Below are 71,721 nucleotides of genomic sequence, written 5' to 3' on the forward strand. Positions count from 1 at the left end.
TCCTTTTATTGCCTTATTGCTCTAGCTAGAACTTCAAGTACTACATTGAATAGATATGGAGAGAGTGGACAGCCTTGTCTTATTCCTGATTTTAGTGGAATCACTTTGAGTTTCTCTCCATGTAATTTGATGTTGGCTGTTGGCTAGCTGTAAATTGCCTTTATTATGTTTAGGTGTGTTCCTTGTATTCCTGATATCTCCAGGACCTTTATCATGAAGGGGTGTTGGATTTTGTCAAAGGCTTTTTCAGCATCTAATGAGATGATCATGTGGGTTTTTTTCTTTCAGTTTGTTTATATGGTGGATTACATTGACAGATGATTTTCATATGTTGAACCATCCCTGCATCTGGGAAGAAGCCTATTTGGTCATGGTGGATGGTTTTTTTGATGTGTTCTTGGATTCAGTTTGCCAGTATTTTATTGAGCATTTTTTTTACATGTAGGCAGCCAAAGACAGGCAAAGGCAACAAGCATCCCTTTTTCCCCAGAGACCTCAGGTATGCCAAGTTTTCTTCCAAGTTGCTACGTCCCTGAAAAAAGCACTAGTCAGCCCCTTGGAGAGGGAATCACCTTGGACTTATTGAGTATTTTTGCTTCAATGTTCATGAGGGAGATTGGTCTGTAATTCTTTTTCTTTGTTTCATATTTGTGTGGTTTGTGTATCAGGGTAACTGAAGCCTCATAAAAAAAGAATTTGGCAATGTTCCTTCTGTTCCTATTGTGTGAAACAACTTGAGGAGTATTGATATTAGCTCTTCTTGGAAATTCTGGTAGAATTCTGCTCTGAAACCATCTAACCCTGAGCTTTTTTTATTGGGAAACTTTTGATGACTGCTTCTATTTCCTTAGGGGTTATATATCTATTAAAATTGTTTATCTGGTCTTAAATTAATTTTGGTGTGTGGTACCCATCGAGAAAATTGTCCATTTCTTTTAGATTTTCCAGTTTTGTGGAGTAGAGGTTTTTGAAGTATGACCTGATGATTCTCTGGATTTCCTCATTGTCTGTTGTTATGTCTCCCTTTTCATTTCTGATTTTGTTAATTTGTATACTCTCTCTCTGGCTTTTGATTAGTTTGGATAAGGGTTTGTCTGCCTTGCTGATTTTCTCAAAGAACCAACTCTTCGTTTCATTGATTCTTTGTATTGTTCTCTGTTTCTATTTTATTGATTTCAGCCCTCAATTTGATTATTTCCTGGTGTCTATTATTTCTCCTTGGTGAGATTGCTTCTTTTTGATCTAGAGCTTTCAAGTGTGCTGTTAAGTAGCTAGTGTGAAATTTCTCCAACTTCTTTATGTGGGCATTTAGTGCTATGAAATTTCCTCTTAGCACTGCTTTCATAGTGTCCCATAAGTTTGGGTGTATTGTGGATTCATTTTCATTGAATTCTGGGAAGTCTTTAATTTCTTTATTTCTTCCTTGATCCAGTGGTGATTCAGTTGAGAGTTGTTCAATTTCCATGAGTTTGTAGGCTTTCTGCAGTTTGTGTTGTTGTTGAATTCTAACTCTAAGCCATGGTGGTCAGATAAAATACAGGGGGTTATTCCAATATTTTTTTTTATCTGTTGGGATTTGTTTTGTGACCGAGTATATGGTTGATTTTAGAGAAGATTCCATGAAGTGTTTGGGTGGAATGTTCTGTAGATGTCTGTTAAGTCCATTTGAGTCATAACATCTGTTAGTTCCCTTATTTCTCTGTTACATTTCTGTCTGGCAGACCTGTCCACTGGTGTGAGTGGGGTGTTGAAGTCTCCCATTATTAGTGTGTAGGGCTTGCTGTGTGATTTAAACTTTAGTAATGTTTCTTTTACAAATGTGGTGCCCTTATATTTGGGGCATAGATGCTCAGAATTGAGATTTCATGTTGATGAATTTTTCCTTTGATGAATATGAAATGTCCTTCTCCGTCTCTTTTGAGTAATTTTAGTTTGAAGTCTATTTTGTTAGATATTAGGATAGCTACACCGGCTTGCTTCTTAGGTCCATTTGATTGGAAAATCTTTTCCCAACCCTTTACTATAAGGTAGTGTCTTTCTTTGAAATTGAGGTGTGTTTCTTGTATGCAGCAGAAGGACGGACCCTGTTTTCATATCCATTCTGTTAGCCTGCATCTTTTTATAGGTGAATTGAGTCTATTGATATTAAGAGATATTAATGACTAGTGATTGTTAATTCCTGTTTTTTTTGGGGGGGTTGGTGATGGTCATGGTAGTGTGTATGTATTTCCCTTCTTTGGCACTTGCTGGTATGAGATTATCTATTGCCTGTGTTTTCATGGGTACATCTAACTTTCTTAAGTTGGGTTTTTCCTTCTAGTGCTTTCTGTAGGGCTGGGTTTGTGGCTATATAGTGTTTAAATCTGGTTTTGTCATAGAATGTCTTGTTTTCTCTGTCTATGGTGATTGAAAGCTTTGCTGGTCTGTAGTCTGTGCTGGCATCCATGGTCTCTTAGTGTCTGCCAAAGGTCTTTCCAGGACCTTCTGGCTTTCAGAGTCACCATTGAGAAGTCAGATATAATTCTGATAGGTCTGCCTTTATATGTTACTTGGCCTTTTTCCTTTGCAGCTCTTAATATTCTTTCTTTATTCTGTATGTTTAGTGTTTTGATTATTATGTGGTATGGGGACTTTTTTTTTTGTTCAGTTTATTTGGTGTTCTGTAAGCTTCTTGTGCCTTTATAGGCATTTCCTTCTTTGGGTTGAAAAAGTTTTCTTCTATGATTTTGTTGAATATATTTTCTATGCCTTTGAGCTGGAATTCTTTTCCTTCTTCTATCCCTATTATTATTAGGTTTTGTCTTTTCATGGTGTCCCAGATTTCCTGGATGTTTTATGTTAAGAATTTGTTGGACTTAACATTTTCTTTGACCAATAAATCTATTTCCTCTATTGTATCTTCAATGTCTAAGATTCTTCCTTCTATCTCTTGTATTCTGTTGGTTATGCTTGCATCCGTAGTTCCTGTTTGTTTACCCAACGTTTCCATTTCCAGAATTCCCTCGGTTTGTGTTTTCTTTATTGCATTTATTTCAATTTTCATGTCTTGAACTGTTTCCTTTAGCTATTTATTTTTTCTTGGTTTTCTTTAAGAAATTTATTGATTTCTTCTATTTTTTTGTTTGTCTTTTCCTTAATTTCTTTAAGGGTATTTTCCATTTCTTCTTTAAGAACCTCTATTGTCTTCATGAAGTTATTTTTAAGGTTGTTTTCTTCCGTTTCATCTGCATTAGGATGTTCAGGTCTTGCTCTTGTAGAACTGCTAGGTTCTGGTGGTGCTGTATTGCTCTTTATGTTGTTGAATGTATTCTTTTTTTTAAAGATTTATTTATTATGTACACAGAAGAGGACACCAGATCTCATTACAGATGGTTGTGAGCTACCATGTGGGTGCTGGGAATTGAACTCAGGACCTCTGGAAGAGCAGTCGGTGCTCTTAACCTCGTTGAATGTATTAAGCTCGTTGAATGTATTCTTATACTGCCGTTTACCCATCTGAGTTTTGGATAATTATAGGAACAGGTGTTGATTCTTGTGATATCTTCGTTAGATGGGTCTTTTGTTCCTTTATTGTTTGTTTCCTTTATTGTCTTTTGGCCTGAATGGCCAAGGTTTCTGGTGATGGGCTGGTTGAGTTGTTTCAGCTAAAGTTTGTGGGGGTTTGGGTGTCTAAATGCAGTGTATCCTCCAGTTCTTCTGGGTGGTGTGGGCTTTACTTGTGCCTATGGGCTTTGTTCTTCCAACTGGTGTGGGTTGTGCCTGTGCCTGTTCTTCCACCTGGTGTGGTTGTCACTTGTGCCTATATGGTCTGCTAATGTTGCTGAAGAGGGCTGTTCATGGGGAGGCTGCTGAAGTAGGTGAGATTGGGCAGCAGAGTGGGTCTGTTCTTCCAACTGCTGTAGGTGGTTCTTATTCCTGTAGGGGCTGCTGTTCTTCCAACTGGTGTGGGTGCAGCTTGTGCCTATAGGGTCTGCTGATGTTGCTGGAAAGGGTTGTTCACAGGGAGGTTGCTGGGATAGGTGAGATTGGGCAGCAGAGTGGGTCTGTTTGGTGTAGGTGGTACTTAGGCCTGTAGGGGCTGCTGTTTTTCTAACTGGTGTGGGTGGAGCTTGTGCTTCTAGAGGCTGTTGATGTTGTGGGAGATGGTTGGCCAGGGGGAGGAGGATGGGCTCGGTGGGTTTGTGCCTTGGAGTGGGTCTTGTAGGTTCTAGAGTCCAATGTATAGCGGCGGTGGTGGAGCAGCCTGCCTGCAGGACTCTAACCTGCGGGCCAGCTGCTTACTAACTAATCTTTCGGAGAACACAAATTGGAATCCCATGAATCCCAGCACCCATGATAGAAATTCCACAATGAACACACATACACACACACATACACACACATACACACACACACACATACACACACACACACACACACACACACACACACACACACACACTGCTAGGTGTGGTGTTGCACAGATCTCAGATTTCAAGGCCAGCATGAAGCTTGGTCTACAGAGAGAGTTCTAGGACACCCAGAGCACTTACACAGAGAAACCCTGTCTTTAGAAATAAACAAACCAATCACAATGGACTGTAAATCCATCTCCCAAGGCACATTCACAGGCACATACCCACACCATATACATCATGAGATTTATAAATTATGACTATATACGTTTCTGAAATGTTTTCTTCTAGTACATGTAAATATAAGCAAAATCATACCAAACAACACTCAAACAAATAAAGAAGTAAACAAAGAAACAAAACCTGGATCTAGTGTTTTTTGTTGCATTCATTATTTGTGTGTGTGTGTAGGTGTGTGTCTAAGTATGTGTGTGTTATATGTGTGTCTCAGTGTGTGTCTGTGTGTGTTGCATGTGTGTGTGTCTCAGTGTGTGAGTGTGTATAGGTGTATGTGTGTCTGAGTGTGTGTGTTGCACGTGTGTGTTATATGTGTAGGTGTGTTTGTGTAGGCATGTGTATATGTCTTGAGTGTGTGTGTGTCTGAGTATATTCATTGCATGTGTGTGTTATATGTGTAGATGTGTTTGTGCAGGTATGTGTATGTGTCTGAGTGTGTGTGTCAGTGTTGCATGTGTGTGTTATATGTGTAGGTGTGTTTGTGTAGGTATGTGTATGTGTCTGAGTGTGTGTGTGTTGGGGGGTGTGTCTGAGTGTGTGTGAATGGGGGCATGGGTGTGTGTTTTGGATGGCTGTCGCTTTGGGGAGTTGGCTCTCCCTTCCACCAGTGTTTCTGTGGATTGATAGATCTTCAGGCTTGTGAGCAATTGCTTTTACCTGCTGCTCCATCTTGTTGACCTTCCATAGACAATATCAGACATGTGAATGAGGGCAAGGCTAGACCATGTCACCATGGAAGACTGCACAGCACAGGGAGCCTTTCTGAGGCCCAACTGTAGAATAGAACAGGGTGAGGGCACCATATTCTATCTGCAGAACCAGCAAGGGCCAGAGACTGACATGGACCTTGGAGCAATGGTTCTCAACCTTCCTCATGCTGTGACGATCCCTTAATACAGTTCTTCATGTTGTGGTGACCCCTAGCCATAAAATTATTTTCTTTGCTACTTCATAAGTATAATGAATGCTATTGTTATGAATCATAATAGAAATATCTAATATGCAGTATATCTGATATGTGACCTCTCTGAAAAGGTTGTTTGACCCTTTCACTGGCTTGGAGATTGTTCTTCTGGGAATAGAAGGAAGCTCATTTGTGTTCAGGCATAGAGGTAAGAAGAACTCATGTGGTGGTGATTCACGATGGCCACGTGAATTTGCCTCACAATGAAATGAGATGGCATTGGGCCAATGAGATGGCTAAGTGGGCAAAGATGATTGCCACCAAGTCTTTTCATCTGAGTGGGATCCCTATGGCCACATGGGACATGGGGAGAACCAACTCCAGCAGATATCTTCTGACCTCCACACTTTCACCCTGGCTCATACACTCCCCGACATACAACACACACTCACAAACCAGTGTAAGAAAACGTGGATAGGCTTAGGTGTAAATGGAAAGTGTGCTATGGGAGAAACAAATAGAAAATGTTCACTGCAGAATGACTTATTCTTCTAGGTTAGACACGAAACAGACAAAGTGTCATTGTCCCAAAGATCCCACTGTCGGAAATTACAATATTAGAAATAAAGTCTAATTTCAACAGTTTGGCTGCTTTGCCTTTATTTGGAAACACTGGGTAAGATACATTCTTAATATACCAAGTTTGAGAGGTCATCTGTGACTCTCAAATGACTTTTGACTTTGTGTGTGTGTGTGTGTGGTTTTGTGTGTGTGTGTGTGTATGTGTGTGACTACCTTTTTGTGACTACTAATCTAATGGTCAAAAGTTTGACATTTTGCAAGAAATGGAAGGGGGGAAACTTGAATTTTCATCTTTCTCTACAGTTGGCCTAGAGGATGGGAGGTCAGTTTTAAGCAACCTCAGCTGCACCTAGCTCTCTGAAACCCAAAATGACCTGCCAATCAAACCTCAGCTGGAAGCCCGGGAGTTACCAGTATCCAGAGGCTTGCCACGTTCTGCAGAGGAAAGTGCATGTGAGTTTAGCACTTAGAACTGACAAGGAGCTCTCTCAGGCGTGGCCAGTGTCCTGCAAACTCAGTCAAAACTGAGGCGATGACCTTAGCAAGCTTCCTGAGTGCAGGCAATGAGCTGCAAGGCAGGACATACGTTTAGGGGTCACAGGTCAATCCACCTTCAGAAACTGTCACAGGATGCTGTGGGCCAGGGTTCGAAGGCACAGGGTTGACTATCAAGTCCTCACTCACAGACTGGGATGGAAGCTCTGGGTTCAGGCTTGTGTCTGCTCCTCCTGCTGGCTGGCGCCTCTTGACTGGAGCCTCACTGGTGGACTCCTGAACTCCCTGTTCACAAGGACGACGACCAAGACTACGTCTTCCAGTTGACAGGTCGTGACCAGAAGATAGACCCAGAGTAGGTGGTGTGGCTGGGGCCGGATCAGGCTCCTGGACCTCATCAACTTCGGCATCTGATGGTTGCCTGTAGCTGCAAGGAATCTTACTGCCAGTCGCTATAGGCAGAAGAGAGTGTGAGCCCTGGCGAAACCGGAAATGCCTCAGTCCTCGAGTTTTTCTCGGTGATTGGATCACCCGCCAGGTGGTAAGCTCCTGGCTGGTAGACCCCATAGTCTCTGTGTGGTCCACAACTGCCTGATCTTGGCCACGTTTCCACAGCTCATATCGCTCAGGCTGCAGGATCCGAACAAAGGCGTCCATGGAGAAGCTCACCCTGGCCTCCCCACAGCTACACTGAGAAGCCACCTTGCCATAGTCGATCCACCTCGGGGTCGCAAAATTGATGGCCTCTGCACAGTTGAAGCCATGGTTGAAGCCAGCGTGGTAGCCATAGGGAAAGGTGACCATGAACTCCCCAGCCTCCTGCGTCATGCGGCCAAAGGGGATACCATTCTCCTTGAGCACAGTGGGTGAGATGAGTGCCACCTTGTGCCTCAGGAAGGCCTGGCAGCCCTGGGAACTGCCCGGGAACAGCTGCCTGGCCAGGTGCTCCAGGCGTCGGCCATGCTCGGGGGGCACCGCATACCACGTCTTGGGCTGCCCAAAGTGCAGGTAGTTGATGCTGTACAGGTCCATGTCCTCCGTGTGCCACGCGAAGGTGGTCTTCCACATGCCAAAGTACAGGTAGGGCGTGTTGACACCCTCAATCACAATGCCGCATTCTTGTTCCAATAGGTCCTGAATTGTTCCCAGGTGTCCCACGTTCCAGTGTTGAGTTTTCCCATCAAACAAGGAGCCGCTGACATCTGCACCATAAATTGGTGACTCATAGAGACGATTCTTCCAGTATTTTCTCTCCAAATCTTCAAAATTCAGGTGTGGCGGGGTCCGATATTTTTTACTGTTGGCCAGGTGACGGAATTGTCCCACCGTCATGGCTTTCTTCTTCTTATGGAATTGAGTGAACACACCTGCCTGGCCAGACACCACTTGCTGCAGGGGAGTGGCTATTAAGATGTTGCTGATGTTGTCGTAAGATTGCCTGGCTCTCCACTCTTTGGGTGGGATGACCTTGGCCAGTCCAGCTCGGTGTGCCCCTTGGGACTCCATGTAGGCGATGTACTTGTCAAAATCATTAAACTCTTCTTTGGTTGGACGAAATATCATTATGCTGCAGTTTGAATTCTGAGCACAGTTGGTCTTAGACTTCATAGCTTCAATTTAAATACTAAACTCCAATATCTACACAGGATTGAGGAAGCAGTTTTTTTTTTAAATAAATGAATTGCTGTTGGTGTGATGTAGCAGGATGTACCTGTTAGTTTCTGTGAATGTGATAGGAACAACCTTCCCAGGTTTGCTGACTGACTAAGAGTCAGCACTCTGGCATTAGCTCAGTCCAGGCACTGAAGGGCCTCAGGCTCTGTCGTGTTCCTCTGTTGGGACCTGGGTCTTTCTTCTTGTTGTCTGTTGGATTGCACAGACGAGGCTGTAGTAGAATCTTGTCTTCAGGGAAGTGACTAAAACAAAATCTGAAAGAATAAAGTTTGAAATGTTAAGCAAAAGCTCAGGGAAATAGAAATGAAACATTCAATTGCATAGTGATTTCAGAAGTTGGTCCTTAGCATACTGTCAGTACAAATGAAGGTGTGGCTGTGGAATGGAGCATGGGCGATTCTTGTCCCTCACCCAAGGGAATGTGATACATAAATAACAGTTTAGAAATCTTTGTGACAGTGTTTTGAGAACTGAGCACATGCATGTGCTGTGATCCAATCATTCCCTGAAAACGCTTGTGTCTAGGCACTGAGAGCCACATCCAAGAGTGCTGACAATACTGTTTCTGATGAGCACATTCTGCAAAAGCAAACGCCCGTCAACAGTGCAGTGAAGAGGTGCATTGCTCTAAGTTTGTACGACAGAAGACCACCAAGTGAGGAAGATGAAGGCTTCATACAGGAACCAGTTTTATAAAGATGATATCAGGGTTTTCTAACTCAAGGAGACACCTATTCCGTGATTCCATCTATGTAAGATTGAGATGAGACAAAGAAATTTAGGTTCAAAGTCAGTCCAAAGTTCCCAGACTATCTCTGTGAAAGAGAGATGCTTGTGGGTGGGAGCCTAAGGAGGGATCTGCAGTTGCTAATCTGCTCTGAACCCAGATGCTGCCTAATGCCCATCAGAACAGCTCACTGTGACCGTTCATCTAGCACGGTGATCTGTATTACTTACCATAGTTGGGGGAGAGAGACACTAAAGTCAAAGAAGCATGAATACTTGGATTAGAAGGAAAAAAGTGATTAGAAATGAACCAAATATTTTAAAAATCTAGGTAATTAGAATTTGAGGAGGTTGTTAAGAAAAAAGTAAATATGGGTCATGAATTTCCTGAACTCACAATGTGTGATTTTATGGTCACATAAATGTTTTGCACAGACCAATACAGGGTGACAGAGATATGAGTAAGGGCTGGCCAAATGTATGAGAAACGGAAATGGTAGTGTTCAATCAGGCCAGAGTGTCTCTGTGGCTCTGTATCAGAGAGAAGGTCCAGAGAGTGCTCGTGGTTGGACAGAAGAGGAGGCACAGAGTAATGATGGACCGTTTCATCTACTCTATATAAGAAATAGTAATGATGGACCGTTTCATCTACTCTATGTAAGAAATAGTAATGATGGACCATTTCATCTACTCTATATAAGAAATAGTAATGATGGACTGTTTCATCTACTCTATATAAGAAATAGTAACGATGGACCATTTCATCTACTCTATATAAGAAATAGTAACAATGGACCGTTTCATCTATCCTATATAAGAAATAGTAATGATGGGCCATTTCATCTATTTTATATAAGAAATAGTAATGATGGACCGTTTCATCTATTCTAGATAAGAAAGGAAAGGAGAACATTGAGGGAGTCAGGAGGGGAGACACTATTTCATCCTAAGGTTCATTTCCCCATCAGGTCAAACGTTTCTGTGAGGGTACTGGGAAACGGGAGGCGCACAGCATGGGTACTGAAAAGGGTTTCTAAACTAGCCACATTTTAAACTGGGTACTTGCTTTGTATCTGTCTTGAGATCTTCCCTAGTTTTTACTTTGTGCTGTTACAAACTATTTCTCTCCTTTCGCAATCTCTCTCCCCAAATCCTTCTTAGTTCTTCTATTCTCCCCTTTTCTGACTAGATGAACTTGACCCTCATCTTTCTTCTTTCTCAACAAAATACTATCTTCTCATCTCCTCTAGCTCTCTTTAGGAGTTTATCACCTTGACCTTGGTTGGCTGGAACTTTTAAAAAGTTTCATATCCTACCCCTCCACCTCGCAGCTATTCCGTGGAGTTGGTTGGGAACACTTTATGAAGACTGTGATGTGGGGAAGATAGGAAAAGCCATTAGCTTGTGTCCTCAGTCTCAAGTTCCATCTGGTCCTGTTGTATTCCACCCAGTACACTTAGAGTTTCGTCTCTGTGTCACACTATTTCCCACGGGTCTTAGAACTTTATTATAGACACTTGGAACGCTTTTATTAGAGACAGGATTAAATGAGCCCGTCGGCCCACAGGACCTGTCTCCTTTTGGTTGCAGCCTCTCCCCCCTGCTCTTCTCCCAGGAGAGGTACTCCTTTCCTGAGCTAGTCCTTTGCATGTCGCGTTCACTCCAGGACTTCAGCCTGTTAAGCAAACACTATGGCCATTTTCTTTATTACCAGTCACCAGTCTCTTTCATGGGTAAAGCTGTTTCCTTTTCATCTTCCTTTCAGTACTAAAATGTGTCAAAACTTGAAAGTTTACATTCAAGAGTCTTCTGTGACAAACTGGCCTCCCCCACCAGATGGCGCTCTAGGGGTTCCACCTTATTCTTGTGGGTGCTTTGTGGAATACCTCCCCTTCCTCCTAGTCCGCGACCACCAGGGCACTAACTCTCTTCTCTGGATTTCCTTTTTCTTCTTGAATTTCCTTTTTCTCTTTGGACTACCCTGCCCTCAAAACACCACCCGCTGTATGAGTGCAACCTTATCTCAAAGCTCAACTCTCATTCTTGGTAACATTCTTCCTATCATGCTGTTGGCATTGGTTGGTGCTGGTCTGTCTTTCCCTTTTGTATAACTCACTGTCACAGTCCCTTTAATACTCATGCTTTCAACTTGGCTTCTCTGTGTTGGATCTTCCCCTGAGGCCCTGAAAGTCAACTGTAAAGGACAAGTGAACCATTTCCCCTTTGTGACTATGAATGTCTTCATTTACCACAATGGTAACACACTGTCCTAGTCATCACCGACCAACCGTTTCACCTCATCTCCCAGATGTCAGAGGCATCAGCAGAGTCTATTGTGAGACTCTGAGGCCAGCTTCCCCCTCAGGAAGCCTCTTTGTGCTCTTAGCCTTCCCACAAGGAAGCTCAGGATGCAGCCTACTTTCCTCTCCTGCTGACAGCACTCACCAAGTCAATTCAAACCAGTCTTGAAGGCTGACTACTACCAACTGTCCATGCTGCATGTGATAATCTCCCACTTTTCTCCAAGTTTAGTCTTAAAAATTATCTATGGGGCTAGAGAGATTGTTTCCTGGGTAAAGTCCTTGCTGTGCAAACATAAGGAGCAGAGTTCTGATCCCTAGTATTCATGTACAAGTCAGACATGGTGCTATATGTCTGGGACTCTAGAGCTGAGGAGTAAGGGCAGAGACAGACAGGTGGGCGGAAGACTAGCCTAGCCTAAAAAATCAACTTCTGCTTCAGTGAGAGACTCTACCTCAAAAAACAAGATGGAGATAAAGGCACTTGAGATGTACTTCTGACCTTCTTCATAGGCACATGGGAGCAAGTGCACACACATATGTGCACACCCAGGCACACACACACACATATGTGCACACTCAGGCACACAACACACACACACACACACACACACACACATATATGTACATACACACATATGTGCACACCCAGGCATACAACACACACACACATATGTGCACACCCAGGCACACACACACATATGTGCACACCCAGGCACACAACACCACACATGTGCACACCCAGGCACACAACACACACATATGTGCACACCCAGGCACACAACACCACACATATGTGCACACCCAGGCACACAACACACACATATGTGCACACCCAGGCATACAACACACACACACATATGTGCACACCCAGGCATACAACACACATACATATGTGCACACCCAGGCATACAACACACACACACATATGTGCACACTCAGGCACACACACGTGTGTATATATACATACACACATATGTGCACACCCAGGCATACAACACACACACACACACATATGTGCACACCCAGGCATACAACACACACACACACACATATGTGCACACCCAGGCATACAACACACACACACACACACACCCAGGCATACAACACACACACACATATGTGCACACCCAGGCATACACCACACCCACACACACATATATGTGCACACCCAGTTACACACCACACACATATATATATACATACAGACACATATGTGCACACCCAGGCATACAACACAGGCATACAACACACACACACACACACACACACACACGTGCACACCCAGGCATACACCACACACACACACATATATATATACATACAAACACATATGTGCACACCCAGGCATACAACACACACACACACACACACACACACACACACACACATGCACACACACACTACAATGATTTTATAAATTACTTTGATATATACAATCAAGTTTAAATATATAGGCAAATATTTTGTTAGTCTGAAAAAAGTCATTTAAAAGGTGGCTTAAATACCACACTGAGGATCTTTCCTCCTCTAGAAATAAATGACTCACCTCTTCTCTCACTGGACAGTTAGTATTTGCTCACATGTCCACAGTTATTACCAACCACATGCAAATTTTACCTCAGCTTTAAGTATCTGAAACAGCACATCCAGTAAAATATTGGTTGAATAAAATTCCTCAGAGTTCATACTTGTAAATGAGATGACTTTATTGTAGCATTATTTTAAGATCTTTAGCACATAGTGTCAAAGCTATTCTCTAAGAAAAGATCATTCCTCAATGTTGTAAACTTATTTTTAAAGCCTTTTACTATTTGGTGACATATAACTAAAGTTATAATTTACATTTCTTGGATCACCCTGGAGATGAAACAGTTTTCACCAATGCTGGCCTTTGAATCGCATCATATTACCTCATTCTCTTTTGTCTGTTTTTTGTTAACAGTGGTGTGTTTCCAGCCTATTTATATGAACATTTTACATATAATTTAAACATGTTACACCTCAAGTCCTTTGTTAGAGGTATTAATAGTTCTGCCTATTTGGCATATTTCTTATATTTCTTTAGTTCCACTGAATTAAAATGTTTAATGTATTTTAATGTTTTATGTTGTATATACTTCCCCATGTAAACACACAGAAGTATTATCTTAATTTTTTCTGTTTATGTGATAATTATACTTTCTATTCTGGGGCTTATTAACTTTTAGGACTATTTTGTGGGTTCTGGTGTAGCTGTCTCTTGTTCTTTATGGATACGCTATCTATGCTGTCTGTGGTGGTCTCATTTGGTCTGGCTCTGCCCTTTGCCCCAGAAAGCTTCTCTCCCAATGTCCTTAAACTGATTAGCCTGACAAACCAGGCTATCTTTATGAAGTTTCGAGTGTCTTCTTACACGGCTTCTTCTGCTCTTCTCCCCTGCATCACCTGTTAACTGGATACTGGGATGCCTGTGGATCGAACACATCTGTTTATTTCTCCCAGTTCTCTAGTTTTTTAAATCACTATACTGCATCTTCTGAGATTTTTTTCTTATTTTCTTATATTTTTCACTTCTTTTGTTGAACTTTTGATTTGCAATAGGTCATTCCTGTTGCCTTGGTTTTTGTTGCTTATGTGGATTACCCTTTTCATATTGATCTTGTTTTGAAGACACATTTATCTCTAAAAAAAATGCTAAAATATTCATGGTTTTTAGAGTTTTGTCCCTTAATCTGCTTGTCTCCTGGTTTTGGTCTCTCACATGTACATTCAAATCATCCTCAAACAACCGGCTGTCCTTAGTTGGTTACAGAACAGGAAAGCTGCCTGGAAGCTTGGGGGCACAGTGCTTGCCTGCATGGGGACCCACTTGCTTCCTCTAGGCTCATATTCAGCAATGAAGGGTCTCCCAGCTTTTCTCCTGGAGGCAACAGGTCTTCTTTCTCCACCCGAAGGAAAAGAGCAGCTCAAACTTCCACTATCTAACTTGTAAAAATTCACCTAACTTTGCTCACTCCTGATGATCCCTAGAAACCTCCAGTCCAGAAACTAGCTTTGCTCCTGCTGTAGAACATAAACCGTAATCTGCTCTGTCTGAGTGACAATGTCCTAGATGTCCGAGAAAAAGTCTCTTTTCCAGAGGTGCCCACTGCCATGGCATCCTAAGGCCCTCGGGTCCTGTAGAGATAACTGTGTTGCTTGGCTTTCCTGCTAATTTAGGACTCTCTTGTAGGATTTTATAAATCAGCATGTATTTCTCCATCTAATGTTAACTTCAAACTTCCACATTTCACCACTATCTGCTCTCTTATCTCCTTCAGGTCCTTTGTAAGTTTGTCAAAATATAAATCCTGTGACTGTCACTTCGAGAGGGTTTGGGGAAATAAAAAAAGATGGCATTTAAATTACTGTTTTCATGGCTCCCCCCACCCAAATGCACTGATGTGCATGTCCTTGTATGAATTATTGGTTCATGTCAAATACTTCTGGCCATCATCCTTGACTTCGTGGTCTCTTCCTCTCTCACTTCACTTCTTTCTGCCTTCACCAAAGTTTCAATTCCTGCATTCCAAGCCAAGCCAAGACTCTGCTGCATGAAGTCTTTACTAGTCCAAGGCCTGGGTGAGGATTCTGTCTTCCATACTCCATGGTTACTATTTAGCAGGTGCCTAAGGAAAATTGCTGAAATGGGAGCTCCCAGGAGGCAGTCTGCTTGGCAGGCAGCTTTCACCTCCAGTAGGCACAGAAGGTAATGAATGCACTCTTCTGGGGCTGTGTTTGTTTTGTTACCCAGGGCCTACGGTATGTCTCTGCCCCATACACCTTGGTGATCCATTCCTCATAAGCTGCAATGAAAGGAAAAGGGAAAGGAAAGAGGTGGCTTTTCCTGTATGTTTGTGCCTATAAATGCCAATATTTTCTATGGACATTCAAGTCAAGAGCACACAGGAAATATGGGTGTAAAGAAATATACATAGCAGGAAGAATTGGTAACGGTTATATTGTGACATAAATCCTGAAGACTAGGATTTGGCCTTTAAATCCAGCAATGTAAGTGTTACATTATGACTTCAATGTGGTCTATGATAAACTGGGCATGGTATTACTAACTTCATTCTAGTTACTTTCTGGAGCATGGGACCAGGGATGGTAATAGTGGTATACAGCTACAAAGAGCCCTCCTTACAAAGATACACCACTCAATGAATTATAAGTTTTAGATACACTCTCTGAGTGAGTCTGCAAGTCTTGTACATGACTCAACACTGTAACACAATCTCCCTTTGGCTCAAATTACAGTGAAATTTATAGCCTACAACTGAGAGAAGCCTCATCTAGACATATCCTCTCCTCCATTCCTGTCTCCAAAGCCAGCTGCTTGTGTAGTTTAGGTAGTTCTTCTGCTTTTTGTGTGTTTTTAGACTTTTCAATCTCAGGTATCATGAACACATACAATAAAGGCTGTGAGATTTATTCTGTGATGCCCCTTCCCAACACACATAGATTATCCCTGCCCTCTCTTAGCTCTATCAAATGTTCTGGTTAAAGTGCTGAATCTTTGCCACATAAAATTAACCACAGCTGATTTGTGTAGTGAATAATATTTATAAATTTTTATTTTTTCCTCTTCTCTGTTTTATACATACTCATTCTCTGATCATTTCTAGAAACTTAAATCAAAATGCACAAAGCAAACTAGGTCACTGAAGCAAATTTCTCTTTTCAGAAATACTCTTCCTGGAGCCCTCATGCTTGAAGCTGAGCCAGGAATCCTAGGTAGTTGTACAGCCTATATCCTAACAGTTCCATCCTCCATGTCCAGAGATCACCACTCTGTTAGAGCCCTTAGGCCCCTTCCTTGTGTACTCACTTGCTTCGGCAGGGAATAGCCACTGGGAACATCCCTGGAGCCTCGTTGGAGGTTAAGGATCTCCAGAAGGGGTTTGAAGACTGCATCTAGGAAGAATATCCAACAATCTGTACTGGGTATTCATAAAACCTTCTCTTACCAAAGGCAGAGCAAGAGTCATTTCCTCCTAGTGTTTATGTCACCATCGCCTCTGCACACTCGCCACATCCATCACAAAGATACACGGCGAAACTTACCTAGGTCGTCTTCCTAGGTCACTGTCTACCATCTTGGCTGCACTTAGAAGCTGTGTAAAGAATTCTGGCTTCAGCTCTAATGAGGCAAGGATCATGTCAAGTTTCCTGACTATGAAACAAGAACCTTAGAGTTATTGGATGACTATAAATAACACACCTGTTTGCTAGAGTTTGGACATCTAAAGATACCTTTGTTCTATGCTCTTGCTTTCCTTTCAGAATTGTACAGACATTCTCCTGGCTTCTTCTCAAAAAACCAAAAAACCACCGGTTTGCTAATCCTTGTATAAATTCTGCTCCAATTCTGTGCACACTTCTAGAATATTCCTCTGATTGTTTCCTACAATTTCGTTAAGGTATTTGGTGAGTCTGCTCAGCTACTGTTCTAGGCATGCCTCAAACTCCTGCTGTGCACTGCTGTGAAACAGCCTTAGCATTTTTTTCATGTTTCCTTTCCCACTCCATGTCTCCTCTCCATCTCCTCAGAAGCCAACACTTGGGCACCAAACCTCATGACTGACCCCTTCACTTTATTACTGTCTCTCTTCAACATTTTGTTCTTTTGTTATTGGCCAAGCCTCCTAGCATTTCTCAGTTCCAGAAACTGCTTCAGTTGGTTGAAAGCCTGCTGTAGATTCCTTGCTGCAGACTTTCTCTTCTGAGAGGTTAGTTTGTTTTCGGTTTGTTTCCTTTGCTCTCTGCACTGCGTTTTCTTTCCGTAGTCACTCTCCGAGGATGTTCAGCTTCCCTGTGTCAAGTTAAATGTATTTAAGCAGGCACTAAGTAACTGCTTGTTTGCTCTCTGCTTTGAGTGCTCTAGTAGGAACCTAGTCATTTCCTTTGGAGATGGTGACACCTGGAAATATCTAAAGGTGAGTCTAATTAAAAGACTTGAAATTTATACTTGGGGGGGGGCAGGACAGGTTCTCTCTATATAGCCCTAGCTGTCCTAGAACCCAGAGATCCACCCACCTCTGCCTCCCACATACTGAGATTAAAGGTGTGTGCCACAATGCCCAGCTATACATTTTAAAATTAGTAACTGGGGTCCAGAAATTTTAGTGTCTCATGGATTTTTTTGTCTGTTTTTGTTTTCAAGACAGGGTTTCTCTATGTAACCCTGGCTGTCCTGGAACTTGCTGTGTAGCCCAGGCTGGCCTCGAACTCACAGAGATCCACCTGCCTCTGCCTCCCAAGTGCTGGGATTAAAGGTGTGTGCCACCATGCCCAGCTATACATTTTTAAACCAGTAACTAGGGCACAGAAATTTGTGGTGTCTGAGGGGTTGTTGGTTTGGTTTGGTTTTGTAGACAGGGTTTCTCTGTGTAACCCTGGCTGTTCTGTAATTTGCTCCGTAGACAAGAATAACTTCGAACCCAGAGATCCACTTGCCTCTGCCTCCTGAGTGCTGGGCTTAGAGGTATGCTCCATCATGCCCAGATTTTTTTTTAATGGACACACACACACACACACAGACACAGACACAGACAGACAGACAGACAGACAGACAGACAGACACACACACACACACACACACACACACACACACACACGTATAGTAGTTGATGCTGTAATCTCAGCATTCCATGAGATTGAGGGTAACCCAGGCTAAGGGGTGAGGTCCAGGACAGGCAGGGCTACACTGTGGAGCCCTCTCTGAAACAAACAGAAATTAGATAATCTATGACAAAAGCTTACAATCCAGCTTGTAAGAACTGGTAACTTCACCTTTCACATTTGCTTCAGGTAGTTTTGTAATCTTTAATGAGCCAGAATTTACACATTGAGATGTACACTTTAATGCTGGGCAGCTAAAGTGCTTTTTACATGTAGTTCTGTACAATCACCTCTGCACACTCATTCGAAGGCATTTCTATCACCCCAAAAAGCATCTGTTTCCATCTTCAGCCATTTCTCATTCCCACCCACACCAAGGCAACTCTTCTACTTTCTCAGTTCGCCTACTCTTGATATTTAATGTAAGTGAAATCTAGAATATGTGGTCTTTTGTACCTGGCTTCTTCCATGCAGCAAATTCTTGAGATTTGTGTTGTATTATTACATACCAGTATTTTGTTTCTTTTTATAGCCAATTAATGTTCTATGGTGTACAGATAGACCACATTTTACTTACTCATCATCAGTTGACATAAATTTAGGTTGTTCTCACTCTGACGCTATTAACAACAATGCTCTTATGAACATTCATGGACAAGTCTGTCTTGATACCTAAAATTGTTGGACCAATTGACAGCTCTATATAACATTTTGAGAAATCGTTACAATTTTCCAGAAATAGCATTCTTTTTCTTCCACTAACATTTATGAGGGTGTCAATTGCATAGACAGCTTCTCCAATAGTTACTATCTTCTCTCTCAGAGAAATTCCAAGAGTGATCATCCTGGTTTTAACATGCACTTCCTTAGTGACTAACTATATTGAGGATCTTATAGGCTTATTGACCATTCAGCATGCTTTTGGAGAAATTTCTGTTCAAACCTTTTGCTTTATTTTATTTCTGAATTTTAAAAGGTCTTTTTTTTAAAAAAAAAAAAATTTGAGTATGTCTTTTGAAGTGCATGTTTGGATCTTTTTGTTTGGGTTGGTGTTTTGAGACAGGGCCCGTCATGTGGCTCAGTCTCCCAGCTGCTGGGGATACAGGAATGTGCTACAGCACCCAGCACAAATCTTAAAACTTGACCAAGGCCAATCTGCCAATGTTTTAAGTTGTTACCTGCCATTAGTACTGTGTCTGAGGCACTAATTAGTGCCTAGTCCAAGGTCACGAAGCATTTGCTGTACTGTCTAGTAAGGTTTTGTTTGACCTTTAAGTCTATGATCTCAATTCAAATTAAGTTTTGCATAGGAATCCAAACTCACTCTTTTGTACTTGGATATTCAGTTGCTTCAGCACCGTTTTGATTTTTGAAGGTTTTTTGTTTGTTTGTTTTTTGGGGTTTTTTTTTGTTTGTTTTTTTTTTGGTTTTTCCAGACAAGGTTTCTCTGAAGATTATTCTTTTTCTCCTTGAACTGTCATGACACTATTGTTGAAAATCTGTTGATTACAAGGGCTTTTGAGATCTGTGTTCCACTGAATCTGTGCACATCAGTGTCAGTGTGGTCTACCTGGTGGCCATCCTAAAAATATACCAACAGAACAGGTCATTTTTGTTTCTTCTTTCCTCCAGGTGCACTTGCTAGTCAGTTTCTTGGATTGTTGACATCTGATTGATTTATCTCATTATTGTTGACTTACTAATATTTCCTAAGTTTCAGTTCTATGAATTATGACAGTAGTTTTTGAAAGTTGGTTGTCCAGTTAGACTACTTTTCTTGTTAACATGTAAACTTTCAATGTTTGGAACAAATTCTGACTATTATTTTGTTGCAAATACCTTACTTCTAACCCATAAACTCCATTTAAATTATAAGCCAGACATATTTTGAAAAAATTAAATGCAATTAAATTTATTACTTTTCCATTATGACTTACTCCCTATGTCTTGTTTAAGTAGTCTACTCTTCTTGAGGCCACAAATGTATCTTTTTATTTACTTATTTTTTCCCAGTGGCAATCAGAAGAGGAATACATCTAGGATTAAATTTGGACAGCAATAAATAGCAAATAGAACACAATCCAGAATTTGAAATTCTCTATAAATGGTCAGATGCTAACTCAATTATAACTTTAAAGTTTTAAATATAGCATGACTGAGATTTATTTATAATTTTCTGCTGTAATTTTTGCTTCTCTTACAGCTTTCTAGTTTTCTGACATCTTTGTTCTTTGACTCCTATGTAGATACACATAAATAAAAAATTTGAAGCTAATATCCACATATGAGAACACGTAGTGTTTGCCTTTCTAAGCCTGAGCTACTTCACTTAATATATTTTCCACTTCAGCCGGGCGGCAGTGGCACATGCCTTTATTCCAGCACTGGGGGGGGGGGGGGGGGAAGAGCCAGGCAGACCTCTGTGAGTTTGAGGCCAGCCTGGTCTACAAAGCGAGATCCAGGACAGGCACCAAAACTACACGGAGAAACCCTGTCTTGAAATATATATATATTTCCAGTTCCAGTTCTAACCATTTTCCTGCCAATTGATTAATCCATTTTCTTTATGGTTGAAAATTCCATTGTGTATATGTCCCACATTCTCATTATTAATTCATCTATTGATGAACATGTAGGCTGGTTTATTTTCCTAGCTATTCCTTTTTCTAGCAGCCATGAACATGATGAGTAATTACCTTTTTAGTAGGACACTTAGTCTTTTTGGTGCCTAGAGATGAAATAGCTATGTCATGTGGAAGATCTATTTTTACATTTTGAAAAACAAAACAAAACCTTCATACTGATTTCCATAGTGACTAATATCAGTTTGTACTCCCATTAACAGTGAGTGAGGCTTCCTCTTTCTCCAAATCCTCTCCAGCATTTGTTGTCATTTTCTTGATAGCTATTGTGACAGGGGTAAGATAGAATCTTGAGTGGCTTTATTTGCATCCCTAGATGGCTAAGCACTTTAGTTGTTGTGTGCTCTGGGTACTAATACTCTATCAGCTGGCAAAGAATGCTCCTCTTCTGTAGGTGGCTAACTAGTTTTGCTGTAAAGAGAAACCTTCCAGTTTCTTCAAGTCTCATTTGCTGGTAATTGTCCCAATTTCCTGAGCTACTGGAGTCCTGTTCAGAAAGTCTTACTTATTAGTGCCAATTTTTTTCTAGTCTCTTCAGATTTGGGGGACTTACAATGTAGATTTGAATCCATTTACAGTTGACTTATATGGAAGATGAGAGATAAGGATCTAGTTTCATTCTTCTACATGTGGAAATCCTGTTGAAGATACGGTCTTTTCTCCAATGACCATTTTTAGCACTTTTGTCAAAAAACAGGGGGCTTAGCAGTGTGGGTTTATGTCAAAATTTTTTTTTTTAAAGGTTTATTTATATTTAATGTGCACTGGAGTTTTGACTGTATATATTCTGTGTGAGGGTGCTAGATCCCCTGGAACTGGAGTTACAGACAGTGGTGAGCTGCCATGTGGGTGCTGGGAATTGAACCTGGGTCCTCTGGAAGAGCAGCCAGTGCTCTTAACCACTGAACCATCTCGCCAGCCTATGTCAAAATTTTTTGTTGTTTGTTCCGTGATCCACTGGTCTACAAGTCCGTTTTTGTGTTGGCACCTTCTCCCCCCCCACCCCCCACCCCCCGTTGCCCAGATAAAACACCGTGTTTAGGGAGAAGAAATCCGAATTTTGGGTCTTAGCATTTTCTTTTGCTTTGTTTTTAGAAGTCCTGTTTCTAAATTTTCCATCCATTCCTTCATTTGTACATATCTATGTAACTATCCTGTTTTAATTTCTATATTACTTAGCACTGATAGTTAGCATGCAAAATCTCACCATCCATATCCATCCCCTTTGCAGAATTTGACTAGATTTATAGCTACACTTGAGCATTCTTTCTAGAGTAAATTCAATTCACTCCTGTTCATGGGAATTAGGATTACATTGAAATCACTAAAAAAATTGTAGCCAGATTTCATAGCTCTTTAATGGAGCACTCTTGCCTATTATCTGGTATTTACACAAATCTTGATGTACTTCAATCATATCTTAAGCATGAAAGTAATATATCTGTTTCCTTACATTCTACAAAGCCTTAGGATTTGTGTGTGTTTGTGTGAGTGTGTGAAACAGAAACTTTTCTCATTATTTCTTGATTTTTACATTCCTTCTTAAAGATGATTTTTTATTAGTTCTGTTTTGGCTGACCACTGAGTATAGAACATTTCATATATTATATTTCTATCACTCAAAGAGTTTTAATTCTCCTTTGCTTTGGAACTTGACACAAACCAAATTCTTAGCAACTAGACACATCCTTTAGTGAAATGCTAAATGTTGCCTGACTTAGCAAAAATTTTATACTCATTGCAGATTGTAGTAAGAGTTGATCTAAACTTTAATACTATTCTATTCCATCATTTATCACCTAATCTAAAACTTTTAAATATAAAGGGACCCAGAGATGACAGCAGAATCTTACTGATACATCATATTAAAAAGCAACAGAAACACAGAATTGTATTTTCCCAAACTGCAAAATACATTTTTCAAGTACTATAAATACTTTAGAAAACTGACCAGAGTATAGCTATAAGTTTTTACAAATGGCAAAAATTAAAAATATCCAGAATATGTTCTATAATTACAAAATAATGAAGTCAGAAATTAATGACAAAAATACTCCCAAATTTGTAAAACTGAAAATATTTTAAAATAAACCCTTAATAAGAATGAACTAAAAAGTTAAATGAGAAAATCATTCTACATAAATGAGAATGAAAATACCTCAAATTTTCAAATTTGTGGTATGCTAGCAAATAATATTAAAGAAAAATTGAAAACCTTAAAGAAATAGGTAAGACAGAAGGCTAGAAAATTATATGAACTAAGTAGGCAACTATCTGGAAATAAATTTTTCAAAAAATTTTAAAAGGAACTAAAAATGAGACCAGAAATGTATGAAATACAAAACCAACATGAAATAGAGTACAGAGAAACCCAAACTTTTGAGAATTTTCATATACTTGAAAAATCTTCAGTGAAAATGATGAAGAACAAAAATAAAAGACACAAATAACCAGCGCTGGGAAGACAGAGGTCATTACTGTAAAAGAAGTGAAAATAGAATGAAAAAGAGTATGGACAATTTTACACTAATATAGTTTTAAAATTAAGGGAATAGATCGCTAGAAAAATAGACACAAGAAAAGAAAAAAATAACTAAATTCGTAACCATCAAAGAAATGGAGGTATCAGCCAAACTGTTAGAAAGACCACTCCAAACTCAGGACAGCTGTACTGGGTAGTTTTACCAACCATTTTTTAAAAAATATAACTCCAATCTTAGGTAACTTTTCCCAGAGAACAGAAAGTATGCTTCCTAATTTGTATTATGATACAAATCCTAAGGACACTAGGAGAAAGAAAAATAGTTAATATCCCTTTTGAACACTGACACAAAAATCCTAAATAAAGTATGAGCTCCCTGACTAAAACTATATGCACTGTGGTCCAGATGGCTTAGTCCAGAAATAAATGATTAGGTAAAATGTGAAATAAATCTATTTAACACTTACATATTAAAAGGGAATCTCAAATGCAGAACCAGTATTTAATAAACCTCATCATTTGAAACACGATATTTACACTTATAGACTAGCGTGAGGTCAAGCTTTCACCAGGGGAGCTTTTCAAAGCATGCAGCGGTAACTGTAGTCACGTGACTAGTCAAAGTGCTGAGAATAAATGGCTGTTTGAATGCTCAGCCCTAAATGGGACACTTTAAGGTTCAGAAAACACGGTAGAAGGGGCAGGAAGAATGTCAATGCCCAAGGAAGTGGCGCAGTATGCTGAAGACTACTCTTCAGGCATGACATGGCCTTCGCACTCTTGAACTCGGAAGCTATGATTGCCTGTGCTCGAACTACACAAGACTGGATCTGCCAGCATCCTGCCAGAGAAGAGGGAGAGACTCACAAGGCCCCGTTCCTCTCTGAAGATCTGTAAGTAATCAATGATTTCCAGGGGAAGGAAGACACTTTCCTCAGTGGTACAGCCACTGGTAAGATGCCCATGCTCCTGTAAGCAACCCAAGGAAACTCACTGGGTCACAAAATAAAATAAGAAAGTAGATGGTAAGCAGAAAAGGGATCATTTGGGAAGAGGGAGTGGGATCAGTAGGAGGGAAAGAGGTATGAATATGATCAAAATATATTATATGCATGTATGAAAATGTCACAATAAAACCCTCTATCAGGTATAATATAAGACATTTTGAAATATATTATTTTTTTCAGCAATCTAAAGTATTAAGAAAATACCATAAAATATATCATTGCAAACCTTCAGCAAAATTGTACTTAATAGTAGTAAATTAAAAGTCTTATCTTGCAGACCAAGAAAAAAACAAGGACACCTGGGATCAGAATCTTTATTCAGCATTGTCCTGGAAGTTCTAACCAATACAAGGTCAGGAAAAAGGGAAAGCAGAATGGAAAGAGACTGAAAAAGAAGAAATACATTGTCATTATTGGTAGATGGTATGTATATAAAAATATTCAGAGTAAACCACTTGAATTAACAGGAGAGTTTGGCAAGTTCTCTGAATTTAAAATAGATATATGCAAAAATCAATTATACTTACGTACACCAGTTAGAAATGATCCAAATTTAAGAATGATATCATTGACAATAACATTAAATAATAATGACACCTAGAGCCAGCAAGAGCTCATGAGATTTCTATGAGGCAGTGATGTAAATATACAGAGAAGCAGTATACTGACATGCTTTAGAAAACAAAGATGATCTAAACAAATGGGAAGACAGACTCGTGCCTAAATCTAAAGACTCGGTATCATAAAAACACCACTTCTTAAATTTGCAAATGCAATGTTATTCCAGTGAAAACTCCAAGTGTATCGAACTTCACAGCTGGCTCCTGAATATACAAAGGGCAAAGAGATTTTGGAAGAGAGGAAGAGTAACAAGAATTGCTCAACTAGATGTCAAGACACCACTATAACAGTAGACAAACGAAGGCCTGGTTGTCTGAGAAAGGCCTAGGAAGTCTTTGGAAGACATTTACAGAGAATATCAGCATGATTTCAAAGGACGTTCTCAACTAAAATATAGCATGCATTTGACAAGAATAAAGGACCGATAAGTTGAACTACCCCCAAATGGAAGATTTCCATCCATCAAAATCAGTATCAAATATTTCCAAATGAGAAGCAATGAAGTGGGAAGTTATATGTGCATCATAAGTAGCAGGAATTACTACTAAAGTATTAAAAACTCAGAAATCTGTAAGGGAAAGACAATTCAACAGGAAAGCCACTCACAAAAGAAACCAAAGTAGATAATAAACATGAATTAGACATCAAGGACACAATCAAGATGTTAATGACAGGTCACACCCACACTGCCAGGTCAGATGAAATTGAGATGCTGACAGTATCAGGCATGATGAGATTCCACAAGGAGAGTTCTCCCCGTGCTGATGCGGTTCCTATGAAATGCATGTGCGCACTCCTCTGCACACTGACAAGAATAGCTGCAGTAGCTTTGTTTGTATATATTACTGTAACAGAAACATAACAGTTAGATTTATAGAGTAAGTTTTTACAGTCAAATTCCACACAGCTACACACAACCCACATTAACTGGGAGGGCAAGAGAAAAACACAAAAGTTAAGATTTGTTCATATAAACATTAAAGTATACATAAAGTACAAAGTTGACAAGACTGAGTTTTATTTAGAAATTCATTCATGGGCATTTAGTAAAATATGAAGACCTGAACACTAATCCTCAGCTTACACATAAGTATGTGGTTACAGGGATGCATTTTTTTTCTTATGAAAAAGTTCACTTTTTTTTTTTGAGCTATCGGGTTCATAGATGATGGGTTTTAGTAGATGCAGGGGAAATGATTCAACTGGTAGAAATGGAGAGATATTTGATTACAATTATAATTGGACTGGGGTAGGCTGGCCTATATAGAATTTTGTTAATATATAGAGAGGAGCCTGACCATTACATGAGTTTTCACTAAGAGATTATCTTCTGAAAGGAATTCCTTTCTCTGGGTCTTGTAGGTTTTCTTTTGCAATCAAGACTTGGGTGAGCAGATGAGAAGTGACCTTTTTCTAGGGATCAGTGCAGCAGTGGACTGCTCAGCGGCTTACCTCACATATACCACAGAAGAAGACACATCTAAAACAAAGAAACAGCTTTTACACCAGACAAGACTTCATCCTGTTCAGGTTCATTCATTCATCTGTTCACTCATTTCATTTGGAAAAGTTTTACTAGGCAAATATTAGTATTAATCATTGTTTTAAATCGTTGGCCTACAGCACTGAGCAAACCCTGATGGTACTTATATTCTACATGTTCTGCATGGAGGTAGAGAAACAGTAATCTTAAAACCACAGGACCACACACATGGTGTGTAAAAAGAAAAGAAGAGCACAATATGGGAGACAAGAGTACAGGACATTAGAGGACACAAGGGAAGAAAAGCTGCAACCTTAACCAGGATGTCACAGCTGGCTAGTTTACTGCAGTTTTTATTCGGTTGTTTGCATTTTTTTTTATACATTATGTGTATTAGTCACAGGAGCTAAGTATATGTTAAAGACTTTGCAAAACTTACCTTCTAATCTGACATTTAGCTGTTGACTTTGTTCCCATCTCCTACTAGTAACTTACTTCTGTAGCCTGGCTCTCCTGGAACTTACTATGTAGACCAGATTGACCTCAAATTCAGAGATCCTTCTGTCTCTGCTTCCCCAGTGCTGGGATTAAAAGCATGTCTATCCAGGCCTAGCTCATGATAAAAACATTTTTAAACAGGGTTCTAGACTCAGCCTGAGAAGTACTGGGATCACAGGTATGGGCCACCACACCCAGTTTAAATTGAAAATCAAAGTGATTTTTAATTTGTTTATTCTAAAGCCATGGGATGCATTGCCTTCATCAAACTGTCCTTCTAAATGCCAGGTACCAGACTTTCTGAAATTTTCTTATGAGCTTTTTAAGACTTCTTTTATCCCCTTTGGACACGATTTTTCTATAACCTTTGAAGCTGGAATGCATACATTGTCTCCTCCATGCAAACAGTCAATTTTGCAATCACAAGTATTGCATATAATATCTTACCACATTAAAACACTACCTTTGCTCTATTAAAAATGAAGATGCATATAAAGCTGGTGTGATCTGCAAGAGATGAGACAGGACATGCGTTACTAAGAAGGTTTTGGGAATAGGACTGAGTACCAGGAATCAGACAGGATCGCCTCATCTCTAGTGACACATGGGTAACCTGCCTGATAAGCCAGGCCAGGAATCCTTGTAGAAAAGAATTCTATTTCTAAATTCAAGGATCTTCTATTATAGGACTTGGGAGATGGTTCTTTTGGTAAAGGACTTGTTGTACAAGCATGAGGACCCAACAAGGTGTGGCAGAGGACACCTGTCAACCCAGGGATGGAAAGGCAAGACAGGAGGATCTTCAGGGCTTCTGGCTAGCCAAGCTAGCCCAATCCAATAGCTTAAGGTTTAATGAGAAACAGTTTCAAAAACAAAGGTGAAAAGCAATAGAGGAAGACACCAACATGGACCTCTTGCCTTCACAGGCACATGCACATACATGAACTGCACACACACAATATCTTCTAAAGAGGATTGCCTTCACAGGCGTACACACACACACACACACACACACACAATCTCCTAAAGAAGAAGAATGGGGAGGGAGAAACATTGCCAAGGGACAAAATAAGCAAGCAGGGGGCTGTAAGATGATTGCAGGCAGAATTGGGGGTGGGGTGGGGGCAATTACTATTCTGTGGTAATCAGTTTGAAATAAAAGCACAGAGGAGGCTGAGGCAGAGAATTGCCATGAGGCTAGCCTAAGCTACATAGTAAATTGGAGGCTAGTCTGGGTTACATAGTAAGACCCTGCTTGTAAACTAAAGCAAACCAAAACAGCTTAAGAAGTTATAGATTTTTTTTTTTTTTTACCAGAAGAGTTAGCTGGTAAGTGAACTTTAAGTTTTAGAGCCAGGCGGTGGTGACGCACACCAGTACATGGGAGGCAGAGGCAGGCAGATCTCTGTGAGTTTGAAGCCAGCCTGGGCTATGAGTGTTTCAGGAAAGGCGCCAAAGCTACACAGAGAAACCCTGTCTCAAAAAACAATAACAAACAAACAAACAAAAAAGTTTTTAGGAAAGGAGATGGCTAATTCTGTCAACTTGACTGGACCTGGAATCCAATAAGAGATAAGCTGACAGGGCCACCTGTAAGGGATTTTCTCGATCAGGTTATTTTAAGTAGGACGGCCCATCCTAAATAAGAGTAGCACCTTCTACATCCTAAATAAGAGTAGCACCTTCTAGTGATAGAGAAGACAAAAGAAGGCCCTAGGGAAAAGTCTTGGGTTTGGCCTGCTTGCCTTCCATCTTGCTGTCCAGTTCCTCTCCCCATCCTCAGCTTGCTGTCCAGTTCCTCTCCTCATCCTCAGCTTGCTGTCCAGTTCCTCTCCCCGTCCTCAGCCTGTCCAGTTCATCTCCCCTGCTGCTACCATTGTTAGGTGACATCAGAATCCATCTTCTTTAGTCTTCCAATGTGGACTGAAGACCAGTAGCTCTCAAGGAATCCTTCAGGCATTCAGAATCACAATGGGACTGTTTGGGACTGCTGAGACATGTAGCCTTGTGGACTGGGTTTCTACTCAGTATGGACACTCATACTGCATCATGTAAGCCAATCTAGCAAACTCTCCTTTAATATATATCCACTCTATCAGCTCTGTTCCTCTGGAGAACCCTAGTTAATACAGACATCTTTTCAACTTCCTTTCTTTTTCCTAAGTGTTTCCACTGTTAAAGTCAAAAGCTTTATGGTATCATTTTCTTAGTATTAGGTCCAGTAAGTTAAAAACTTTTTTGTTTTTACCTATCTTACTAATACTTCCAGACTATTTTAATCAAATGCTTTTAATTTTGTGAACTAATTTTTCTTGTGTTTAGTTAATAAGTCAACATTTCAATGGACTTTTTGAGGGGTTGATAAAGGCAGCTGGGATATTAAAAACTAGGCATGTTCCTGTCACCATCTTGCCATTGAAATTTCATTCCTCTATTTTATAACATGTCATTCATTCATTCAACCAGTACTTACTCAGCACCTATTATGTACCATGTACTCTTCTATATGCAGAGGACACCAGTAAATAAAGAGGGTCCCTGCTTTTCTGGAATTTAGGTTCTAATACCATTAGACAGACAATAATATTAGTAACAGCCAATACTGGTTTAGTGAGTCTGGTTGCTGAAATAGTTACAGGCACTTTACAAATAGTTATGCAATTACTGCAGTACCTTTGCACAAGGGATGAAGAGCATGAAAGGGAAAATAATTTGCCCAACTGTACACAGCTGGGGAGTCAAAGCTAAGAGTCACACAGATGCTTAGTCTCAAAACTTTGGCTTAGATCGAAATGAAAAGGGTGCATAGCGTAATGAAAACAAACAGTAAACACAGCTGATATTCAGTATTATGAATGTATAGAACTGGGTGCTGTAAATTGATGCATGGGAAGAATGGGGGCACAGTATGCATGCCAGGGGAAACCCCACTGAGGAAACAGCAGTGAGCTAAGACCTGAAAAATGGTGTTACAGCTGTCTTTGGGCAGAGGCAAAGGACACAGTACAAGACTGTAAAAAACAGAAGAATGCACGCCTGCACTCGGAAGGCTGAGGCAGGAGAACTGTCAGTCAGGATACATAAAACTTAAGTTCAAAGTCAGCCTGGGCTACACAGCAAGACCTTGTCTCAAAACTCAAAAGAAACAATGGAACCCTGCCTTGCTCTGAGAAACAGAAATGTTCAGTTGAGTGTAGCTAGAGTGTGGTGTACCCATGACTGACTGAAGCCAGGAAGACAGACTGTAAAGAAGCCTCAGAATCAAGTTAAGATACATGGCTATTTTATCCTAAGTGCCCAAAACACGATCGTTCTGTGCAAAACCATAGGAAAGACCATTTGGAGGTAATTACAAATCCAAGAGGAAAACCACAGTGGCCTGAGTGAGGGTAGTGGTCAGGAAATGAACTCAGGATAATTTTTACAATACTGGACAAGAATGGCAAGTGGACGGGATGTCAAGAGTGAAGGAAGTGGATCTTGGGCTTTGGGTTTGAGCCACTATGATGGCAGTGTTCTTAGGTTGTGTGAGGCTGAGGGAGGTATATACCTTCCCTAAGAAAAAAGCAGCATTGCACCTTCTACTTCACAGGGAGGGGGTTTCTTCTCTAATTCTCTTTCTTCATTTAAAAGTTCCAAAGGAAGGATTGAAGGGCACTGAAATGTTCAAATGTTTTAGGAGACCCTTCCACTTGGAACAAACTGGAGAACCTAATCTACCGTCCTTCAACCTCTCAATGATGGGACACCAAGACAACGTTGGGGAAGCCATCTTAATTCCATCTCATGCTCCTCCTGGCAGTCAGGCCCACTGTTCTCCAAATGCTCACTGTCGTCAACACTGCTGGCATCTCCCCTCACACTACACCGCTTAATGCATTCAGCTATATAGCTCTCTATAATATCTTAACAAGCAAAGCGACTGAACCGCTGCCTCCAAGGCTGGTGGTTTCGCAGAATGGTACCTTTGGAAAGCTCGTGGCTGCCCCCGCACTTATTTGCGCCTTCTTCATATCCACTTAAGTGACAATTCTAGTCCCTAGGCTGCGGGGTGTACTGAGGAGCAGGAGCCGTTGGGTCAGTTGGCACGCTCTCCTCAGATCTCACGCCTGCCAGGCGCGGACCGACTCCCCGGCGCCTTCCGTCCTCGCAGCGCCGCAGCGAAGGAGTCTGGGAGGGGGTCGGGGAAGGAAAAGACGCAAGAGAGATTAAGTAATTGGTTCTCAAAGACACAGGATGATATTTAGGGTCGACTCCAAAGCACTCATTTCAAACGCCCGCCCCCTGAGCCGCATTGGCTCCGCCCCTCGACGACGTCACACCAACTTCCTGTTGGGTCTCTGCGGATTGGTCGCTGCATCAGCCTCTGCGAAACGGTTAAAAACCCGGATTTGCTTCCGGGTGTGCAGTTCCAGCTTCCGACGCAGCGGTTGGAAGCGCGAAGATTTTGCTTCCGGGTCTGAACTGAGCCCCGGGTGGAGAGCTGGAAGCCCCGCATTTTGTTTCCGGTCTTGGGCTGGCGCCCCGGCGCAGAGGTTCCTGGGAGCTTAGAGTTGCGATGGTTCGTGGGTGAGCCTCCGGAGGTGCCGCGTCGGACCCCCGCCGGAGTGAGTAGCCGGGGCTTGGCCGTGTGTGGTCCTGGAGAGGGTGGCACCGGGAAGCCGAGATCGCCGCCGCGCGCCGTGACGACGGCCCGAGCCGCGCGCCGGGAACGGCGGTCGGGAGCTGCGGCCCAGCCCGGGCGGTCACGGGCGCGGCGCCGCTGACACAGAAAAGCAGGCGGGCGGGATGGGGAGAAACTCCCGCTCCCCGCAGGCTCTGTCTGGGCGTGCTTCTAACGGAGCCCTGTGGTCAGGCTGGAATTTTTATTTGACAGCTCAAAGCTGAAAGTGGCACAAGGTTCTCTTGTTGCTGTAGCGACACAGTCTCCTGTAGCCCAGGCTAGCTTCAAACTAGGCTAGCTTTAACCTCCCAAGCACCTGGATCACAGGAGTACCCCATTACACCCAGTTCAGAATGGGTTCTTGATGTTTCTCTAGGCGGAGTTCCGATTTTCTGACCATTCCTTAAGTTACAGCTTACCAAAAGTCTTATATATGTTAGGGTAACTGTTGTAGAAGAAAATTGAATCAAGATTGTTGGATAATGTTGCCCATGTAAATGTCTTTGGGTTTTAAACAAGCCGGGGGGTGGTGACGCACGCCTTGAATACCAGCACTCGGGAGGCAGAGGCAGGTGGAGCTTTGTGAGTTCCAGGACAGCTAGGGCTGTTACACAGAGAAACCCTGTCTCAAAACAAACAAACAAACAAACAAACAAACAAAAAACCTAAAAACAACAACAACAAAAAACAACAAAAAGGTCATTGGGTTTAAACAAACTCACTCTAAGACAGTCAAGTTTGTCAGTGATCAGTGACTTTAAAAGAAATTTGTTTTGTTTTGTTTTCCTTTTAGTCTGTTTGCTGTTTTGTGAGTTTTATCATAAAAATGCAAATCTTAGCTAGACATGGTGGTGCACACCTTTAATTCCAGCACTCCAGAGGCATAGTTGGGTAGATTTCTGGAGGGTTCTAGGCCAGCCTGATGTACATAAAGATCCAGGACAGCCAGAGCTACATAGTGAGACCCTCTCAAAACAAATAACAACAAAACCTCAAGAGAATCTAGTGCTAGTAGAAGAACAAGAATTTTTTCAAACGTTTGTTTTAAAAGCCACATTACACTGTTACACAAGATCTGCCATTATGTGTCAGAGTTCTAATAATACTGTAGAAATGTCAGCATTCCAGAGATGACAGAAACAAGCCAGGAGACCTGCCCAAGGCTACCCAGCTAGAACAAAAGCACAAACTCACATCTTCAGATCAGTTCTTACTAAATAGGAGCTGCCAGGGTGTACACCTGGAGTTCCATAATTCTGTATTTTTAGGAGTTTGTGTTGAAGCAAACTACTTAAGCAATTTCGGGGAGAGTTTTGAGAAGTAATCGCAGGGACAGATATTTATGAATGATTTCTAAAATGAGAGTTCTGCTGAATGTAACTTATCACTTCTGTCCAAGAATAAAAGATGACGACAGCAGCCAGACCGACTTTTGAACCTGCACGAGGCGGAAGGGGGAAAGGAGAAGGAGATCTGAGCCAGCTCTCTAAGCAGTATTCAAGTAGAGACCTCCCCTCTCACACGAAGATCAAATACAGGTAACAAGGCCTTGTTTGTCCTGCTCCCAGAACAGGACCAGACCCACATGACTGACGATTGTGTCTAGATTATTGTACTGAATTACCTATCCGCAAAGAAGTGCAATTCAACGGAGTTTACAATTAAATTGTGCATGGTAGTTTGAAAGTGTTACTGGACATTGTTTCAGCAGACATTCCTATTAACCAGGAATTCCTGTGTGTGCATGAAGCACTCATTCAGGATAACCACCTCAGAGGAGACAAGCTGTAGTGAATATGGAAATGTTACTGTGACAGCCCTTAAGTTGATTAATATTTTAAAAAGCCAAAGACATTTCAGTCACTCTGCAGCCGTATTGGAAGAAAATGTGTGCTTCAGTTTGTTCTAGTAGTACTGAAAACATCTCAAGTGTCTGTTAATAACCTTCAGATTAGAATATTATCTTGTCCTCTTCCATGTTATGCTTGAGAGACAGTAGCATTCTGAATTGTCTTAAATTGCTGTAGCCATATAGGTTCTTTTCCTTGACAAGTGAGGGTAACAAGTTTTGACCCAGTTTCTTTCTACTTAAGACAAACGACACAGGATGCCCCCGAAGAGGTTCGCAACCGTGACTTTAGGAGAGAGTTGGAAGAGAGAGAGCGAGCTGCTGCAAGGGAAAAGAATAGGGACCGTCCAACCCGAGGTACCTACACTGTCCCAAGTGCCTGTCTCAAAACTGTGTGGTGGAAATTGTCTGGATCTTGACGATTGGAAATAACATTTTTGTGCACTATTTGATAAATGATTAGGGATGATAATGAGGTTCATCCCGATCCCACCTTCTCATGCTTTGCTATTAGAAGAAATGGTGATCTGGAGATGCTTAGAGGCTGTCACTCAGTTCTTGTCAATAGACTTGGCCTTACAGCAGCTGGAACCAAGGTCTTCTCTCTAGAGCACCCCATTTTATTTACTCCCCAGGTAATTGGAGAGTATTGAGAGAAGTATCAGTTACCTTTCTTGTGTTTCTAGCGTGTGTGAACATTGGCTAAATTTCCTGAGATGCTATGATCCTCATATCTCATTAATTCATTTAATGTTTACTAACAAATATTTATCAAAGACTTACGTGCCAGTCACTGGGTGAATTCCTGCTGTCACTATGCTTTGTGTGGATTCCTTTTGCCCAAAAGTTTCTAGAATGTTATTTTAAATGCAGTATTTATTTCATTAAGCTAAATGTTTGTTTTCTTCAGAACATACAACTTCCTCTTCAGTGTCAAAGAAGCCCCGCTTAGACCAGATTCCTGCTGCCAACCTTGATGCGGATGATCCTCTCACAGATGTATGTGTGTCTGAGTTTGGGGTTTGGGGTTTGTTTGTTTTTTTAAGCCTCCTAAGTAGTGGAAATGGGCCTCTGCCATTGGGCCTGGCTTATCATATTTTCTTTATATATTTTATATATATATTTTTTTATATTTTAACTTTGTAAAATGATCAGTTTTTTTTTTAACTACTGTTACTGAAATATATTATTAACCTTAACTTTAAACTTAATAATTGTTTCTAAATAGAAATAGAAAGTATTCTTCAGTGTCAAAGACTTTTGCTACAGGTTTAGTTTGGAGGGCTGTGTGGAAGCAGTCTATGAAAAAGGACGTGCCCACCCGTGACTGAATTGTCAGTCATATAGAAGGTTAAGCTGCCTTTCTGTAACTTCACAGAACACTCTGACTGAGTGCCCTATGAACAGTGCCTTTGAGCATTCTACCTTGTTCTACCATTTATTTTCCTTAGATATGATGCCTTTTTTAGACAAATAATGCACATGGGCCCCTTAGTGATTAGGGAGGCAAGGAATCTAAACAGATCGAGCATGAATGTTCACTGGGACCCTACAGCCTTTTGTTGTATGTAGCTCAGGCTGGCCTGGTAATCACAGCCTTCCAACTTCATACTTCACCCTCCTAGCACTGGGTTTACAGATGTAGTCTACTACACCTGACTTCCAACTTCACTTCGCCATTTTCTATATAACTGAACATATGTGAGTGACTTTTCTTAAGTATTATCTAATTGCATACATGTATCAGCAGTTACAGAGCTGACTGATAGTCATTAAAATAAGCCTTACATTAAGTGAAATTCTGTTATTCATTCAAAATATTTTCTTTTGGAATCCTAGCACCCTTACTTGCTAACTTAGTCATTTTGAGCTACATGAACTCTTGAGGTGAGATACTGTACAGTATACTGTGTTTCATTCTGAAGAATTACTTCTTTTGGAATGTTCCATATGAAAATCCTTTTTGGCCTGGTGGTAGTGGTACACCTTTAATCCCAGCTCTCAGGAGGCAGAGGCAGACAGATCTTTGTGGGTTCGAGGCCAGCCTGGTCTACAAAGGAAATTCCAGGACAGAAAGCTGTTACACAGAGAAACCCTGTCTCGAGCCCCCCCAAAAAAATCCTTTTTGACCATCTCAACTGTGAAAGGTACTTTATCAGGGGTTGGCTTTTTAGTAAGTATTCATAAATTTTTTTTGTTGGGTTTTATTTTTTATTGGTTGTTGGTTTTAATTATGATATTTCAGCACATTTGCTTTTCCATTGGGAAAATTAATTCTGTTCCAAAGACTTGGTGAGTGTAGTTACTGTGAGAAAGGTGAATAATGTCTGCTTCCGTCCTGGTATCCCGGGTCCCCCCATCTGTCGCAGGAGGAAGACGAGGATTTTGAAGAGGAGAGCGATGATGATGACACCGCGGCTCTTCTTGCAGAGCTGGAAAAAATCAAGAAGGAACGAGCCGAAGAGCAGGCCAGGAAGGTAGTGCTTGGTAGTCACATCTCTGTCACACACTCTAACCAGAGGTCTTTTTAACGTGGGTGGTACCCTTTATTAGAACTCGCCATGTCTCAAGATTGTAGACATTCTAAGTCCCCTAATTATGTTGAAAATTCCTTTCAGATAGTTCACACATAAATAATGCTCAACTTGTTTAAGAACAAATGAGTGAACTTTAGTCTTCTAATTAAATGAAAGATAGTCTACAGCAGTGGTCCTCAACCTTGCTATGCTACCACCCTTTAACACAGGTCCTCATGGTGTGCTGACCCCCAACCATAAAATTATTCCATTGCTACTTCATAACTGTAATTTTGCTACTCTTATGAATCATACTGTATATATCTGTGTTTTCTGATGGTCTTAGGCAACTCCTGTGAAAGGGTTGTTCAACTGCCTGCCCTCCCCAAAGGGGTTGTAACCCATAGGTTGAGTACCAGTGGTCTACAAAGATTCTCTTCCTGTCTCCTGCCTAATTTGAGATATTGTGTCTCAAGAAACTGAACAACCAGGGCAAGTTACCTAACTTACTTGAATATCCACAGTCTCTTCACCTGCATAATGGGAGAAAATAGTATCCAAATCAAAGAATTAGAGAGGAAGCTAGGTCCCAGTGCTGAGAGCTCAGGCAGGTTTTCAAGGTTGAGGCCAGCCTGGTCTGCAGCGTGAGACTACCTCGAGAGGAGAGTATGCGCAGTGGGGCACTGGAGTTGTAGAGCAGTGTGAGGAAGTCAGGGTTTTGTTCTGACGGGTTCATGGAGTCCTTGATCGCAACAGGATTAGCTGATCTCTTGGCAAAAAGACAAATTGGAAAAGGTCTGAGACTGTTTGAGTAATCCTCATATGCAGTGAAACGAACTATAATGTGCATGGTGAGAGTTGAAAATAAGAGCTGGCCAGATGGCTCAGTGCTTAAGAGCACTGGCTGCTCCTGCAGAGGACCCAGGTCTGACCCCCAGCACCCACATGGTGGCTCTCAAGCGTCTGAAACTCCAGTTCCAGGGCATCTGACACTTCTTTCTGGCCTCCTGTCACCAGGCCTGAGTGTGGTACATAGACAAACCTGCAGGCAAAACACCACATAAAATCAAAATTAGACGAAAAAAGTTTTAATTGCAAGTAAGAGAGGTAAACAGGTGGTGGTAGAGCTGTCAGGAAATAGGTAAACAACTTGGTTGATTGTGGCAGCAGAGATGGCCTCCATTGTCTGGGTACATTGATTCTGTGGTCTGATTACATGCAGAGCAGAAGCCTGGGCCTGTTGAGAGAGAGACGTGGTTAAGTTTTTAATCTTGAACATATGAAACATGAAGTTAGAGGCCTCTGCTCCATATTCAGCACATCTTTTTTCTTTCTTTCTTTCTTTCTTTCTTTTCTTTCTTTCTTTCTTTCATTTTTCTTTATTAAGAAATTTTCTACTCACCCCACATACTATCCACAGATTCCCCCCTCCTCCCTACCCCCCAGCCCCACATCCCCCAAATCGAGGTCTCCCATGGGGAGTCAGCAGAGCCCAGCATACTGAGCCTAGGCAGGTCCAAGCCCCTTCCCACTGCACCAAGGCTGTGCAAGGTGTCACACCACAAGGAGGCTAGCTAACAGGGAAAGACCCTAGGAGGGACACATGGATGACCCTGCGAAGGAGAAGTGGATGAGATATACATGAGTGGACTGGGGGGGGGGGGGAGGGTGAGGAGTGGGGGATGAGAACATAGGGAAAGGGGAGGGTCAAGCTGGAACAGGGGCAGAGTGGGAGGGCAGGGAGGAAGATACCATGATAGATGAGGACATCATGGGAATAGGAAGAGGCAGGGTGCTTGGGAGGCTCTCAGGAGTCCACAAGGTTGACCCCACCTTGGTCTGCTGGCAGTGGTCCAGAGGGTGCCTGGACCGGTCTACTCTAGTGACCAGCCTAGCAAATAACCTAGCAGCACAGCTTTTGTGTGGACATTGACGGAAGATTTTATTTCAGCCAATAATTGTTCTATTTTTAAAAAGAAAGAGAAAAGGACTTCAGGGAAAGGTGCTCACATGGGCCAACACCAAGCGCCTAGGGAAGTAAGTTCATGTGAGTTAGAAGGGTCAGGAAGAATTCAGAAAAAGAGGAGATGGGATTTGGAGACTGTTGGAACTCAGACTGGAAGAAAGTATAACAATTCTCATTAAAGTTTGGTATAGAGTGCATAATTCCTGTAATAGTTTTATATATATTTAATTTTCAAGAGCAGTCATTGGCATACCACTAGCAGGCAACTGGAAGGTGCCTAAACTGTTGGCAGTTTTCTGGTTTTCTCTTAGGGAATAAATACACATTTTTTTAAGATCTTCAAAGTTATTGGACTTTGATCTATGTGTTGGTATTTCTTGGAGTTGAGTGACAGTCACTTCTTTTATTCCTATCTCCTTTTCTTAGCTGCTCTTTGAAGGTGTCTTTCAGTGGCATTTTCAAGCTAATTAGCCTGTTGTTATAGATTAGCACACTTACTGTAAGGACCAGTCAGTAAACATGGTTGTGTGGCTGGTCCCCCAGATGTACAGCAGCAGCGCTACCGCTGTTCGAGCAGGGACGAGGCCACAGTGCTGTATAAATAGGTGGCCATGTCTCCAGCCTCGGGGAGCGAGTGTGGATTTGATCCCCAGGCTGGCTGACCATTAGCCTACAGGTCTGGGATTGGAGTAGAGAAGGGGTTGCCTTTCTTCCCAGTGCCGTGTGTGTGTTAAGTGTAAGCTTGAGTACATTAGATGCTTGCTCCTGGTTTTGTGGCATCTTTGGAAAACGTCTGTTTTTACCTTTCATTTGTTTTGCTGGATTCAGGGACAGCTTTCAAGAGTCAGTTCTCACCTTCCATGGTGTGGGAACTGGGGATTGAGTTCAGGTTGTCAGAAGCCATCTCCGCGGTTCCCCACCCCCACCCCAATAAGCATATCGTTTTTAGAAAGCTTTCTGGTCTTAATTGTAATAATCCTGGCTTTACTGTCTCTGCTGTGACCTAAAAGACTTTCTCCACAAGTGACATTCTCTCACCTACCAGTTACTTGTCCTGGTGAAAATGAAACCCATTGTTCACATTTACATACTAAAATGAAGTATCAGGAACCTATATGGAAACTTAGGTTCATTTTAAAGTGACTTCTAGAGAGTCTCTTTCTTCTTGATCTATTAGGTCATCGATTTCTGTCATCCCCAAAGCACAGCAAAGTGGGATTGATATTTGGTTTAAGTTATGTTAACAGATAACTACGAAAATTACAGGTAAGAATGGTAGAAGTTTTGCATTTCTGACTCTTAGAACAGGGCAATCTGAATTTGAAGACTGATGCTAAAATAAGAGTGAAAAAACAATCTAGGCACGGTGGCTCGTACCGGAATCCCAACACTCAGAGGCTAAGGCAGGAAAGTCACAAGTTGAAGGCCACACTCAGCTGGTATTGAAGGCTTATGTCTTTAAAACAAAATGGAGCATGGGCAAGGTGGCTCATCAGGAACCCACATGAGAGGACAGATTCCGACAGGTTGTTCCCTGACCGCTATTGCGCTATGGTACCCATATGCCTGCATGCACATTAAATAAATATAAAAGTGCTTTTTAAAAATACAGAGTTGTAACTATGAAGAAAGTGCTATAATAGATCACTAACAATAAAGCATAAGAACAAAAGGTGCTTTATGTAAATTAATAGAAGTACGTGTTACCTTTTACATGACAGTTTGTCTTGTCTTAGGAATTACTCTTTAGTTAATAACTAATCAATTCTAGAGATGGGAGCTTACATTGTTAGTAATGTAAAATTCAATTCAAAATTAAATTAACATCTGCATCTCAGCTTCTCACAGTTTAGAGAGACTAATGACTATGCTGGCAAGGATGAGATCTTTATAATAAAAATGGCAAAGTATTTACTTTTTATAAATAAGATTTGCACGCCTTTAATCCCAGCACTCGGGAGGCAGAGCCAGGCGGATCTCTGTGAGTTCAAGGCCAGCCTGGTCTACAAAGCGAATTCCAGGAAAGGCACAAAGCTACACAGAGAAACCCTGTCTCAAAAAAACAACAACAAAAAAAAAGAATCAAGAGGAGTGAGTCAGTTGGTAATGTGCTTTCCTGTCACATACCAAGCCCTAGGTCCCATCCCTGGCACCGAAAAGCCAGCATGGTTGTGCACACGTGTAATGCACTCAAGAGGTGGGTCAGAAGTTCAGGGTCATCCTCTGCTGCCCAGCAAGTTCCATGCCAGCTTGGGCTACAGGAGAACCTGTCTCAAAAAAGAGAAAGGAAGGAAGGAGAAAGAAAACTACCTTCTCCCTGTATCATCTGACAGATTTGTGGACTAATACGTGGAATTAGTAACTTTGTGTCTTCTTGAATTAGTAACTTTGTGTCTTCTGTCATTGACAGGAACAAGAACAAAAGGCAGAGGAGGAGAGAATTCGCATGGAAAATATTCTGAGTGGAAATCCTCTCCTTAATCTCACTGGCCCATCCCAGCCTCAGGCCAACTTCAAGGTTAAAAGAAGGTACTAAAAGTAATATAATAGGTTGGCCAGGTGGTTGGGTTACATGCCTTTAATCCCAGGAGGAGGCAGAGGCAGGCAGACCTCTGAGTTTTGAGACTAACCTGGTCTACAGAGATAGTACCAGGACAGCCAGGGCTACACACAGACCCTGTCTTGAAAAACCAAGGGGGAAAGGGGAGGGGGGGTGTTGCAGGAAGTAATGGGTTGATCTATGTGTATGGTCCATGATTTGTGTTATGTAAGGCTTCTAAGACCCCACCTCCTATTTATAACCTCAATCAGATTTTAGAATAATGGAAGAAAAGGGGACAGGGTGACTTCATTTTAATGCGTACTTATAACAACCAAGTCTCTGCCAAGTAATGGTCTAAACATGAGAGCCAGAGTGATAAAGCTTGAGTGTAGTTATAAAACCCGTGCGTGAGATGTGAATGGAAGGGTCCTCACGACCACCCCTCACAGTTCAGTTCTAGAAGGATCAGGAGACTTGCCATGGCCATATTGATGTTTGAGATTGTAAGATACACACAGATCATACAGTTGTGAACCGTCGTCATAGATAGACATCCAGGTCACGAGGTGGAAAGACAGGCTTCCTTAAGCTTCTGTTCTCTGTAAGAGGTCACCAAACAGTGAACCTGGAAGTTGAGACTCGATGCTCAAGGTGATTGGGACTTGTCTTGGGACCTTCTGTTAGGCGGAAGTCAAGTTAGTGGTGTACAGTAGGCAGTGATGGTGGGGGATGATGCCAAAGCTAAGTTTAGAGGCGGGGCCGTGAGTGAACTTCTGTACTGTCTGTGAAGGGGGGCACTAGATAGCTGAGGAAAGTAGAGGGTGACATCAGATGGGGCTGCATAGGAAAGGAGAGTGAGCGCTTACAGGAAGTACTGGTGTGTGTGTGTGGGGGGGGTGTTCTTCTGTGTAAGGGGAGGAGGAGTCCTGCTGTCTTTCCGTCTTTCCTTCCTTCTCACCCCCACTGCTGTCTCAGCCACTCTCTTTTCTCATCCCAGCACCATGGCTTTTTTTTTTTTTTTTTTTTTTTTTTTTTTGAGACAAGATTTCTCTGTGTAGCATTTGGAGCTTATCCTGGAACTCACTCTGTAGACCAGGCTGGCCTTGAACTCACAGAGATCCACCTGCCTCTGCCTCCCGAGTGCTGGGATCAAAAGCGTGCACCACCACCTGGCACCATGGCTCTTTTAAAGTCACAATAATTGCTTTTTTCTAAACTCATTGGCTTCTTTACTCGATCACAGTAAAAGTAGAGTCCTTGTGGTGACCTGTAAAGCTAAAAATGTAACAACACATTCTGGATGACAGCAGTACAGCAGTACAGTCAGGTTTGCTGACAACTAGGATTGTATCAATGCCTGGAGTAGTGCGCAGTATAAGTTCATAGTAAGTGCTTAATAAATAGTATTTGAATTTAAAATCCTAGGCTAAGACTAAGCAGCCAGAGAGGAGGACAGCCAGGAGACATTAGTGTTGTGAAAGGAGAGTAGTGATAGTCTAGGAATACTGAATACTGATGTGAGTGCAAGGAGAATGAGGACTGTTGCTTAGCAACACAGAGGACTGTAGCTTAGCAACACAGAGGGGCAGTTTGGGTATAGGGAGCAAAGAACCAAAAACTCACTGGGAATGAGTCAAGAGAAAAAACTACCAATTACATGTTGACTGTGAAGCACTCTGGTGTATTCTTCCTTTGTGGATGCAGGAGCAAACACCGCAGTTAGAGCAGCTGCTCAGCTTCTCCTGTGTGCTACGTCAAGGCACATTTACTGACAGTTTCCATACGGGCACAGTCTTTGCGCATTCCCTTGTGCAGTGTCTCCTGGTAAACATACACCAACACATACAAGCCTATGTAGGCTGTGTTTTATGCGTGTTTGTGTGTGTCTTTGTCATGCGTAAGGGCTCATATTTTATATGGGAGGTGCTGCTCTGAAGTCACGTGCTGCACTTCCTATAACACCTACCCATAAGTGTGTTTAATGCTTTCTGAAATCCAGCCGAGTTCTACTCTGAGCTCTTGGGCGGATATTTCTTCATTATTAATGGAGGCTTAATTGCTACATTCCTGTGGTTCCTTCTTTTGTTGTTGCATTATGATGTATGAGCAGCATGATGGATGTAGTTGATTAGAAGTATGTACAAAATTTTGGAAAGCACCAGTAAACAGATCACTTACTGTCTAGTGACATCTAGGTCAGGACCATGGTCCTGCCTCTTGGTTTTGGACCTGAAAATATCACACCTCTACCTCAGCACAGTATGTGTGTATGCTCTGAGTGTGGGTGCCCTCCTGCTGGGACAACCTCCCACCTTAGGCACACTTGTTTGCTTGGTTTTTTGCTGTCATTTGGCAGCTTGTTGAGTGTGCTGATCAAGCTTTACAGCTTGTGTGGTATTCTTGTCTCCTGATAAGAGTTATAAAGAATTTATTTTCTTTTTTTCCCCTTTAGGTGGGATGATGACGTCGTTTTTAAGAACTGTGCAAAAGGTATAGATGATCAGAAGAAAGACAAAAGATTTGTAAATGATACGCTGCGATCTGAATTTCACAAAAAGTTCATGGAGAAATATATTAAGTAGTACAGTTTTATGTGCTTAATTAAAGTCTAAAATGTTAAGGATCAATTGCCGTTCTGCGATTTTGTTATTTCCCAGTTTTAACTTTCTCAGTCTCTTGCCCTTAGTGTGATATTTTATCTGATACGGATTTAGGAATGGGTCTAACCAGTTTTCAGTCTCTAAATGTTTCCAGTCTTACTTTCTTTTTAATACGGGGGGAAAAGGGAATCTGCTTGGAATAAATAATAAATAAATAACCTAAGTAAACCAGTGTCCCCAACTTTTTGCTATAATTTATGCAGCTTATAAAAAGTTACATAATTTCTTCTCAAAATGGAAAGTACCTTTGTGTGTTGTTTTTAATGCATTAAGTTTTCCCCTTCTCTCACATTGATTTGAGGTCTGTTGGTAGATGACAGCACTGTATTGTAAGTGTGGTGGAGGGTAAGGGGGATTCCACTTCAGGGAACGTGTCACCATTAGTCACCTGGGGTGGATCATATCAGTCCTGCAGTTCTTTTCTTGATCTGTGATATGCATTCCCAGGACGGTATTCCTGCATGTATTCATTTATGTCCTTTGGTGCTTATCTTGAGTTAGGTATGTGTTCACACACTGAGATGCAAAGCTGAACAGAGTTTCACATCAACACAAAGCAACTCTTTGATGGCTTATGATCATGAAAGGTAGTCAGTCCTGTGCTAAGTCAGAGGGAGAAATATAAAAAGCATCATTTCTGAGAAATGTGGCTTTAAATGTGCCATTTTGATAGAAAATTTGGGGCCACAAATTGAGCCTTTCACAAATGGAAACCATTTATTTAATTTTAAAATGTTTTCTGTGTAGCCCACCCAGGCTTACTTCAAAACTGTGCAGCCCCCTTTTCTCAGCTCTCAATACTGGGGTTTATAGGTGTCGGCACCAGGCCGGCTCAGACTTTCCAAAAACAATTAGAATGTCTCCTTTCCTGTGTTTTTTAGTTATTTTCTTTTTAAACAACAACAAAAACATGAATTTGGGGACTAGAATTAATTTATTGTTAATTTGACTCATTAGTTAATAGGATTTGTTGCTCTTGCAGAGGCCTTCAATTCCTGTAACAGCAATCTCGGGATTTCATGCCTTCTTCTGGCCTTTGTGCACTACACCCAGACACATACAGGAAATGTGAATTCATCCAGTGTTTTCCCAGTGTAGAGTTTGACGCACTTATTGGTTGCCTGAGTTGAGAGTGAAGCTGGGAAGGGAACTAGGCCTCCATCCCACAGCATCCTCTGATGTCTTTGTAAAGGATAAGGCTCCTTTTCCCTATTTGTGTCATGGTTGTGGTTGTCTCCCTAGCCCTCTTCATAAACTACACTCCTGCAGAGCCTCTGGCACTCGAGTACGTTCTAGCTCTGAAACCATTTTTACATGCAAGCTCTGTTAGGGATTTTTCATTTCATTTTTGCAAAATACACTATTCTCCCCTGGCCTGGGTCTCAGAGCACTGTAAGGGGAGAAGGGAAGAAGAATGCCTACCATATTTCCTCTCCAAAATGACCTTTCCTCATCTGTGATTCAAATTCCTTTGCTTTTTGACAAAGGGGAGATGATAGGGAAAGGTGGTTAGCTAATCAGAAGCAGCTGCCTCAGCACACCCATGTCAGCAAGAGTCATAGCCTGAGGGGGGTGGAGGAAGATTCTGACATCACTAAGGTTTCCTCAACCCTCTGGACTCCTTGAAAGTCTCCTGGTCCTGTGCCTCTTCCATAATGTCGTTAAGTAAGAACTGGCGGCTGAGTCTCTCCCTTCATTGGTTTATTACTTCTGCGAAGCTCTTGTGGAGAACTAGAGCTGCCAGTCAGAAAACCAAGGGTAAGCAGTGGGTGGCAGTGTCCATGCAGCAACAAAGGGGCCTGCGCCACAGGCCCTCAGTGAGTGACCACCACTCAGAAGATGGAATGGAAACAACGCCATTCGCCGTAGCTACAGAAAGTGGAAAGCACATAGTCATAACTTTAACAAAAATGTGCTGGAACTCTGAAGAATATTCCTAACACTCTCATGGGACACTAAAACCACCTTCATAAGTGGGAAGACTCAATGGTTAGTTCCCCAGCCAAGAGAAATCACAATTCCAGTAGGTTCACACATTTAAAAAGTATTTGAAGCCAGGCATGGTGGCACACGCCTTCTTAATTCCAGTAGTTGGGAGGCAGAGGCAGGTAGATCTCTTGAGTTTGAGGCCAGCCTGGTCTACAGAGTGAGTTCCAGGACAGCCAGGGCTGTTACATAAAGAAACCTTGTCTCAAAACACCAAAAAAAAAAAAAAAAAAAAAAGTATTTGACCAAATTATTTAAAATTTTTCCATTAGAATAAATTTGTGATGGTACAGCATGTCCTTAATCCCAGAGCCAGGTGGATCTCTGAGTTCTAGTCAGTTCTAGCCAGTCAAGGCTACATAGTGAGACCCCGTCTTAAACAAAAAGAATAAATGTATAAGGATGTCCAAGAAAATATCTAATGGGCAACAATAATAAGAACTTTACCTAAGTTTTTAAATCTCTTGCCCCTCCCCAACTAGTATGTGTTCGTGAGGGCATGAGCACGTATAGCATGCATGGAGAGTTTGTATAGAGGGCATGAGCACGCATAGCATGCATGGAGAGTTCGTATAGAGGGCATGAGCACGCATAGCATGCATGGAGAGTTTGTATAGAGGGCATGAGCACGCATAGCATGCATGGAGAGTTTGTATAGAGGGCATGAGCATGCATAGCATGCATGGAGAGTTTGTTTAGAGGGCATGAGCATGCATAGCATGCATGGAGAGTTTGTTTAGAGGGCATGAGCATGCATAGCGTGCGTGGAGAGTTTGTATAGAGGGCATGAACACGCATAGCATGCATGGAGAGTTTGTTTAGAGGGCATGAGCACGCATAGCATGCATGGAGAGTTTGTATAGAGGGCATGAGCATGCATAGCATGCATGGAGAGTTTGTATAGAGGGCATGAGCATGCATAGCATGCATGGAGAGTTTGTTTAGAGGGCATGAGCACACATAGCATGCATGGAGAGTTTGTTTATAAGGGCATGAGCATGCATAGCATGCATGGAGAGTTTATTTATAAGGGCATGAGCATGCATGGAGAGTTTGTATAGAGGGCAAGAGCTTGCATAGCATGCATGGAGAGTCAGAGGACAACTTTGGTTGTTGGCCCTCACCTACTTTGAGGCAGGGTCTTTTGTGCTGCTGTGTTGCACACTCAGGCTAGCTGTCTTCTAAGCTTCCAGGACCCACCTGTCTCTGGTGGGATTACAGAGCGATACCACTTAATTCAGCTTTTCATGGGATTCAGGGATTCAGTCTCAGACTGTCTGGCTTGCACAGCACTTTTATCCACTAAACCCTGACCCTTCCCTACCAAATTTCAAATGGACTATATAATAAGCAAATATTTGTATGTTTCTGCTGCAAATTGGAGAGCTCAAATGCAGACTGTCATTGGTTCACACACAACATATACCATAGCAGAACATACATATCTTTAGTAAGTTGGTGTAGGTCTTTGTCCTGTTCCTGTAGTCGACTATACTAACACTTCTTCCAAAGAGGAAGAACACCTGCTAGACATTTCAGTCCCCACTGCTGACTTTCACATAAGTCAACATGGTAAAATCCCATGTGTCTGGTCTAGATACCAAGGCAGGTATTCACAGGCTAGTCTGAGTTCAAAATGGATATCAATCCTGATACCTGAAATGTTCGTACAAGTACAGCCCTAGGGGACATGAGGTCTTGGAGCTCATAGATAAGCACCAGGGAAAGCAGGAATGTTAAGCCTTCGGGCTTACCTATTAAACAGAAGAGATATGTATGTATGCCTGTTTTCCATCCAGAAGGTTGGGAGTGGATGTTGTTTTATAGTCTAGTGACCACACCACATCCTAGAACCCGTCTTCCTGGAAGAGGCCACCTGTGCTTTGCAAAACAGTTTCGATGTAGTCAAGCCTTAAGCTTTATTGTGCACATAGGATTGATAATTGTTAGCAGGAAACTTTTTTCCAAAACTATACTGTACTTAAGTATGTCTAAAACAAACTGCACGGTGTCAGATTCCGAATGTTTGAACCAGTACCACTAACTAGGTCATACTGCACTGGATTTCCTTCTTGCCTCTCTCAGATTGTTTCTCTGCCGGCCATGTGTAGACATTTGTGTTATGTCTCCTTCCCTGCATGGTGGTTTCTCCATACCCCTCCCTTAGCACACAGGGCTGCACGACTCCAGTTGCTTCTGCACCATGGACAGGTGGCTTACTGCATACCACATGCTCGCTGAGAAGGGACAGTGAGAAGAGACTCCCAGACTCTGGGACTCAGAGATAATACTTGTGCCTTGAAGTCAGACCATCCTGAGTTCCAGGCCCTTCCTTCCAGTGACCTGAGTGCCTTTGGTGTCAATAGCCATTTTCAGAAGCCTAAGAACGATGTTCCCTCCCTTGTTAGGGAAATAGAACTCAGATGTTTGGTTCCCTCCACTTGTGTTCTATATTACATTGCTCACGGATTTTCCTTGTCTAGATGATGAACCCTTAGATATTCATACATATATGCATAAAAGATGCTAAAAAATGCTTGTTGAATGACAATGCCCATTACTGGCATGGGGTGAGGAGGCAACTCACTTGAATAGGATCTACAGGCTTTGAGTGGCAGCCCAGACAACGTGTTTTATGGCTGTGTCCTGAACAAAGCCTGACCCTGTTGGACACAGAACATCCTTACATGTTCTCTGTTTTTTCTCCCCTCCTGCCAAGGAAGTAGCTGGAATCTTAGATCCCAGAGTCCTAGGCTGTACTGACAATAAAACTCTTGAAGAGACATGAGACTAAGCTAGCTCCGTTTTCACTGGGCCCAGACTGAGAGATCTCGGTAAGTCTGGTTGCAATTGTCTCTTGAGAAGTCCACACTAATCCTACCCAGCTTCAGCAGCTGCTATCCGGGTGAAAGTTACCACAGTTGCTTTAAAGAAAAGACTGAGACCAATAAAAGCTCTCCCATGAGATGCTACATTCAGGCAGAACGGCCCGTAGCAGGCCCTGGGGATTCTTACTCAGCAAACAGGCCTACAGCAGAGATGCTCCATTTGCTGCTGGCTCCATGGTTGCCCTGACTCTGCCTGAGCTTCTCCAGGGAGTCAAGGACATGGGTTAGGGGAGCAGACAGCGACCCAGACCTGAGGAGCAGGGAAGGAATTTCTTGCTGTCCTGTCTCAGAGGCGTCCCTTTTCCTGAATGAGGCCTGCGATAGTGGAAACTGTCAAACAGAAGCAGGAGAGTGGTTTACATAAAGAAAGGGGGATGTCAGTCATGGGAGTTTCTGGGCCTCAGACAGGCCCAGTTCTCGTGGCTGTCTTGGGATGAAGTGAGCCAACAAAGTAGTACTCCAGGGAACTTCAGGACAGGAGGCAGGAGGTCTACTTACATCTCCCTCTGTCCACAATCCCAAGAGCTGGATGTCCCGGGCCACAGTGAGGCTGCCCCCATGGACCTGATGACCAAATCCAGCAGATGCAAATCCAGCTTGTAGCTCCCTCTTGACTAGTGTTCCCTTTGGTTTCTTTTCTCCTTTGTTTATACGTTCTATTTTCTCCTCATTTTACTTGTATGATTCAACTTCCTCTATGGTGCTCTGAGCCCTGCTTGCCCCTTGTATATTCTGTGTTCTAGTTTGAATCTGGGTGTTTTGCCTGCATGTATGTCTGCCAGAAGAGGGCGCCAGATCCCCTGGAACAAGAGTTACAGATAGATGGTTGTGAGCCTCCCTGTTGATGCTGGGAATTAAACCTGAGGGGCGTGGAAGAACCTCAAATGCCCTTAATCACTGAGCTCTGTATATTCTAGTTGTTGTTGTTGTTTTTTTTTTTTTCTAATTCACTTCAAAGTTTATTAGTTAGCTTCTTTGGTTTTTAACGTATTTATTTTTCTCTTACATTACCTCTCAGCTGCAGTCTCCCTCCCTCCCCACCTCCCGGGCTGTGTATTCTGTTTTCTCTTTCATTTGTATTACTTTTATTTTGAGGTACTGGGGATTGAACCTGGAACCTTGCACATACTGGGTAAGTGCTCTAGCCCTGAGCTAAACCCCAGCCCTTCACTTTCTCCTGTTTCGTGGTCACTCACACTTCACTTACACACGCTCCAGACCTGAGTAACCACTTCCTTCCCACTTCCGGTGCACCTGACCCACTGTCTGGGGCTTATTTGGCTTCTGTTATATCACAAGAAACGATGAGATTTTTAAAGCCAGAGAAACTCTCTTCATGGATGTACTGTCAGAACTTAGTTTAAAGTAAGGCCCTATAACTATCCAAAGAGTGAAGAATGTACTCTAGTCCTTTATTGATTTGTTTGTTTGTTTATTTACTCTAAAAGAGCTCTTCCAGGCCAGCAAGATGGCTTGTTTGATAAAGACACTTGCTGAGCAAGCCTGGCCCCAAATCAACCTCCAGAACCCACATAAAGGTAGAAAGAGAGAACCTCTCCACAAAGTTGGCCTCTGCCCTCTGCACCTGCACTATGGCACACATCCTCCCATCACACACACATGAAATGATACACGTTTCTAAGTGCTAGGCCTACAGGCATCTGTACCACACGTCACTAATAGAGAACAGGTCTGCTATCCTGCCCAAATCACTCTTCAGCAGTGTCTGCAGAGTCCCACAGCTTGGCTGAGAACGGGTCAAACAGTAACAACTTACCATTGTCCCTGCTAATTGGGGCACAAGTTAGTGAATTCCTGAGACATCTAGAGCCTCATTCAAACCCAGAGTTGCAAAGCATTAAAGCTATTTACTTGAGATGTTACGGGCTTATATTTCAGAGGCTTCTCCTTCCCTCATTCACCAAGGAATCATGACATGACCCTCAACTGGAAGGAACACGGAGGCATGAGCCCACCGGTTTCTACCAACCCAGGGTAACTTCATGGCATTCATAACCATCATGTGAGCTTCAAAGCCAGGTGGACTCCCTCAGGCTGTGAGAGCCCCACCAGGTTCTGTTTGCTGCTAGCCAGGATCTCCCATCAGCCCGCACCCCATGCCCCATCCCCACACCAAGCCCTAGCACACAGTGTAAATAAAGTCATTGCCACTTCTTGGGGACCACTGGGTACTGTACCAGATTGCTTTCCTAAGCTCAGTTCTCCCACTCGCCAGCTGAGCTGTACCATACCCCAGAGCTGCAGCAGTGACCAAGGCATCCTCACCCTGACTTCATGTGAGTGTGAGAACTCACTTTAAGTGACCAACATGGGGCATAGAGCCCATTTTGTAAATGGAAGTCTGAGTCCTAGGTCAGTGATAGGTCAGTGATAGGCTCAGACTGAATTTCCCTGCCCTCTCTCCAAAGTCTAGGCTCCCATGGCATAGCGGCTCCCCAGATGACTCAACTGTGTGGAGCCAGGGCCTGTCCTCTGTGGCAAGAGTGAGCCTGGAAATGACCTCATTTCCACACTGGTTATCTGTCTCCACAGGATACCAGCTCTGAGCTGTGGCCTCTGCCTTTGTAGCTGCAGTATGTGTCCTGGCTATTCTGTGGAGTCTCAAGAGGATCCAAGGAGCCTAGCTGAGTGCAGCAGCTTGAGAGCATCGCCTGGAGACACCGGGCCCAGGTGTATTGCTGGTAGGGACTGAGGTCAGAGGAAGGCCAGGTTTCTTCACTTTTGAAAGTTTGAAGGTAAATGTTAGAAGAGGAACCAGCTGTACTCCGCAGGCCCTGTAGCTTAGCAGGCTTTGATTCAGAAGCTTTGAAAGCCAAGAGTGATATTTAGAGGCACAGTTCCCAGAAATAGGCAGGGAAAAGAAATTGGAGCTCCCTGGGGAGGGCACTGGGGTCAGAGAGCCAGCCCCAACACCACCCCCTACCTCCACCCCACCGCCACCCCGGTCATCAGTGTCTCCTCCAAGGTTCAGGGATAATTTCCCATCCCTGGACTGAGGTCAGTCCAGATACTCTTCAAGTCCAGGCTGATAATGTTGAAGGTCATCAGAACCATAAAGTCTGACGTTGGTAAATCTGCTCTCCTTTGCATTGTGGATCTGGCGGACCACAAAGAGCCATCAGCTGAACCTGCTGCTGGTCACTCACTGGCCAGTCGATCAGAATTCCAGAGAGACTCTGCAAGGTGTAAAACATCTTGAGAGGTCAAATAAAGGCTCTCACACACTCTGGGTTTGCTGTTTGGTCTGTGGGTTTTGTCTCATGAATGATCTACTTAAACTGGAAGTTTGTCTCCCTGGAGCTAGTTAGGCACAGAGCTGCACACTCCCCATTCAGCTCACTGACTGAGACCCCCCTGAGTGAAAAAGCAATTCCAAGCAGGGCAGTGGTGACACACGCCTTTAATCCCAGCACTTAGGAGGCAGAGGCAGGCAGATCTCTGAGTTTGAGGCCAGCCTGGTCTACAGAGTGAGTTCCAGGACAGCCAAGGCTACACAGAGAAACCCTATCTCGAAAACAAAACAAAATAAGAAAGAAAGAAAGAAAGAAAGAAAGAGAGAGAGAGAGAAAGAAAGAAAGAAAGAAAGAAAGAAAGAAAGAAAGAAAGAAAGAAAGAAAGAGAAAGAAAAAGCAGTTCCAGCAGCAAACTCCCCACCTCTAACCCACTGACTCTTCTACATGCCCACAAATCCACATCACTTCCGGAGACAATCTCGTCCTCAGGGCTATGCCTTCCTCCCTTTCACCTGAATGAAGGACCCGTCATTACTCTTGGCTTTGACAGAGGTCAGAGATGATAAGTGAGCCAACAGAGCAGGTACGCAGTAATCACCATGACAATGATTTAAAAAAAAGAAGGGGGTGTGGTGAGTAGCGGTTTCCAGCGGATATATTAGCAGCTTAGGCTCTCCAGAGAGGCAGGTCCAATATACATACATTTGACTCATTTACCGAGTTGGCGTGTGGAACTACGGAGTCTCAGAAGTTCATGATCTCCGTTTGCCATGCTGGAGACTCATGAGTGCTTGCTGATGATTTGAATCTGGGTCCAAAGGCTGGAGGGCCAGGAATGCAGAATGTATAGGTTTCAGTTCAAGACAGACTGAAAAAGAAAAGACTGATATCATGGATTAACAATAGGCAGCAGTGTGGCCCACGCCTTTAATCCCAGCACTCGGGAGGCAGAGGCAGGCAGATCTCTGTGAGTTCCAGGCCAGCCTGGTCTACAGAGTGAGATCCAGGACAGGCATCAAAACTACACAGAGAAACCCTGTCGGGGGGGGGGGGGGGGGAGACAGCATTCTTCCTTGCTTAGCAATCTGCTTCCACCTCAGCCTTCCCTGGATAGGTTGGGATGAGGCACAATTGGGAGTTCATTTTGGTTGGCCCTACAGATTCAATTATTATCACCCAGAAAGACAGACATACTCAGTATATGTTTCACCAAATATCTTGGGGATCTTTGTCCCAGGAGACATGTGGAATTAGCCATCACGGCAGAGGAGGGGCTTACAGCATGAGGCATTACATCTGAATGGAACTGAGTGATGAGAAGAATCCAGCCATGAGATACTCCTGGAAGGGGCCACGACAGGGAGAGCAGACATGTAGAGTTCTGCAGGTTTGCGAAGCAGGAATGGAGCAGGAAGCCTGAACTGCCAGAGCCACAGGTAGGAGGTGTGAGAAGAGACTGGCTTAGAGGACAAGGACCAGGTCACATCCGTGTTTCCATCCTTGCCTATAAAGTCTTCCTTCTTTTGTGGACTGTGTAGCCCAGGCTAGCCTTGAACTTGACTCAGGTTCTTGCCTTATCCTCTCACATTCTAGGATAGGATTACGAACTGGAATCATCAGGGCTGGCATTAGCTGTCCCATTTCCTATAGACTGTAGTCCTTTCAGCCATGCTGGGCAATTGATGGACTCACCAGAGACCTTTCACTTACCTGTCCCCATAATGGAAATGATGGGTTATATGAAGTCCAACCCATGACTCTTACATAAGGTAATTCTACTAAGTATTTTTTTAGGAGAAATTTGAGGCTTATCCTAAGGCTTCCAAACCCATCGGGCAGGGTCAGTGGATCCCATCTTCAGGTCATACAAGTTAGCGGGCCTGAGGAAGGGCCTGGAAACAGCTGTAAAACGCTGTCAGACAGAGATGGGCAGCTCTCAAGGACAGAGAGGGAAACAATGGCAAAGCATGATGACATGACTGCGTGAGAATCACAAGTGGAAACACTCAGCCAGCTCCCGCCTCCAGTCTCTGCTGCAGTTCCTGTCCTGACTTCCTCGGGTGAAGAACAGTGATGTGGAAGTGGGAGCCACATAAACCCTTCCTCCCTAAGCTGCTTTGATCATGGTGTTTCATCACAGCAATAGAAACCCTGACTAAGTCACCACCCTACCCAATCCCAAATGCCAATATTATGTCAACCATCTACTTGTCCTGTAAGAGACTTAGGTCAAGGATCACAACCTCTATGACGTTTTTAAAAATTCCCACCCCCACCCCTACATGAAGAGGGAATTGATTCTTTCCTTAAGCCCTTAAACAAGGTTTGACTCCTGGCTTTTCAATGTGGGAGCTTAAGCAAGTTGCCCTGGATTTCAGTTTCAACATTTTAAAATATAGCTCATCATAGCAACAAGCCCATATGGTGTCCGTGGACACACAAATGTTTCGTGTTGGAACATAATGCCAACTTTGCCTTGTGTTCCAGACTATCCTTTTGAAGACTAGTATGTAGTGGACAGCCTTGGGGAAGGGACTGGAGTCTCCCCCAGGAGCTAAGGGCAAGGATGTTTAGCGCTCATCATAAAAGACAGGTTTCTGAGACGTTCTCGCCCAGAGTCGCCGCGGTTTCCTGCTTCAACAGTGCTTGAACGGAACCCGGCGCTCAACCCTTCCGACCCCAGCCGGCTGCTCCGATCCAGAACCCTTTGCAACTTCGTCGCTTCACCGCTCCAGCGTCGCCACCATGCCTCGCCCAGCCGCTGCCATGACCACCGCGTCTCCCTCGCAAGTGCGCCAGAACTACTACCAGGACTCAGAGGCTGCCATCAACCGCCAGATCAACCTGGAACTGTATGCCTCCTACGTCTGTCTATGTCTTGCTACTTTCACCGGGATGATGTAGTTCTGAGGAACTTTGCCAAATACTTTCTCCACCAATCTCACGAGGAGAGGGAGCATGCTGAGAAACTGATGAAGCTACAGAACCAAGGAGGTGGCCGAATCTTCCTGCAGGATATCAAGAAACCAGACCGTGATGACTGGGAGAACGGGCTGAATGCGATGGAGTGTGCACTGCACTTTGAGAAGTGTGTGAATCAGTCACTACTGGAACTGCACAAACTGGCTACTGACAAGAATGACCCCCACTTGTGTGACTTCATTGAGACCCATTACCTGAACGAGCAGGTGAAATCCATCAAGGAACTGGGTGACCATGTGACCAACCTCCGCAAGATGAGAGCCCCTGAAGCCGGCCTGGCAGAATATCTCTTTGACAAGTACACCCTGGGACACAGTGATGAGAGCTGAGCTGACTTCCCCAAAGCCACAAGTGACTTTACTGGTCACTGAGGCTGTGCATGCATGTCGGGCTGCCTTTATCTTTTCTAAAAGTCGCACCAAAACATCCGCTTAAGTTCTTTAATTTGTACCATTTCTTCAAATAAAGAATTTTGGTACCCACCCACCCCCCCCAAAAAAAAGACGGGTTTCTGCTGCTGAGTTCTCCTGGCTCACAGCCCATTAAGAGAGAGCCTGGGAATCAGAGCTCGGGAACTGGCATAGGGATCTGATGCCCTGGACACTGCTGTTGCTGGACAAACAAACTGTCCTTCCTTGTGGTCTTCTACAAAGAGCCATGCAACTGTGGCAGGCTAGGTGTCAAGTTTGTAAGTAGGGAAGAACAGCAGACTTCTCACTGCCCACCGGAAGAACTCACCAAACATAATTTCCTCTCTTTGATAGCTCTAATTTCCCAAAACATTACCCTGGCTAGCAGGAGCTCAGGCCTAGGAAGTCCTCACTCTGGCTGACTGCCAAAGACTAAGAGAAGTGGAAACCCACCAGCCAGCCCTTTTGGTCTGGTGTTAGAATATTGACATAAAATAACCACTTGCTTTAAAGGATTAGTCTGAGCTAAATATGAGTAACCATGACCCTGCAAGATGCCGTCAAGTTACCCTGATGGGATATGTTCCACTATGAAATTCCACAAAAACACCATGAATTGATGAGTTTAAAAGTTCTGCTTTGAGGGCCATTAGGGCTACAGCAGGGCAGGGAGATCTCTTGTGCGAGATTTGGATGTGCCTCTCACGTTCTTAGCCCTAGGCTCGTGGAGGCAAAGTGCAGGCCTAGCGTACACCCCAAGAGTTTTATATAGAAGTAATGAGGGTGTGAGGTCAAACACGGAGGTTGACAGTATGAAAGGGGACTGAGGAAAGCTCTTAGCCTGCCACACTTACACATTTCCATAGTTACAACGTTCTCATCAGCCCTCAGGCTCTTCAATATAGCTGTGTCTTCTTCGTAAGGGAAGGGGAAATTCTTTGGTGGTCTTTATGGCCCAGCACCCTCCACCCGGGCATTGGATTGAGGTCAGACTCCCCAAGAACAATTCTTACCCATTCCTTTTCCCTTCTCTAGTTGGCTCTCCAGCTTCTCTCCCTCTGGTCTTCACCCAAGAAAGCTCGCTCATTAAATGACAGGCCCAAATCCCTGTATTGGGCTGTGCTTCTTGGAACCTGGCTAGGATACACACAGCATTCTTTCCCGCATAGTGGTTCAGGGCTGTCTCTAAGGGTGCTCATCTGCAGCCTGGCTGAGATGCACACAAAGATGACCACATGCTTCTGTGACACGCCCCTCTCCACCAGCCAGCCAAAAGCTGCTGTCCATGGAATGCCCAGCATTCTTAGGAGTAAGTTAGAATAGAAAGCAACCATCCTTGTGATGGTTGAGTACCACCGTGACCGTATTGAGGAGATTGGGAAAGCATGGCAGGCATGTCTGCGAGGGTGTTTCCAGAGGATTAATTAGGGGAGCAGAGTCACTCTGAACACAGGTAGTAGCAATCCGTATGCTAGGGACCAGGGTGGGATAGAGATTGAGCACAGGAGTGCGGCTCTTGTTGCTTTCTGCTTCCTGTCAGCTTTGAGCTGAGTGGTCTCTGCCACCTGTTCCTGCCTCCATGCTCTACCTCACCATAGGCCCACAACTCATGAGGCCAAAGACTACAAACTGAAACTTTCCAAACTATGACACAAAGTAAATAAGTCTTCCTGGTAGGCTCTTATGTCAGACATTTTTTCACTCCAACAAGAGAAAGATAACATAAGATTGGAATATTCAGCCCATGCCACCCCAGCCACTTGGCCAGCAGTACCATTTAAATAAAGTGAAACATTTCCTCCAGGCCTTGAGTGACCGGTAAGCACTGCTCCAGCTCTGGTCCACGCGATGCATCTGGGGGTCCTGAGTTCCTGCCTTAACAGCCCCTGGTGTTGCATTAGCCTGTATCAGCCTGCAATGAAGGTCTTTCCCCCCATAGTTCAGTCTTCCTACAGGGAAGATGTACAGATTTCATGCTGGTCCACCTGGGGATACCCGTCGGTGCAGCCTTAGGGTTTGTTTGGCCTCCACACCTGGTTGTCTTTGCAGAAGAAGGTGGGAAGATCTCCCATGCTCATGGATCAGTAGGATTAACATAGTAAAAATGACCATCATACCAAAAGCAATCTACAGATTCAATGCAATCTCTATCAAAATTCCAACACAATTCTTCACACATCTTCAAAGGACAATTTTCAGCTTCATGTGGAAACACAAAAAAGCCAGGACAGCTAAAATAATCTTAAATAATAAAAGAACGGTGGGAGGTACCACCATCCCTGATCTCAAGTTGTACAGAGCAATAGTCATAAAGCAGCATTGGCATAAAAACAGACACTCTGGTCAGTGGAATTGAATTGAAGAGCCAGACGTACATCCACACACCTATGGACACCTGATATTTGATAAAGAAGGCAGAAACACACTAGAAAAAAGACAGCATCTTCAACAAATGGTTCTCGTCAAAATGGATAGCTGCAGAAGAATCCATTAGATCCATATGCATTACCCTGTACAAAATTCAACTCCAAAGTGATCAAAGACCTCAACATAACACCAGGTACACTTAACCTGACAGAAAAATAAGTGGAGAATAGCTTTGAACTCACTGGCACAGGAGGGGACGTTCTGGAGAGAACACTGTTAACCTAGGCACTACGATCAACAATTAATAAATGGGACCTCATGAAACTGAAAAGCTTCTGCATGGCAAAGGTCATCATCATTGGGACAAATCATCAGCCTACAGAATGGGGAAGGATTTTTACCAACTACACATCTGAAAGACCGCTAATATCCAAAATATATAAAGAACTCCAAAAACTAGATATCAAGAAAACAATCCAATTTTTAAGAATGGGGTACATCTCTAAACAGAGAATTCTCCATAGAGGAAATCCAAATGGCTGAGAAACAAAGAAATGTTCAACATCCTTAGCCATCATGGAAAGGCAAATCAAAACTACTTGAGATTTCATCTTACACCTGTCACACCTGTCAGAATGGCTAAGATCAATAACACAAGTGACAGCTAATGTTGGTGAGGATTTGGAGAAAAGAGGAACACTCATCCACTTCTGGTTGGAGTGCAAACTTGTACAGCCACTATGGATAGTGTGGCAATACTTCAGGAAGAAGGGAATCAATCTACCTCAAGATCCAGCTACACCAATTTTGGGCAGATACCCAAAAGATGCTTCATCCTACCACAGAGAGAGTTGCTCAACCATGTTCATTGCTGCTCTACTCATAGTAGCCAGAAACTGGAAACAAACTAGATGTCCCTCCATAGAAGAGTGGATAAAGAAAATGTGGTACATTTATACAATGGAGTATTACTCAGCCATCAAAAAAATGACATCATGAAATTTGCAGGTAAATAGATGGAACTAGAAAAAATCATCCTGAGTGAGGTATTTCAGATCCAGAAAGACAATTATGGTATGAATTCACTTATATGTGGATATTAGCTGTTAAGTCAATCACAACCAAGTATAATCTGTAGAACCACAGAGGGTGTGTATAGAGTAAGGGCTTAGAGGGTACAAATAGATCTTGTTAGGAAAGAGAAATAGAATAGATAGTTATGGATGGATGAGGGGATCAAATCTAGAGTGTGAGGGGAGAGGAGGTTATGTGAGGGAATAAGGAGAGAGCTAAAATTATGGGATATTTGAGGGTAGAATGGAAACCTAATACAGTAGAAGCCTCCTAGAATATATACATATATGAAGGTGATCTAAATGCAATTACCAAATAATGGGGAAGACAGAGCCCCAACTGGACATCTCTTGTAACCAAATGAAGCTTCCAGTACTGGAGATTGGGTTACAAATAACTGAGTTTTGGGGAAAGGGGGCCCATTGGGAATCCCCAAACAACCTAGACTATTGTCAAGACAATAGGTTGCTCTCCACAAACTGACAGTGAGACCCCATTACTGAAGTCAACACCTACACAACTTACTGAACACAGAGAAGTCAAGCTGTTGCATACATAGAGCCTTCACCTATGTGCTAGTATCTTTGGTACAGGAAGATACTCTGAATGCTACCAAAAGAGAAATGTAAACACCAAGCCACATGTAAACCCTTTGGTCTGTAATGGTGTCTTGCCTGCAAGATATACTAAAGCAAAGCTTGTGGGAGTAACCAACCAATATCTGATTTGACTTAAGGCCCACTCCGTGAGATGGAACTCATACCAGACACTGCATAGGTGACTGAGAACCAGGACTAAATAGCCAGGGCTGTTGGGTTGTGATGGCTAAGGAAATTACATTTGTATCACCCACTTTAGTAGCCACTGACCTCTGACCTGAATTTCTGAAAGATTTGGCCCCTTCCCCCTTCCCCTAAACTCTGTAACTCCTGAGAAATGATTAACTGCCTGCTCTGGCTCCTGTAAATACAATTATTGCTGCATGCAGTAGGAATGGCAGTTTCTCGTGTAGCTGGGGGAGTTGAAGCAATTCTTCATGTAACTGGAGAAGTGGGGCAACTCCTCATATAACTGTAAATTCCAAAGAAGTGGAGTAATTGTGTTTGCCTTAAAAAAAAACCTCCCCTATCTGCTTCAGCTCAGCACATTTCTTATTTGAGTTAGAGGTGCCTATCCTGCTAGCAGAATTAATAAATTTGGCTAATTGTAATCCATATTGCATCTGTGTTTTTTTCCTGGTAGTCTTGAACTCCATAACTGTAGGATGTCTTTCTGTATGCTGTGAAGTTGTTGTTCTGATTGATTGATAAATAAAATGCTGATTGGTCAGTGGCCAGGCAGAAAGTATAGTGTAGGCAGGATAAGGAAAGAGGAGAATTCTGGGAAGTGGAAGGCTGAGTGAGGAGATGCTGCCAGCCACCACTGCCATGAGAAGATGTAAAGTACCAGTAAGCCACAAGTCATGCGGCAACTTATAGATTAATAGAAATGTGTTAATTTCAGATGTAAAATCTAGATAGCAAGAAGCCTGAGCCATTAGGCCAAACAGTTTAAATATTATAAGCCTCTGTGTGTTTATTTGGGTCTGAGTGGCTGCAGGAGCCGGGTGGACACAGGAATACTCCAGCTACAGTAAATCGGAATACTACTAATCGAAAAACACTGATAAAATCCAATGACATTCTGCTATACTCATAGATAGGTGCCTTGTTCAGCCATCATCAGAAAGGCTTCCTCCTGCAGCAGATGGGAACAAACACAGAGACCCACAGCCAGACAATATGCAGAGAGTGAGAGACCTTGGAACATTCAGCACTAAATGGAACGTCTTCATCTAATCCCTCTGCTCAGGGCTCAGGGAACCACAAGAAAGAGGAAATGGAAACAGTGTAAGAGCCAGAGGGGCATAGAGGACACCAAGAAAACAAGGCCCTCCAAACCAGCATGATCAAAGCTCGTATTAACTCATAGAAACTGAGGCAATATGCACAGGGCCTGCATGATCTGCAACAGTCCTCTGTGCATATAGCATGGCTTCCAGTTTAGTGTTTTTATGGGGTTCCTGACTGTGAATGAGTGGATCTTTGATTCTTGTGCCCTTTCTTGGGTTCTTTTCCTTGTTTGCCTTGTCTAACTCTGATGTGATAGTTTCATTTTTATCTTAACATATTTATTTTGTTATGTTTTATTATCATCTCTTAGAAGCCTATTCTTTTCTAATGACAGACAAAAAGGGAGTGGATCCAGAATGGGAGGGGAGGTGGGGAAGAACTGGAGGAGTAGGGAGAGGGGAAACTAATCAGGATATATTACATGAGAAAATAATTTATTTTCAATAAAAGGAAAAATATTGAATATACTAACGACAATAATAACACAACTCGGTTGTGGCTATGCTGCTTTCTGACTCCATAATAATGGCCGTGGGTAGTTACCTCAGCCAGATAAGGGAGGGGTGTCTAACGGAACCCACTTCAAATGGATTCAAAGAGATAACACATGCAAAGCTCTGGTATCCTTGACTAAGTAAAAACTGAACATATGGAGTCCCCTGATCATTTCACCAGTAGCAGCAGCAGCAGCATGTTCCAGTCCCATACAGAGTTCAGGGGGCATCTTCTCTCTGGTGAGTCAATCTGGCCTGCACCAGGGTCCCACAAAGCAGATGAGACAGAGGTCTCCATCCCAACTTACCCATGAGGAAGCATGCTCAGAAGACAATTTCACTGGAGGTACCACAGCTGAAAACAAGCTTAGGCCTTTCCTTCCTAGATCTTAGATTCATCTCACTGCTCCATGACTAGCCTCCAGGGCCATCCCTGGGCCTGCAACTGTGTGTGGATGGGAGGGATCTTGGAATGTTCTCTTGGGAAAGGCTGTAGAAGAGAGGGCCTGGCTTCTTTCCTCTCTGAGTCCTGGCCCTGCCTTTGATCCTTCTCGTTTCCTTTCTGTGTTGGAAGCTCTGATACCCCCAGCACAAAGATATGGGGCACTAGAATCTCATTCATTTATTGGGAGACATCTGTAGACTCCTCCCTCATTTGCCCAGAAGAAGCTGGTCATGCCGTATCAACCTGTGTCCTGTCTGTTCTAGGGGCTGGAATTGTTAGATCCAAGGACATCTCTATGTGCTGTGATAATGCACCACCTCTCCTGGTTCCACCCACATCCTTGCTTGCAGAAAGCAAGGGGGTGCAAGCTTGTCCTTCCAAAATCTGAGTGCCACTGGACAGCCCTGGCTCTCTCGGAGCCCCCTTCTCTGTAGAGCAGGAATAGAGATGTCTGCTTCGTCCACTTCCCTGGGTTTGCAGGGAGGGGTAAGTGAATGAATAAGCTGGAGAATTTTGAACAGGAGGTGGCTTATTCATGTTTATTGCCTTCATTTCAGCATGTTCCTATCAGACTGTGAATTCCCAGTACTCTGTGTCTCTGTGCAGGATGTAGGGTTCTGGGTAAGGAAGGGCCAATTATGAGAACAACATAAAGCAAATGAGGCCAAGTTATAATTGGATCAGGCTTTGGTTTACTTTCCCAGGAATGGAACTTGTCTAAATACTGTTTATTGCTGTGAAAAGGCACCATGACCAAGGCAACTATTATAAAAGAAACCATTTAATTGGGGGCTTGCTTACAGTTTTCGAGGGTTAGTCCATTACCACCATGGAGGGAAGCATGTCAACATGAAGGCAGACAGGGTGATGGATTCGGAGCAGCTACCCACCACCCCCACAGTTCCCCAGAGTTTTCTTGAGTGAGAGCAGCAGGAAATATTAGAAGGATTTAGACTGTGGAGACAAACAGATAGAAAATACAGGATAGCCTTGAGAGGGCCTGGAACCTATTCCAATGGGTCATGACTGTCTCTGCCCTAGAGTATTTATAGAAACAGCAAGGGATAGAGCAAAAGACCTCCCCCACAGCACAGCCAAGTGCAGACCATCTCAGACACCTGCACTCAGGCCCATGGTCCAATCATCCCCTTCTGCAGACCTGCTGGGTAAAGCCATGAGGAACCTGAAAACAGGCTCCCACAGCTGGAGAAGTAGCTGAGAGCTACATCCTGTTCCATAGGCAGCAGGGAGAGAGAGAGACAGAGAGAGAGAGAGAGAGAGAGAGAGAGAGAGAGAGAGAGAGAGAGAGAGAGAGAGAGGGGCCTGGTGGGACACATTTCCTCCAACAAGGCCACACCTCCTAATCCTCCTAATCCTTCTAATCCTTTCAGACAGTGCCACTCCCTGGTGACGAAGCATTCAAATATATGAGTCTATGGGGGTCATTCTTATGTAAACCCCCACGGGACTTCAGACATGAAAGAATTTGGGAGACTTAGAGGTAAACAGGGCCTTCCCTTGAGTCTCCAGGCTGGTTGCCACCCAGACATTCTGAGCAGGTAGCCCCCAGAGTAACCTGAGAACACCTTCCAAGACAGCGGGCCGTCTCTCTTCTGCGTGGAGTGCTCTATCAGAAAGATGCTCTTTAGGGTGTAGCCAAACGAGTTTCTCTGTTCTGACCTGGGCCTCCAGATTTTTCTCTGAAGTGACCCAGAGTGGGTAGACAGACCCTACCACATGATACCTTCAAATCCTGCAGTGCGGTTGCACTGATGTGGGCCACATACAATTTGTATAGCTTGTTTCCATGGTGAACTAATCACCATACATGCAGCTGTGACAGAATCCCTAGCAAAGCCACTTAAGGGAAGAAGGACTTACTCTGCCTCACAGTTTGAGGAGATAAAGTCCATGGTGACTGGCCAGGCATGACATCAGGGGCTCCATGGTGCCGGAAGTGTGCAGGTGGTCTCCTCACGTCTCTGTGTTTCCTTCTGCACAAAGGCCCTGCCTAGGGCCTCACCTTCCTGCGGCTCTCCCCACTGCCCGCGTCTTCCAGCAGCTCTGAGCACCCTGTTCAGAACTTGTCTTCCTTTGCTGAAACATGGTTTTACAGTCGCCTGTTTTCTCTTCCCTGACCTCAGCTGAGTGTGAACTGTGCTTCTCTCTCTCTTCCTGTGACTCCTCTCCAGACTGCCTCTTGTTTTCAGCTTCTGAGGGAGAGGATCTTACTTACTTAGCAGGACCAACCTCATCCTTAATTTTCATCTGTGCCATTATACTCCTGAAACGAAACGACATTTTATCTCTTCGAGGTTAAGGCATGCTCTCTGGTGGAACAAGGCTGAGATGAGAAACCAAAGAACAGGCCTCCCCACCCTGCAAGATCAGCTCTGCATCCTCATCATCCCCGACACAGCTGCTTCTCCCATCCTGCAGCTCTTTGTCTCTGCCCCCCACAGCTGACAAGTCCTTCTCCACCACACCACTCTCCCAGATCTTCAAGGTACTGTGGCTATACTTTTAAAAGCACATTCTCATTTTTAATGATACACCTTGAAATAGGGGTATAAAATGATGTAGCATCTGGGGCTTGCTTCCAAATGATAGGAGAAAGGAAAATGGAGAAGGAGCTGAAGGCCTTTCCAGGCACTATTCATGGTTCTGGGGTCGGATTCCTTCAAAAGGAATAGAAGCAGACACTGTCCAGCCTTGCTGAGGTGTAGGGCTCTGCTGCCTCTTCTTCATGACCAACAGGAATTCTGGGCAAGTCTACTCTCCATCCATGAGGAGGGCAGACCTTCTCAGGAAGCTTCCTTTACTCGGGACATACTTTAAAGACCTACAATCTGCTAATAGGGTTATCTGCTTCCAGCATTCGGGGTACCACACTGTCCTCACCTCTCAACCTACCGTTTATATAGAGGCCACAAGCGATGTCCCAAACATTCCTAAATGCATCTTCAGACCAAGAGGATCAAATGCAAACTCTTTGCCAAGTGACCCTGCGAGGCTCTGACCCTTCCGCCTTTCCACTCTCATCTCTGTACCTTGGCCTTATTGCTTACTCTAACTCTGCCTCTTTCTGGCCCCAACCATGCATGCACCTGCTTCCTCCAAGCTCCCACACCAACTGCTTCTTCTACCACTTCCCACTATCTACCTGTGACGATCCTCACTGTCACCATGGAAACATACCTGTAGAGTGTGTCTGAATGTTTCCAGAGAGATTTGATTGAGAAGGAAAGACTCTGAATGTGGGGGGCACTATCCTATGGGTCACTCTCCTCTCCTGATGAGAATGTGGGGGGCACTATCCTATGGGTCACTCTCCTCTCATGATGAGTAAAAAGATTTGGCAGTTCAACTCGCCAGCGGTGTCCACATGGCACTGGTTTCCTATCATGAAATACGGAAGAATGAAGGGATCATGGAGACATGTACCAAAGCTCCAGAAAGCTGCTGAAGCCAGGCAGTGTGTGGCAGGTTTGGACTCCCTGCAAGCAAGCCTCCAGAGGCCATTGCATGAAGGTGGGGAGGTGAAGGCTGAGCTACAGTGGAGGTCCCAGGATGTGGTCAGTGTCAGGACCGTGGGCCATCTGCTGAGGAATGCCACAGTCACGATGTGGACCCAGCCTAAGAGAAAATCTGTGTGCCTCAGGTAGAGCTGAAAGCCAAGACTACCTATGCCTATTGGAGTGGGATGGTTCCATCATAAGCTCCAGATGCCAGACATGGGGCTTGACGTTGGTGTTTGCCTGGCTAGATTTGGGTCTGGCTTTCTCCAGTCTTCACTTGCTATCCTCCCATCCCTCCTCTGGGGAGGGGGGGGGGGCTGTCTGTTTTGTGCCGTTGGATAAAGAAAGCATGTGATTTGCCTTTTATTTTACTGGGGTTCAATCTAAGAGTTTGCCTTGAGTCTCAGAACAGACTTTAGGCATTTAAGGTGTTGGGTCTGTTAAGGACTATGGAGACTGATTTTTGCATTATGAGATGAAAATGAGACTTTGAAGGCCAGAGACTGAATATTATGACTTAGGAGATGTGCTTAGGTGTCTAGACGACAGTGGAATTGGGATGGTTAATCTTGTCGTTTTGCCTATATTTAGAATCACCATGGACACACCCCAGACGAGGTGGTTCTTGGTGAATGTGGGTGTCATCCTTCTATCAGCTGGGTCCGGACTAAATAAAAAGGAGACAATGAACTTAGTACCAGCGTTCATCTCCCTGATTCTTGACTGCGAGTGCAATGTGACCAGCCACCTCTGTCACCATGACTTCTCTGCTGTCATAGACTCTGCCATCAAACCCAGCCCCAAAGACCCTTCCTTCCTTAAGGTGCTTTGCCGGATGTTTTGTTATACCAACAAGAAAAGCAGCCAATGCACCGCCATCCTGTTCAAGTCTTGGTTTAGACACTTTTGCAATGAAGAAGCCTCCCTCTGAAGCAACCGTCCTTCTGCCCCCTCCAAGAAGGACCTGCCCAATTGAGAGGAGCCTATCTATCAATAGACACTTCCCAACCTTCAGCTCCACATCAGTTACAGGGAGGCACATGGGGAGGAGAAGGCCATCGGTCCAGGCTGATTGGAAAACTCACAGCAGGCACTTTTCTCCGGCGCCCGCATTGGTTTGCCCAAGGCTTTGATAGGATCACAGTGCAGTTCTGTCTTCCTCTCTTCAATCCTCTACCCCACTCACATCCCAGACTCTATCTCTGCATCTGCTTCCCAAAGCCCAAATGGAAAAACATCCTTGTGCCACCTAGTTCTGTGACGTGTGTGCGTGCGTGCGTGTGTGTGTGTGTGTGTGTGTGTGTGTGTGTGTGTGTGTGTGTTTGTATGTCTATTAGCTAGGCTCCTGGGTTCTGCAGTTGATCACACCCCCACCTGTGGCACAGTCTTAACCCCTGCTTGATCTTGTATGGTGGATATATCTCATTCTGATTTGTTCAGGATCCAGCAGACACTTAATGTCTGGTATATAACTGAGGTTGAATTCACGAGCAGATCTTCAGTGAGCATGGAGTTGGAAGTCACTGTTTATAGTATTCACATTGAATGAACACACCACCTCATTTCCCTTTTTCTTTTTAAAGGACTACCCCCTGCCAAGTTTGACCTGAGAAGTCACGGTTCATGAAATGAAAGCAGCCACTCTAGGAGACATAATCAGCCTTAGAGAGAAAGCATCATGTTTAAAAGGAACATGCTACCATGAAGCAGGCACAAGACAGGCTGTGTAGGCCAGGAGTAGGGTAAGCCATGTAGGTAATAGGGCAGTGAAGTCGTGGGGAAGGCCATGTAGGTAAGGCAGGAGGGGTAGGCCTGGACCAGAAAGTATGGGTGTAGGGGAGGTAGTGTAGGGATGAGACAGGAAGTGTTGACACTGGGCAGGTGGTATAGACACATGGTAAGTGGTCAGTAAATAACTTTGTTATCTGGCAAGACATTGGGAGACATCTTTCTACAGACATATGCCTAAAGGGAAATTAAGACACTGGGGGCCTTAAAATCCCCCTTTATAAAGATTTGTGTGTGTGTGTGTGTGTGTGTGTGTGTGTGTGTGTGTGTGTGTATTTATACATGTCTGTGGTGCCTGTGGAGACAGAGGAGGATGCTGGATCCCCTGGAGTTGGAGTTAGAGGTGCCAGGAACCAACTGTGCTCTGTGAATGCTCTTAATTCCCAAGCTTTCTCTCTAGCCCTAAAAATGCTCTTAGAATTTGCATGCAGGATGGAAACTGGTGTTCTGAGCACTTGAGGAGCAGGGGATATATATAGTAAGCTTCCCGGTATTCATGTTCTTTAATGCCCAAGGGCCTCTCTGTGACCATTTTAGATGCTTTTGCAACCAAAGAGACTCCTAGGATGAGCTCTTTGCAAGAACAGAGACTAGAAAGCCAGCTCATTTTCCATCTCTGTACTGTCTCCCTTTCTAAGTCATTGCTCTCTGGCAGTCAGACTTAACCAAACTTCTGTAGAGAAAATGTAATACTAAAGGCAAGGGGCATTTCTTGAGTCCTCAGCCAGACCCTGCCCTGTCCTGAGAATGTGGGGGCTGTGGGAGCAACCCCAGAATCAACTGTCTTCAATCGGACATGAAAGCTGAAACTTGGCACTAAGTTGTGCAAAGGTTACAGGAATATCAAAGTTCGATCCAGGCTCCCTCTACCCCATAGTCCAGGGTAAGAGCCGGGGGAATGTGACAGCCATTCCCCTGTTTGACCACTAGGGGGCGCCAGCATCAGCCCAGCAAGAGCTCATGGCGCTCCTTTCCCCAGTGTGAAGACTTCCTAACACCCTGTCAAAACATCAAAGGGTGGAACGGATAGCTAACTTCTTTCTTCCCCTCGGCTGAAGGAATGTTATTAAACACACACATGCTTCTCAAAGTTCATTATAAAAATAATGCTTTTGATTTTCCTAATGACTTTATTTACTATTTTACATTTAGCTCACCGCGAGGAGGAAGTTACAAGGAAGGAAAATATTATAATAGCACATGTTTATTTGGGAACAAAATGACTACAAAGAAGCCTGTCAACCTGTGTCACATGTCACTCATTTTGTCACCGACCACAAGGGGAGAACGGCTTTGCTTTAGACTCTGGGCGTCCAGGGACACCCCTATAGGAATGGTCACTTCTTTTTCCATGGTGGAGCTGTGGCAGTCTCAGGAAGTACTGCACCTGCCGTGTGTGGCAGATCCACGGACTCTCCAGGGTCGTTTGACGGCAGTGTTCATGCACAGTGAGCAATGACAGTAGAAGAGAGCTTGGTCAGGGTTTCTAAAGAACCAAAGCCTTCAACGTTCCTCTGTCCTCCGAACAGGCGTTACCCCGCGCTCAACACTGCCACTTGGACTTGGAGACCCCTGTCAGCCTTACCTTTCTCACTTTGTCCTGGTAGGTGTCCTGGTACACCAGCCTTCCTTCATCTGTGTGTGTTTGCTTCTTTGTTTTTCGAGACAGGGTCTTACTCTGTAGCTCTGACTGTCCTAGACAGGTGAGCCTCGAACCCACAGAGGTCCACCTGCCCCTGCCTCCCAAGTGCTGAGGTTAAAGGTGGGCACCACTACGTCCAGCACTAGCCTCTCTTGAAGCAGTGTCTCTCGTGACTAGAGCTTCATGAAGACCTTGGTGTGGTCTCTCACTTCTGCTGGGACTGACATCTTGATCGCACCAGATCACTTATTTATATGGAATGCATCCAGAGCTATTCTATTTTGATTTTTTCTTTTTTTTAAGAATTTATTTAATTTTTTTTATGTGTATAGGTGTTTTTCCTGCATGTGTGTTTGGTACTGTATCCATGCAGTGCCTGAGGAGGCCAGAAGAAGGCATTGGATCACCTGGAGCTGGAGTTACGAAGAGTTGTGAGCTGTCATGTGGATGCTGGGAATCCAACCTAGGTTCTCTGGAAGAGCAGCCAGTGCTCTTAGCTGCTGAGCCATCTCTCTGGCCCTCAAATGGTTTGTTTTTAATTTTAGACGTACGGTGTTTGGCCTGAATGCATGTCTGGGCGCCACATGTGCTCAGTGCCCACAGAGGCTAAAAGAGGAAGTTGGGTCCCTTAGAACTGGGGTTACAAACAGTTGTGAGCCACTTTTTGGTGCTAGGAATCCAAACAGTGTCCTCTGCAAGAACAGCAAATGCTCTTGAGCCATCCCTCCATCCCCTACTTTGATTTCTCAAAAGGAGCTTGAATTAATAAAGGCTGTTAATTTTTTATTCTGTCTCCATTGCGTTTTAACATAATATTAAGAAAGAGGCCTACCAGGTAGAGGTTGATACCTCCCCAATGAAGAAAACCTCCACAGTTATCTCTGTTCTTTCTTACCCTTTTCCCTCTCCGTGAGAGAGCAGGCAGGAACTGATGAGAGGTTATGATGATTTCATTGGTCCCTTGTCCTATAAGCTAGGATTAACGTCTTCCTAATCAGGATTAAGCAAAATCTGGGAGTCCTTGACCAGCAGAGCCCAGCATGGCCTGTCACGCAGCCCCACGGACCTTGGCCTGGGTTTTGTTCCTGATTATATTTAGGCACTCTATTACCACTGGAGGAGATTGAGTTTACGTTTATGGCAAGTAGGGACAGGACTAGGTGGAGAGGTAAGAGTTACTTGAAGTGAAAGCTCCAGGAAATAAAGTTATCACCCCAAATCCCACTTCCTTCCAGGTTAGGGTGAGGGTGATGAACTAAGGGCATTCTCAAGGCCCCAAGGAGCACTCTGCCCTTTCTGCTGGAGGTCAGAGGGCAAACAGCCGTGTGGACTCCTCCAGGATGGCCGAGGTGCAGCCTGAGGTGTAAGGGGTACTCCTCATGTTGAGTCTCTTTCTGACAGAGTGTCTCCACCATGTTCCCCTGCAGAATACACAGTGAGTTTTTTATTGGTGTGCCACTGAACTGTGTTCTCACTGGCAGGGCACCTCTCACCCTGCCCTCTCTGTCCTTGTGAGCTCCATAGAGGAGCCACAGGAATATTCCTGACAAGTTTCTCAACTTATTCATGGTGTGACCCAGAAGTGAAAGCAGAATTATGAGAAACTTCACAACGTAAACATTGTAGACTTTACTCTAAATCCCGAAAAGACCCTGCTGGCTAGGAATCCTCAAGGTATTGATATGGTGTCAAGAAAACCCTAATGGGGTGAAGGTGCTTCTGGGATTCCTTGGATTTCAAAGTCAGCCTTTCAAGTTCTTGAAAATGAGGGCCGTTCCTAAAAGGCACTCAGAGCAACTGATGTCCAGAGGGAAGACTATGTGTCCTGAGGTGGACTTGCAGGCCAGCCTGGAGTTCAGATGCCGACCCCTTGAGGAACAAAGGCACAGGTTTGTCCAGGCACGCATCAGATCCTGCTCAGTGTTGGTGCCTTGAATATAAACGTGCTCATGTTTCAGGACTCACTTAAGGATTTTCCATATCTTTTCCTCACACACTGCTCAAGTTCATAATGTGGCCTCATTCTCAGAGCAGCGAGCTGGCCAAATCCCTGTAGCCATAAGGATTCCTTAACAGGTCATTAGGAAAGATTTCAATGCCACGTCAGTCTCCGTACCCAAGCAGCACTACTGTTAGAAACTTCAATTCTGTGGTAGAACACCTGAGTCCAGTGTCAGAAGCGAAGACCATGTTTGCTAGCCTGGCCCAGTGCAGGAGGTCGGCTCTCACAGTTGGGGAGAACTGTTGCTCATCTTCAGAAGCTTCCAGAAGGCATGCTCCTGATGGCAAGCTTTCTGATGCAAGCCTTGCCGCCAAAAAGTCCTTTCCCAAGGCTAGCGTTCATTCACTGATTAGACTTAGAATCTCACCCTAGAACTATTTAGAGGCAAATTTCCAAGGAACTGGAGGCCTCGTCTGTCATTCTCTGAAAGCAGGCATGGCGAAGAGAAGGAAGAAGAGTAGAGAGAGGGAATGGAGGCTTATGGAGGAAGGATTGGGTCTCTGAAGAGGGAGGAGCCTGAAGAGCAACCTCACTCCAGTCAAGCTCCTCTCGAAACACACAGGGAGGAGGGGAGTGTAGAAGGGTCTCACTTATGTCTCCTGAAGCTGAGTGTCATCCGGAAGACTCCCATCCTCCTGGAGCACCATCTCTCTTCAGCATTTCCGTGTCTCTCAGCAGGAGCAGCTCTTCTCCTTGAACTTGAATCACCTCTTTCCTAATTTCTGGTCCAAACCTTGTGAGTGGGGGGACCTGGGGTAGCAGGTGGGAGTCACGTGGGGCAGCAGGAAGGAGGAAGGCATGAAAGGAAGGGCATGTTGTCTCCATTCTAGTGTCACCGAGCCTCAGAGAGTGCAGTGACTTGCCCGAGTCCACGCGGCTGGCAAGCATGTGTGACTCAGCATGACCATGACATGAGCGTGACATCTCCCTAGGTGTGTATGCCGGCAATTTGCCAGCAAATGACAATCAAGTGTCTTGAAGGAAGAGTGTCCTTTTCTAATTTACAGTAGCCATCAGTAGCTTTGGCTTGTTCTAGAAGCCCATTGTGTTTCGAGGCACCCTCTACAACACATTTGGACAGACTAGTTCAGAGCCCCCTAAGAACCTCTGACTCTGAGCCAGGTAGGGAACAAAGGCCAGAGGTCAGAGGACAAGAAAGACGAATTCATCTTGTCAAAGCTGACCAGAAAGAGTCTCGGTTCCACCGGCACCACCTGGTGGTGAGTTCTCTGGCTTTTGTGAGCCTCAGTCTCCTCATATGTGAATGGAAAGGAAATGGGTGGCGGGAAGTCAGGAAGCTTAGCCACCTTATCGCTCTTGGCTGTCACGTCAGAGGTCAGAGGTCAGAGGTCAGAGGTCAGAGACTGCATCCAGAGAACTGGGCCAGAGCTCTCTGAGGGAGTGACAGAACTGAAGCAGAGCAGCTTAGCAGTCCTGGTTGCCCATGGCGACCCAGGACCACTGAGCACTGTTCTCTGGAGGCCAGTCTAGGCATGGCCCCTGCATGCTCTTCAGGGTTGCTGAGCACCTTTGCAGGTTCCTAGTAGGCACTTCAAGAATGCCAGTTCCCCACTACTCTTTCCTGGGCCATTTCTCAAGGCTGCGTTTGCAGCTGGCAACCTTGAGGGATGAGGTAATGTCTCCCTGGGAACAAAAGTCAGCTTGTCACCCCTCACTATAGAGGTAGTGGATGTTTGGCTTGGGGCACCTCATCTGGAACACAAAGCCATTGTGTCTGCCTAACTGCTCCATCTCCTGTGACTTCCAGGGATGGAAAACACTTCTTGTCTGCTCCAGGGCTGCTACATCCCTCCCAGCACCCACACAGCAGTAACAGATTGACTGACTTCCTTAAAAGTCAGGTTAAAACAAAGACTTCGACACAGGGCTTTGGGACCTCTTAGCCAAGAGGAGAAACTGTGGGGATTTGTCCTTTGAAATACTTTTATTTTGAAGATGTATCTATCAATACCTTAGGAAAGAAGTAAGAAAAATGAATCCACTGAAATCAGTCAGCTGTCCATGCCCAATTTTGTCTGAAGTCCATCAGCTTCTGCCAGTGAGCTCAAGCCCCTTTGATATCAACACAGTCT

General features: G+C 43.6%; 2 protein-coding genes, 1 non-coding gene and 1 pseudogene across 4 annotated transcripts; 2 read left to right on the forward strand and 2 right to left on the reverse strand.

Moving 5' to 3' along the window:
* Positions 1 to 437: 437 nt before the first annotated feature.
* Positions 438 to 579, reverse strand: LOC131915743 (small nucleolar RNA SNORA67). The gene has a single exon (XR_009380399.1). It is a non-coding gene; the product is annotated as a small nucleolar RNA SNORA67 (small nucleolar RNA).
* Positions 580 to 6,164: 5,585 nt separating this feature from the next.
* On the reverse strand, positions 6,165 to 31,381 carry LOC131914722 (lysine-specific demethylase 4D-like). Of its 2 annotated transcripts, XM_059267331.1 has the most exons (3): positions 30,656 to 31,381; positions 16,165 to 16,250; positions 6,165 to 8,540 (listed from the first exon to the last, which is right to left on the reverse strand). In XM_059267331.1, exon 3 carries the CDS (start codon positions 8,218 to 8,220, stop codon positions 6,706 to 6,708), a length of 1,515 nt encoding a protein of 504 aa, XP_059123314.1. In that variant the 5' UTR covers positions 8,221 to 8,540; positions 16,165 to 16,250; positions 30,656 to 31,381; the 3' UTR covers positions 6,165 to 6,705. The 2 variants fall into 2 exon arrangements, with proteins under 2 accessions (XP_059123314.1, XP_059123315.1); XM_059267332.1 differs by lacking the exon at positions 16,165 to 16,250.
* Positions 31,382 to 32,754: 1,373 nt separating this feature from the next.
* On the forward strand, positions 32,755 to 42,853 carry Cwc15 (CWC15 spliceosome associated protein homolog). The gene is made up of 6 exons (XM_059267334.1): positions 32,755 to 32,891; positions 33,447 to 33,559; positions 34,113 to 34,201; positions 35,572 to 35,679; positions 40,095 to 40,213; positions 42,679 to 42,853. The coding sequence occupies exons 1-6, from the start codon at positions 32,761 to 32,763 to the stop codon at positions 42,806 to 42,808; spliced, it is 690 nt and encodes a 229-aa protein (XP_059123317.1). The 5' UTR covers positions 32,755 to 32,760; the 3' UTR covers positions 42,809 to 42,853.
* Positions 42,854 to 51,573: 8,720 nt separating this feature from the next.
* Positions 51,574 to 54,478, forward strand: LOC131914614 (ferritin heavy chain-like; annotated as a pseudogene).
* Positions 54,479 to 71,721: the final 17,243 nt, after the last annotated feature.

The sequence above is a fragment of the Peromyscus eremicus genome, chromosome 7, assembly GCF_949786415.1.
Source record: "Peromyscus eremicus chromosome 7, PerEre_H2_v1, whole genome shotgun sequence".
In the NCBI taxonomy this organism is placed as follows: Eukaryota; Metazoa; Chordata; class Mammalia; order Rodentia; family Cricetidae; genus Peromyscus; species Peromyscus eremicus.

Excerpts from the sequence above, each read along its gene's own strand:
- Cwc15 (XM_059267334.1), top strand. The coding sequence starts at position 32,761 with ATGACGACAGCAGCCAGACCGACTTTTGAACCTGCACGAGGCGGAAGG. Across the intron at positions 33,560-34,112 it reads TAGGGACCGTCCAACCCGAG|AACATACAACTTCCTCTTCA; the intron begins GTACCTACACTG and ends TGTTTTCTTCAG. Across the intron at positions 34,202-35,571 it reads CGGATGATCCTCTCACAGAT|GAGGAAGACGAGGATTTTGA; the intron begins GTATGTGTGTCT and ends CATCTGTCGCAG.
- LOC131914722 (XM_059267332.1), bottom strand. The coding sequence starts at position 8,220 with ATGAAGTCTAAGACCAACTGTGCTCAGAATTCAAACTGCAGCATAATG.